This window comes from Heterodontus francisci, chromosome 15 (genome assembly GCF_036365525.1).
Source record: "Heterodontus francisci isolate sHetFra1 chromosome 15, sHetFra1.hap1, whole genome shotgun sequence".
In the NCBI taxonomy this organism is placed as follows: domain Eukaryota; kingdom Metazoa; phylum Chordata; class Chondrichthyes; order Heterodontiformes; family Heterodontidae; genus Heterodontus; species Heterodontus francisci.
In genome coordinates, this window is record NC_090385.1 from 89,042,024 (window position 1) to 89,114,112 (window position 72,089).

Consider the following 72,089-nt stretch of genomic DNA (forward strand, 5'->3'; position numbering starts at 1 on the left):
GCCAGTTAGCCATGTGACTAAACTGGTCTGACCAGGTCTTCCGTGTATTGGCGAAGCAGGGACTGGGTCTTTTGTTCCGACACTGACTGCTAGTATACAAAAAAGGTCTTTCCAACGAGGGGCCCAGCAATTTCTTGTGATAGGCCCTCTTTTCTTCCCAGCAGCAATTTTAAGTTTCAATGTTCATGTGGCGAAATAATGTGTGCCTCATTCTTGACAGGTGGGGGCAGTTCAATATAGACTTTTAATACATGGGTGTCTTGTATATCACAATAATGTGTTTCTGCATTACAACAGTGACTACACATCAAGAGTATTTAATTGGCTTTAAACTACTTTGGGACATCCCGAGTTCATGAAAGGCACTATATAAATGCAAGAATATTCTGTTTTCTGTTCCCTTTGTCCAAAGAGTGGACCCATTATTCGGTGGACTTGACTATTCGAACACTTTCCTGGCTGGCCTTCCACCTTCCACAATCTTGAGCTCAACCAAAATTCTGCTGTCTGCATCCTAACACCCCACATCAAGACCTGTTCACCCATCACTCCTGTGTTCATTGCCCAACACTGGCTTCCAGTCTGGCACAGCCTCAATTTTAAAATTCTGTTCCTTCTTATCAAATCCCTCCAAGGCATCATCCTTCACTGTCTCTATAATTTCCTCCAGCCCTACAACACTCTGAAATCTCTTCACTCCTCCAATTCTGGCATCTTGCCCATCCCTAATTTTAATCGCTCCACCATTGAGGGCTGTGCCTTCAGCTGCCTAGCTCCTAAGCTCTGAAAGTCTGGTCCATTAATTCTCCTTAACATCTGTACCTTTAAAAGACGTGCTTCCAGCACACAACTTGGTAATCATGGATACCTGTTTATTACGGGCAAAAATGACAAAGAGGGCATTTTCTGGGCCCAAAAATAGTTGTGTTGATATCCAAATGATGGCACAGGCATACTACTTATTACAATGTAAGTCATGTAAATTTTGGAGGGGATCTTCCTGTGCCCAACATCTGCCCAACTGGAAGTGGACGTTACTGTTGTAGATCATATGAATATCCACTCTTACCTCCAGTCAGTTGTAACCTGTTTAACTCCATTTATAAAGTACAACTGACAGAACTGTATGAAATTCATGTCAATTCTGAGAATGCCAATCCCTCCATGTTGCAGCATTGAATGAGAGTTTGGTTTCCTCTGGCTATAAAGTCAGACGACTTTGCCATTATCTAAACATGGCCACCTCTCAGATTTGATTGAGTTTCTTTTAGATATTCAGTCAGAGGGATGAAGTATTTGGAAGTTATTTTAGCTTGAAATAATATTTGAACTTGTGAATATAAAAATTTAATCCCCATCCTAACAAAATTAGTGGAGTGGGGTAGGGGTAGTTATGGTCAGGTGAAGCTATTTCTTAATGCTTGCTGAGGTACTTAATTTGTCTCCCTAATCCCATTCCTACCACCATTCCCCCTCTCCCCCCACCCCACCCTGCCCCTGCCCAAGTGGAATTGCTTGCTCCTTATATTGCTGGTCCTTAATCATTCAAAATGCTTCGCAATGATGAGTTAGCAGTTTTGTGTTGTTAGCCTGGCTGTTAATGTGTTTGCAGTTCTTGTGAGAGCAGGTAAGTGAGAGTTACAGTAGATCCAAGAGTGGCTCTTGTTCACATTGTCAGCATTGCTTCCTGCTTGAGCTGAAAAAGCTAGTAGGGTAAAGTTGAGAAGGTATCAGGTATCCATGCACAAACATCATCAATATTTGGCAACCTCCCAGTCTATTTAATCTTTCCTCATAGGACAATTGCTCCATCCCAGGAATTAATTTGGTGAACCTTTGTTGCACTCCCTCTGTGGCAAGTACACCTTTCTTTAGGTAAGGAGAGCAAAACTGCACACAATACTCTTGGTGCAGTCTCACCAAGGCTCTATATAATTGCAGTAAGTCATCTTTGCTCCTAAACTGAAATCCTCTTGTAATGAAGGCCACTGTACCATTTGCTTTCTTAATTGATAGCTGTTCCTGCATTTTAACTTTCAGACTCATAAACAAGGACACCCAAGTCCCTTTGAAATTTAACACTTCCCAGCCTCTCCCCATTTAAGAAATACTGTGTATTTCAGTTTTTCCTACCAAAGTGGATAACCTCACATTTCTCCACATTGTATTCCATCTGCCAAATTTTTGCCCACTCGCTTAGCCTCTCCAAATCCCCTTGAAGCATCTTTGCATCCTCCCCACAACTCTCACTTCCACCAAATTTTGTGTCGTCTGAAAACTTGGAAATATTACATTTAACCCCCACATCCAAATCATTGATATAGATTGTGAATAGCTGGGGCCCAATCACTGATCCTTACGGTACCCCACTAGTCACAGCCTGCCAATCCGAAAATGACCCATTTATTCCTACTCTCTGTTTGCTGTCCGTTAGCAGGTTCTCAATTCATGCCAGTATATTCCACACCCCCACCCTCTGTTAGAGATTTTTGAGGATGTTACTAGCAGAATTGATAAAGGGGAGTTGGTAGACATGGTATACTAGGATTTTCAGAAGGCTTTTGATAAAGTCCTCCACAGGAGATTGGTTAGCAAAATTAAAGCACATGGGATAGGAGGTAATAGACTGGCATGGATTAAGGATTGGTTAACAGGCAGAAAGCAGAGAGTCGGAATAAACGGTTCATTCTCGTGTTGGCAGGCTGTGACTAGTGGGGTACTGCAGGGATCAGTGCTTGGGCCCCAGTTGTTCACAATATATATCAATGATTTGGCTATGGGGACCAAATGTAATATTTCCAAATTTGCGGATGACACAAAACTGGGTGGGAATGTGTGTTGTGAGGAAGATGCAAAGCGGCTTCAAGGGATTTGGACAGACTTAGTGAGTGGGCAAGAAAGTGGCAGATGGAATATAATGTAGTAGGAGGAATAGATGTGCAGAGTATTTCTTAAATGGTAAGCGATTAGATAGTGTAGATGTACAAAGGGAGCTGGGTGTCCTTGTCAATAAGTCACTAAAAGCTAACATGCAGTTGCAGCAAGCAATTAGGAAGGCTAATGGTATGTTAGCTTTTATCGCAAGCAGATTTGAGCACTGGAGTAGTGAAGTCTTGCTTCAATTTTATAGAACCTTGGTCAGACCGCACCTGGAGTACTGTGTGCAGATTTGGTCCCCTTATTATTGCAATAGAGGGAGTGCAATGAAAGTTCACCAGACTTGTTCCCAGGATGACGGGACTGTCCTATGAAGAGAGATTGGGGAAACTGGACCTGTATTCTCTAGAGTTTCGAAGAATGAGAGGTGATCCCATTGAAACCTACAAAATACTTAAAGGGATAGAGAGGGTAGATGCAGCTAAGATGTTTCCCCTGGTTGGGAGTCTAGAACAGGGGACACAATTTCAAAATAAGGCAGAAGCCAATTAGGGCAGAGATGAGGAGAAATTTCTTTACTCAGAGGGTTGTGAATCTTTGGAATTCTCGACCCCAGAGGGCTGTGGAAGCTCAGTCACTGAGTATGTTTAAAGCAGAGATTGACAAATTTCTAAATACAAATGACATAAGGGGATATGAGGATAGTGTGGGAAAAAGGCACTGAAGTAGAAGATCAGCCATGATTGTATTGAATGACAGGGCAGGCTCGAAGGGCTGAATGGTCTACTCCTGCTCCTATGTTCTTATGCTCTTATGCCATTGCTTGTTTACCATCAGACCTTTTCACATAGTTTCCAAATCCACCATAACCAGTTTGCCCCTCATACCTTCATAATTTCCTTTGCTTAGATTTAAGACTCTAGTTTCTGATTGAACTACACCACTTTCAAACTTAATGTAAAATGTTATCATATCATGGTCACTCTTTCCTAAAGGCTCCTTTACAACAAGATTATTAATTAGGCCTTTTTCATTGCACAATACATGATCTAAAGTAACTTGTTCCCTAATTGATTCCTCAACGACTGCTCCAGAAAACCATCCTGCATACATTCCAATAATTTGTCCTCCATTACATTAGTACTAATAACATTTACCCAGTCTATATGTAGATTAAATCCCTCATGATTGCTGCATTAGCCTTGTTACATGCACCTCTAATTTCTTGATTTATAGTATGATATACATTACCAATACCGTTTGGTGGCCTATAAAGAACCAATGTTTTCTGCCCCTTGCTGTTTTTTAGTTCCACCCAAACTGATTCTACATCTTGACCTTTAGAACTAAGGTTATCTCTCCCTACAGTACTAATGCCCTCTTTAATTAAGAGAGCTACCCCACAACCTTTTCCCAGCTTGCTGTCCTTCCTGAATGTAATGTACCCCTGGATATATAGGTCTCAACTTTGGTTTCCTTGTAGTCACATCTCTGTAATGGTTATCAGGTCATACATATGAATTTCTATTTGAGCTGACAATTCATCTGTTTTATTCCAAATGCTGCTGGCATTTAGGTACAGAGTAATTTTTTTTTTACTGTTTTTATAAACTTTGGCCCTATCTGCTGGCAGTCTCTTAAGATTGCAGTCACTGTCCCTTCCTGCCATACTCTGATTGTTATTACCTTTGTTGCTACCTTGATCTACTGCCTTGTCATTTACCTTTAATTTACTCAATCTTCCCCTACATGATCCTTTCCCCCTCTATTTAGTTTAAAGCCCTCTCTTCTTCCCTAGTTATATGACTGTCCAGAACACTGCTCCCAGCACATTTCAGGTGATGTCCGTCCCAACCGTTCAGCTTTCCCCAGCACTGGTGCCAGTGCCCCATTAACCGGAACCTACTTCTCCCAGAGATTATCACCTTTGAGGTTCTGCTTTTTAATTTAGTGCCTTGCTCCTCATGCTCCCTATGCAGAACCTCTTTCCTAATCCTACCTATGTTGTTGGTACCTGTGTGGGCCATGACCACTTGATCCTCCCCCTCCCACTGCAAGTTCCTCTGCAGCCTTGAGCAGATGTCCCGAATGCTGGCATCAGGCAGGCAACACAGCCTTCTGGATTTTCACTCTCAGCTGCAGAGAACAGTGTCTATCCCCCTGACTATACTGTACCCTACTACCACTACATTCCTTTCAACTCCCCCCACTTGAATGGCTTCCTGTATTATGGTGCCATGGTCAGTCTGCTCATCCACACTACAGCCCTCGCTCTTGTCCATATAAGTTGAAATTATTGTTCGACTGCAAGGATTGAGGCTGCTCCACTCCCACCTTCTCGATCCCCTTACCTGCCTGACTCGCAGTCACGCCCTCCACTGACCAAACCAGATGACTCTATCTGAAGGGGTGTGACTGCCTTCTGGAACGTGTCCCAGTAACTTTTTCCCTTCCTGATGCATTGCAATGTCTGGAGCTTAGCCTGGAGCTCATCTACTGTGAGTCGAAGCTCCTCAAATTGCAGACACTTACTACAGACATGGTTGCCATGGATTGCCATGGCAACCAGGAGCTCCCACATGCTGCAGCCATGACACATCACCTGTCCTGCCATCTTTATTGTGTTAATTAAATTAAATTTATTTTCCTTAATTAATTAATCTTCACCAAACTCCTTCACTCACCAAACTCCCTCTATCACACTCTGTACACACAAGCAGCACTCACTGCAGCCTTACGGCATATAGTCCTTCAGCTGTGGATCCTGTCTCTGAGAAAATGGCCTGGGGGTGGAACGGTGCCAGCAAACCAGCACGCTGTTTGGTGGTGTGAATTTTCATGCCTGCTTGCCTCCGACCCCAAATCTTACCCTTTAATTCAAAGAAGAAAAAGCCCAGCAAAACAAACCCTACAGTAACTGACTTGAATTTTTTTTAAGTTGATTGCATTAATTGTAAACAGGCCATTCGGCTTAACAGGTCCATGCCAGTGCTTATGCTGTACTTAAGCCGCACCCTATCAACATATCTTAAAGAGTCACTATAAGTAATGTTGCCTTACCAGCTCTCATCTCCATGGAGGTTTACAGCTCAATTGATGAATATTTGGCCCATTATGTCAGTACTAGCTAGCTCTGTGCTTGAGAAATCTAACTAATCCCACTTCCCTGGTCTCTCTCCACAGCCCTATATGAATGTGTTTTTTTTGTCTTGTGTTGTCAAATAATTTTGCAGGATTATTGTAGTTGCCCAGAGTAGCATACATGAATGTACGCAATCTGTCATTGTATATTTACTAACTTTGACCTTTGCATAATTCACTTAAGTTGAATTGTAACTGTGGTTTAGATATATTATCACACAGCAAGCACCACTGCATTGTTTTACGGTGATGGAAGAAGTCAAAGCGTGTTTTATTACAAGGGATTTGCTTGCTTTATTGGGATAGCATTCCACCAAGCCTGCTACTGCAAGGGATTCTGGGATATTTCCTGGTTCTGTGAATTCTATGGGCTGAATTTTGTGCAGGAAGCGGGGGTCCTGACGCTGGGTCGGAGAGGCAGGGAAACCCCGCCTCTGCATTTTCGCGGTCCCTGGAGTGATCCTCCAGTGTTTTTAAATGTAAGTTTTAGGAGGTGGGATATCCATCCCTTTATAGGGACGGGGATCCCGCCTCCATGAGCTGCTGGCCAGTCAGTGGGCAGGCAGCTCAGCAGTATTGGCAGCACCACCTTGAGCGATGGCCACTGCCGGTACTGCAGAGGCCTCAGATTTAGGCCCAGCAGTGGAACCCCAGACGCGAGGTATGTAAGATCCCAGTGGTGGCGGGAAGAGGCCCCTAATTTGCTGTTAATAGGCCATTTAAGGGCCTCAATTGGCCTCTGGGCAGGAAGGCCATTGTCAGCCTATCCCGTCCCCAGGAAGATTGCTGGGCGAGGGGGAGGTGATGGGTCCTCTGTCCCGCTGCCCCCTAGCCACCCGTTGCCAGTCTCCATGCTCTCAGGGTATGCTTCGCTCCTGTTCAGTTTTTCCTGAAATTGTGAATCAGTGGCCTTTGACATTTACAGGCTACTAATGAACAATTCAGTCTAGTAATGTGAGATAATTCACGCTGATGAATACACAAATACAAATGGTGTCATTTGGAGTTCAAAAAGATATAACACTAGCTGCTTTCTACAAGGATCCAGTCTTGAAAGAAGGAGACGGAACACTTTATGAGCAAACATAAATAAATAGAAAGCATTTCAAATACATTTTCTGATTCATACAGAGATAATTTTAACCTAACTAGCCTGTCAGGATACCAACATGATCCGATCGGGCACCCGTCACTGGAAAGTAGAAGCTGCAGGGGTGTAAAATGTGAGGCCCATCCAATTGTGTCAATTTCCTGTCGGGGGGGAGCAGGTTAAGATCACTCACATAATCATGGCGATATGATCTATATCAGTCCACTGACTGAACAGTTCAAACATGTACTGCACTACTCCCACACTAACTGTCCCATTACTTGTTAACACACTGCCCAGTACTTGGGAAATTAGCTTGGAAGAGAGCAAGGGTGTGCAAGGGACCTTCATATAATTTTTGAATAAAAAGGGAAATTGTGGGAACAACAAGCAGACAACCAAAGAAGTTACTAGGGTGAGACTTCAGCTCAGTAAGGATCCCCACTGAAAATGCAGAGGCGGGGTTTCCCCCGCCTTTCAGCCCATAGCCCCGCCCCATACACAAAATCCAGTCCATAGAATTCATAGAATCAGGAAATATCTCACACCAAGAACTTGGGCTCAGAGGTCAGTGCCCATATTAATAGGTGGAAAATTATGCTGACCTCTGCATCTGAATTCCCAGCATACACTCGCATCCCATGAAGCTCTGCCTTAGGAGTATTCATTTGAAAAATCAACCTCATTATATATTAGGGCTGAATTTAACGACCCACTCATAATCAATTTGTAAGAAAGGAGGAAATGCATATAGAACGTGCCTGGGGGGACTTGTCTTTGTGCTTCTGGTCCCTCCCAATGACCTGAATTTGCTTGCACAAATAGCAAATATAAACTCGCAGGTCACTCCAAAAGGAAGGATGTTGCTCCCTCACTGAATTACTGTAACTCCCAGAATTGGAAGGATATTGCTCCCTCACTGAGTTACTGTCACTCCCAGGACTAGGAGAATGCATCTAATTTATTGACTTTGTTGCACCCCCAAAGGATTAGAGAGTGTATTGTGATATTGGAGCAATGTCCTCACTGAATTGCAAGCAAGGTAAACGTTGAAGGAGATTACAGTTATTGTTCAACCAAACAGGCAGGCACTTAGTCAGCTCCATTAGAGATACCAGGAGCATTACTTTATTTTATCACAATGGTGTGGATCCTTTTACATTTACAGTTTGGGATATTGTACTTTTATCCCCCAAAAATTATCAGTGTGTTATGTGAACATTTTTTGAGATGATATTACTGTAACTTAAAATGTGAATATTTGAGCCATAAACATTAGCGAAGATCACAGAATTCGAAACCCTTAAATAGTGCTGAAAATTATAGGGGGTAATTTTAACCCCCCAAAACAGGTGGGTTTGGTTTAGCTGGGAGGTTCAAAAGCTATAAATTTGAAATAGGAACCGAACCCACCTCGAGCCTGCCCACTTCTGCTTTTAATGCAGGTAGAACAAGGACTAGTGACCAATTTGCTCGTGAGGTGAGTTGACTACTGAATTATTTTAATGAGGCTATGTGCCTCCATTTTAACAGTGATTCCATTTTTAACCACAGTTTGAAGGGTTTCTCTAGCCTCGGCAAGTGCCTCCTTGTCGGCCAGGAGGAGCAGAAGCATTTCCTTCAGGGTCAACAAGCTTATCAGTAAACCACCCTGTAATCTGCCTGACCTCAATGTCCCTCTGACACCCCTCCCCCCACTCACTGCAATTGGACTCCTCTCCCCCGACCACCAATTACTCCCCCATGATCAGAACCCTCCATGACCTCTCTCAACCCCTGCATTAGTTCCACATGCTCTCAGTTTGGCTGGGGCCTTGTGCCACAGGCTTTCTGGCCTGACAGGCAGTCAGCTTGGACATCAGGCTGGGTATGAGCAAGAAACCTACAGAAAAATATTTAAATACATCCTGCAGTTAAAATCACCATGACATTCAGGAAACCCGTATTTGTGGGATTTTGTTCCTAACTTCACCCCCACAATGCCTCCCAAACCTGCACAGAACATGCCTTGGAGGTAATGCCAAGGTCATTGTCATTTTTAAATTTACCTGATTCCCCTTAAGCATTTTTATAGATGTGATGTCTTTTGAGTAAAAACTGAAAGGGGTAATGTTATGAATGTATGCTCCCAGCAGTGAGCCTCACTCATTGGGAATGCACTTTGGGAATTTAGCCATGTGCTCTATATGATTTGCCATAGGAGCATATGATTGAATTCCTGATAAATGCCCCAGAAAAACTCCAGAGGAGTTATGTATTTTAAAAAATTATCCCTATGTTTTGAAAGTTTTGCTAGGATAAACATTTCCAGTTATTTTAAAAGCAACACTTTGACTCTGAAGTTAATGTTTCTAAATTGAACTGAAAATGTCCCCTATAGACTTGCCATCTCAGGGATAGCATGTGTAGAATCATGATTATTGTTGTATCTTTTCCCTCTGTGTTGTTTCAAGTATGGACCCCAGTCTGGTGTTGGCTTGGAGGCTGCAACAATTTTCTGTGAAAAGAAAAATTACATTATTTATAATTTCTATTTTTAGCCACCATTAACACCAAAGTAGAGGGAAAAAAACTTGATCCTAATCAGACTGGTAACAGATCTAACAAGGTTAAATTATGAGGACAGGTTGCATAGACTAGGCTTACATTCCCCCGAGTATAGAAGATTAAGGGGTGATCTAGTTGAAGTGTTTAAGATGATTAAAGGATTTGGTATGGTAGATGGAGAACAACTATTTCCTCCGGTTTGGGAGTCCAGAACAACTTGACATAACCTAAAAATTAGAGCTAGGCCAGTCAGGAGTGATATCAAGAAGCACTTCTTCACACATAAGGTAGTGGGAATCAGTAACTCTTTCCCCCAAAAATCTGTTGAGGCTGTGCCAATTGAAAATTTCAAAACTGAGATTCATAGATTTTAATTAGGTAAAGATATTAAGGTATATGGAACCAAAGTAAGTAAACTGAGCTGAAATACAGAGCAATTATGATCTAATTGAATGTCAGAACTGGCTTGAGGGGCTGAATGTGCTATGCCCGTTTCTATGTTCCACTGTTCTTAGATTAGACTGCAATTTATTTCAGCGCATTAATAAAAGACCTTACTGTGGACATGCTGTTGCTTCTCTCCGTACAGCCCCCTCTGTCTTGCCCATTCATCACAACAACTTCCGTTTACAATGTACCTTTAATTTGGAAAAAAGCTTCAAAATGTTCCACAGACTGCACATAGAAGATGGGCGCTGAGCCAGGAAGGGAGAGATTTGGAGAGCTGGTCGAAAGCTTGGTCTGAAGAGTTATTTTAAAAAAAGAGATGTTTAGAGAGGGAATGCCAGACAACAGTATCCAAGTGGCCAAATGTTGTGCTGACAATGGTGTGGCAAATAAGAGAGGGGAGTCAGGAATGGAAAGTTGGTGACTGTTGTAGGGTTGCAGATTACAGTGATATGGAGGGGAGAGACCAAGGACAGATTTAAACCTAAACATGAGAATTTTAATATTGAGACACTCGGGGATCGGAAGGCAAGGGGTGATGAATGAGCCGGAATTGTTGTAGGATAGAATATGGGTAGCAGAGTTTTTGATGAATGGAGTTTCTGGATGGCAGAAGAAAGGAACCCAAAAAGGGCAGCACTGGAATAATCGATTCTGGCACATGTACAAGGTTTTGAGCAGTGGAGGGGCTGTGATAGACATTCTGGAAGTAATGTGGGTGTGGAACCATAGAACCACAGAAAAGGTATGGCACAGAAAGAGGCCATTCAGCACATCATGTCTGCACTGGCTGAAAAAACTAGCCGCCCAGTCTAATCCCACCTTCCAGCACCTGGTCTGTAGTCTTGCAGGTTACAGCCCTTCAGGTGCAGGTCCAGGTACCTTTTTAAATGAGTTGAGGGACAGTCTGCGTTTTTCAGTGTGATGATGGGGAAGAGGGAATGGGGAAGCCGCTCGCCTCCAATGAAGGGTCCATTATGCTCCTTTAGGAGCTTGTTAAGGGCAGGGGCATTCGGAAAGGCAATTTTCAGTACTGATTTCGGCAATCCCGACCAGTCTGGTGCACCTTAGTGCACAGCTGTTAGGGTCACCGCACGGCCAAATAAACTTTATTGGAAAGTGTAATGGAAATAAATCTGTGGGGCCAACTAGTGCCGGGTCGAGCACTGTACCGTCACTTGGCCTCCAATGGCAACTTTCTCGCCTTGTCTCTGTCCTGACACTTTCATGAGCTGCCTGCACACCACGGCAAGGCAGTGGAAGCTGCCAACATGGCTGTCACCTGCCTTTGCCGCTGGCTCCAGGCAGCCAGCTCCCGCCTTCTAGAAGTGCTCAGTATCGAGCTCGCTTCCTGCCCAATTAGAGTATTAGTTTTCTGAGATTGCGTCGCGAGAGCAATGCTGCTGAATTGTCGGGTCGGGTTTCTGACTTTAGAATGAAAATCCAGCCCCATATACATGCTGATGATACCTTTCGGTACCTACCTTCAACTCATTTAATCTCTCCACTGTCTCAGAATTGCCAGACTGCTCGTCTGACATCCAGTACTAAATGAGAAAACATTTCCCTGCAGCTAAATATTGGGAAGCCATTGTCTTCAGTCCCTGTCACAAACTCCATTCTCTTGCCACTAACTCCACCCCTTTCCCTGGCAACTGTCTGAGGCTGAGCCAGACTACTCGGACCTCTGGTATTATATCTGACTCCTAACTTGCACCAAATCCTGCTCACTCATCCGCTGTACTCGCTGATATACATTGGCTCCCAGTTAAGCTATGCCCTGATTTTGAAAGTCTCATCCTTGTTTTCAAATCCCTCTATGGCCTCATCCCTCCCTGACCCTGTGATTTCCCCCAGCCTCACAGTGCCCCGAGATCTCTGCACTCCACCAATTCTCGTGAGCATTCCTAATTTTAATCGCTCCACCATTGTGGATATGCCTTCAGCTGCCAAGGCCCTAAGCTCTGGAATCCCCTCCCTAAATCTCTTCACCTCTCTTTCCTCGTTTAAGATGCCCTGTAAACCTATCTTTTTGACCAAACTTTCAGTCAACTGGCCTAATATCTCTTTATCTGGCACAGTATCAAATTTTGTTTGGTAACCCTTGTAAAGCGCCTTGGGACATTTTATTACATTAAAGGCACAATATAAATACAGTTCGTTGTTGTTAAATAGCAAAACTAACAAGCAACTTGGGAAGAAAATAAGGTTGGAGTGTAGGGGTTTCTCTGCAACACAGATCAAAGAGCCAGAAGATGCAAAAACGTGACACTAAAGCACCACCACTGTTGGGAAGAAGCAGTTACAGTGGAACATGGTTAAATAGGATGTTTCCATTATAACTGTAGAAATAGGAATTTATGAAAGAGAAAAGTTAACATAAGCATTTAACAAAAATGTGACAACAGACATAATGTTCTGTCGGCAGGAAATGCAGGCGGATGTGAAGTGGGGGGTGGGGGGGGGTAAATTTAATCTTGGGCAGTAATGCAAAGCAGACAATAGTGAATCGGCAGCCTATTTTACACTCCACCTGATATTCCGTTGCATTGACTTTATTCACTCCTCAGTTTTCTAATATAAGTATTCATGGACAGAAAAACCTTTCATGCTACAAAGGTAAGAAAGATACGGTCGAATTTACCTATTTCCTAGGATAGTAGCCATATTTCAGAATCTGAGGAAATTGTATATCCAGTTTTGCAGCTATACCATACAAAACCAGCTTTGTACAACAAGATATGTTTATATGAGTTCAGCGTATCTGGGAGAGCCATTTTCTAAATATTAAGTGTCAGCCATGACTCAGTGGTAGCCCTGAGCCAGAAAGCCATGAGTTCAAGCCCCAGTCTAACCTAGGCTGACATCTCAGTGCAATACTGAGGTATTTCTGCATTTTCAGAAATCCTGTCTGTCTTTTGGATGAGGCATTGAACTGAGGGCCTGCGTCCCCTCTCAGATTGATGTAAAAGATCTCATGGCAGTTTTCCTTCCAACGTTCTGGCCAGTGTCACTAAAAATGGATTATTGGGTCATTTATCTCATTGCTGTTTGTGGGACCTTGCTGTGTGTAAACTGGCTGCCAGATTTCCCTACATTACAATAATGATTACACTTTAATGGTACTTCATTGGCTGGAAAGTGCTTTGGGACATCATGAGGTTATGAAAGGCATTATATAAATGAAAGAGTGTCAGAGTTAGTTTGCACACTGTTCTGAGACTAATAAGATGCATATAACATTACGTCTGATGGTTGCAAGGATGAAATCCGGTAGATTTTCAACCCGATTACTATTGCATGTGGACCTACAACAATAAAATTGACCCTAATTGGTGCTAAATTGTAAATTTCACAAACAAATCACAAGGATGGATGGTAATGTGTGTATGATTGAATGAGTGGGAAAATGTTGGAAGAGGCTCGAATGAGATTGTAACTAAAGCACAATGTTGGGGCTGAGTAGATAGGGAAATGGATCTAATTTTCCATTATGCGGCACTGATACCTGCACCTCAATGAGTGTAAAGTTCACACAGCCTTTAAAAGATATCAAAGTGTTTTCTTACCTGACATAGATTGGAACCCTCAGATTGAACAATTTTCACAATGGCAACAATGGGGATCCATATAATACAGAAGATTATCATACACCAGCCAAGTGCTGTTGCCCAGACAGGGTACTCAACAGATCCATATGTTGGTGGAGCAAATGTTACCAAGGACCAGATTAAGATTGCCTGGGAAAAATGATTGTACAAAACAAGGTCAATAACACAATAAGAGACTATCTGCAGCTTCATTATTTTCAGTTTAAATCAGTAAAAGATGTAACATCTCCTTACTGTCAGCAGAAGTGGAGAGATAAAAAACCAACACGCTCTCCACCACAGCCAGAAGAGCCAATTCTTTTCCCCAATCATCATCTCAATGTCCTTGATGAATCTGTTTCCCTCTGTGAACAACAAGAAAGCAGACAGACACAATCATTTGGTTTGCCCTATCTGTAGGGCAGCTTGTTTGCTGTGGAATTTCATCTCGTCAATAATGAACAGGTTAAATCACAGAAGGGATCATCTGTGATTTCAAACTGGATGAGTAAATTTTGTCCTGTCCCCAACTTGACTCCTTGAGAAGGTAAAATGTTTGTATAAAATTCTGAAGAACTCACTCTAGGGAAGGCTCATGTTTCAGATTTGTGCTGGGATGGACAGGTCCCCTTAGAATGGGGGAGGAGGCACTATCAAAGTGAGTCCTCTGTCCTGAGCTGAAAAATGGAACAAGGATTCCAGAAACATCATATACACACTCAAACAGAACCTGGCCTCTTCCATTTGTCTTGATAGTTGGGAGAACCTGGTAACTGACTGAGTCAAGTGGTAAACAGCTGTTCAGCTCAGAGTGAAGATGTTTGGACAACATCTCCACCAGCAATTAACAGGAAAATGGCTGCAGCAAAATTTATCCCAACAACACCCAGCTGTAACTTAACAAGAACAAGGGGGCCTCACGGTGAAGGATGCAGAAGGCTCTATTCTCTTATTGGCCTTTGGATCCAAATGGGGAAAGATTTGACAAAGGGGAGTAACTGAATTTCCAGTCATCATTGAAGATGAAGAACTATCTACATCATGGTATCCTATTCATTTGATTCTCCTGAAGAGACATGAGTACCCATAAAAGTATATTTTAAAATGTATTTATTTCATTTTGTTTCAGTGCTTTCCCTGTTGCACTTACTATAGATCCAGCTTAGGCCAACAAGTTCCACGATCGCAGCGACAAGAATTCCCCATCCAGCACAGAAATGATCAATTAAATTAATCCAGTAAATCCCAGCCTGAAAAGAAATGAAATCTTTGAAAATGTGCTGCTTGAGAAAATAACATTCTGATATTCAAACTAAGAGCTTTTTTTGGGACATGCAAAATCATCACTTTTCTCAATTACAAACCAGCCAGTCCAAAATTGATTGCACTGCTATATCTTCTGAGATTTTGGGCAGTATTTTCGTCTGCCTGAGGAGGCAGGACTGGAGGTGAGCGGGCCTGCAATTTCCCGCTAACGGCTGGTATGCCAGTCTCCTGCCATGGTCCTGCCTCTGGGCCATTTTTGTTCAGGTAGGATCGGGGTGCAGCGGGAGGGCGGGGTAATGGCGAACCACCCGCAAGCAGTGGGTAACCTATTAAGCATCGCTGTCAGGGGTCATGACACGGAAATGCACCCGACGTCAGGGACCCCACCCCAGGACGAAAATTCAGCCCATTCTGTCAGACCCACTACCTTCCCCCTGTTTCTTACAGTTCTAAACAGTGTTTGCTGCTGATCTCTTCAAATATGCAATGCAAAAATAACCACTTGATGTGTCTGCTTTAACTATCTACACCATGACCATCACCTAGTGAGATTATTTGCAACAGCTTCCAGCCAAGCTCCTGTTCCTTGACTCCACCAGTACAACTGTTGGCATAAAAATCTCAGACGTTCTCAGAAATATCAATGCACCTGTTAACATCTGTGATAGCCAAAAATGTAATGGTTCTGATCCATCTGAATAAATCTATTCAGTGCTTTGAAATTGGACACTAATCTCAGCTCACCATCACCTTCTCAAGGGCAATTAGGGATGGGCAATAAATGCTGGCCTAGCCAGCGATGCCCACATCCCCCGAACGAATAAAAAAAAATTACTTTGTTCAGTTATCATGGTTATGAGACAAAATATAGCAGCCACTTTACATACAGCAAAATTTCACAATCAGCAATAAAATGATCTGTTAATCTATTCCTTTTCGTGTTGATGATGCAGGAAAATTAACTGAAAGCTTTAATGGAATCGTCAACGTGCCCTGAGCAGGTAAATGAGACCTTGGTTTACAGTATCACAGAATTGTTGCAGTGCAGAAGGAAGTCATTCGGCCCATCGTGTCCGCACTGGCTCTCCGAAAGAGCAATTCACTCAGCTCCATTCCCCTGTCTTCCCCGTAACCCTGCACATTCTTCCTTTTCATCTAACAGTCTAATTCCCTTTTGAATGCTTCAATTGAATCTACCTCCACCATGTTCTCAGGCAGTGCATTCCAGACCTTAACCAATTGCTGCATGAAAATGTTTTTCCTCATCACTTTTGCTTCTCTTACCAAATACTTTAAATCTGTGACCTTTCCTTCTCGATCCTTTCACAAGTGGGAACAGTTTCTCTCTATCTACTCTGTCCAGACCTCTTATGATTTTGAATAACTCTATCAAATCACCTCGCTGCCTTCTCTTCTCCAAGGACAACAGCCCTAACTTCCCCAATTTATCTTCATAACTGAAGTTCCTCATCCCTTGAACCATTCTCGTGAATCTTTTCTGCACTCTCTCCAATGGCCTCACGTCTTTCCTAAAGTGCGGCACCCAGAACTGGACACAATACTCCAGCTGAGGCTGAACTTATACAAGTTCAACATAACTTCCTTGCTCTTGTACTCTATGCCCCTATTAATAAAGCCCAGGATACTGTATACTTTATTAACCACTCTCTTAACCTGCCCTGCCACATTCAATGACTTATGCACATATACACCCAGGACCCTCTGCTACTGCACCCTATTTAGAATTTTACTCTTTATTTTATATTGTGTCTCCATGTTCTTCCTACCAAAATGAATCATTTCACATTTCTCTGCATTGAATTTCGTCTGCCATTTGTCTGCCCATTCCACCAACTTGTCCATGTCCTTTTGGAGTTCTACACTATCCTCCTCACAATGCTTCCTAATTTGATATTTCCTGCAAAGGACAGCACCTCTAACAACATAGCACACCCTCAGCTGTTGCCTATTTTTTATTTAATGCAGGTGAAGGTGTGAATTAAGGTCTTACTTGAGTATTCTTAAGGAGACGCTAACTGAAGATTTGAGTGAGAAGCTGTATGCTTGTAATCTTTTTACTTTGTAAAATAAATACAAGACAGAGTAAAGACTGGCTCCAGCATAATCCTTCAACAAGAAGCTTTCTGGAGTTTAACATGGTAGTAAAGGCTGGTTGCCTAAAGGTAAAGTTTGGAAACTAAGAAAAATTTGTTTAGAAACATAGAAAATAGGAGCAGGAGTAGGCCATTTGGCCCTTTGAGCCTGCTCCGCCATTCATTATGGTCATGGCTGATCATCCAACTCAGTAGCCTGTTCCTGCTTAAATCATTAATGTATATTGTGAATAGCTGGGGTCCTAGCACCGATCCCTACGGTACCCCACTAGTCACTGCTTGCCATTTGAAAAAGACCCACTTATCCCTACCCTTTGTTTCCTGTCTGCCAAGCAATTTTCTATCCATCGCAATACACTACCCACAATCCCATTCGCTTTAATTTTACACACTCTTATGTGGGACTTTGTTGAAAGCCTTCTGATAGTCCAAATAAACCACATCCACTGGCTCCCCCTCATCAACTCTACTAGTTATATCTTTGAAGAATTCTAGTAGATTTGTCAAGCATGATTTCCTTTTCGTTAATCCATGCTGACTCTGTCCGATTCTGCCACTGTTCTCCAAGTGCTCTGCTATAAAATCTTTGATAATGGACTCTAGAATTTTCCCCACTACTGACGTCAGGCTGACTGGTCTATAATTCCCTGCTTTCTCTCTACCTCCCTTTTTAAATAGTGGGGTTACATTAACTACCCTCCATTCTGTAGGAACTGTTCCAGAGTCTATAGAATCTTGGAAGATGACCACCAATGCACCCACTATTTCTAGGGTCACTTCCTTAAGCACTCTGGGATGCATACCATCAGGCCCTGGGGATTTATCGGCCTTCAATCCCATCAATTTCCCCATCACCATTTTTCTACTAATATTGATTTCCTTCAGTTCCTCTCTCTCACTAAGCCATGTGTTCCCCAACATTTCTGGTATGATATTTGTGTCCTCCTTTGTGAAGACAGAATCAAAGTATGCATTTAGTTGGTCAGCCATTTCTTTGTTCCCCATAATAAATTCCCCTGTTTCTGACTGTAAGTGACCTACATTTGTCTTCACCAATCTTTACCTCTTCATATGCCTATAGAAACTTTTACAGTCAGTTTTTATGTTCCCCGCAAGCTTGCTCTTGTACTCTATTTTCCCCTTCTTAGTCAATCCCTTGGTCCTCCTTTGCTGAATTCTAATCCCAATCCACAAGTCTGTTGTTTTTTCTGGCAAATTTATATGCCTCTTCCTTGGATCTAATGCTATCTCTAATTTCCCTTGTAAGCCATGGTTTGGCTACCTTTCCCGTTTTACTTTTGCACCGGACAGGGATAAACAATTGTTGCAGTTCATCCATGTGCTCTTTAAATGTTTGCCATTGCCTATCCACCGTCATCCCTTTAAGTAATGTTTCCCAATCCGTCATAGCCAACTCTTGCCTCATACCTTCGTAGTTTCCTTTACTAAGATTCAGGACCCAAGTCTCAGATTCAACTACATCACTCTCCATCTTGATGAAGAATTCTATCATATTATGGTCACTCATCCCCAAGGGGTCTCGCACCACTAGATTGTCAATTATTCCTCTCTCATTACACAATACCCAGTCTAGGATAGCCTGTTCTCTAGTTGGTTCCTCAATGTATTGGTCCAGAAAACCATCCCGTATACACTCCAAGAATTCCTCCTCCACGGTATTGTGACTAATTTGATTTGCCTTATCTATATGCAGATTAAAATCACCCATAATTACAGATGTTCCTTTATCACATGCGGCTCTAATTTCCTGTTTAATGCCATTCCCAACATTACCACTACAGTTTGGGAGTCTATATACAACCCCCACTAACATTTTTTGCCCCTTAGTGTTTCTCAGCTCTACCCATACAGGTTCCACATCGTCAGAGCTAATATCTTTCCTCACTATTGCGTTAATTGCCTCTTTAACCAGCAATGCAACTCCACCGCCTTTTGCTTTTTGTCTGTCCTTCCTAAATACTGAATATCCCTGGATGTTCATTTCCCATCCCTGGTCACCTTGCAGTGATGTCTCTGTAATCCCGACTATATCATACCCGTTTACATCTATTTGTGTGATTAATTCATCCATTTTATTGCGAATGCTCTGCATATTAAGGCACAAAGCCTTAAGGCTTTTTTTTTTGACATTACTTGTCCCCTTCCCACTATTTTTGACTGTGGCACTGTTTGATTCTGCCCCTTGATTTCTCTGCCTATCACTTTTCTTATTCCCCTTACTGTCTTTTGTTCTTGTCCTTGATCTCTCCTCCTCTGACTCCTTGTAAAGGTTCCCATCCCCCTGCCATTTTAGTTTAAACCCTCCCCAACCACTCTAGCAAATACTCCCCCTAGGACATCAGTCCCGGTCCTGCCCAGGTGTAACCCGTCCAGTTTGTACTGGTCCCACCTCCCCCGGAACCAGTCCCAATGTCCCAGGAATCTATAACCCTCCCCCTCACCATCTCTTCAGCCATGTATTCATCCGATATATCCTGCTATTTCACACAGAAAACTAAAATCCCACTGGCTATTGTGGAAAATGGCAGAAAGCAAGTGTAAATTGTCAGGATATGATTACCCTCCAACGTTCTCTGAGTCTGAACCATATGACCAGTGAAAGAATGAAGTGGATATGCGGACACAGGCTACATCCCTGCCAAAGGGGAAACAAGGTTTGGCCTTAGCATTGTCACTTCCTACCAAAAGTAAAATCAGAAGTAAAGTATTTTGTGAACTGGATGCTTGTCAGTTGGATGCTGATAAAGGTTTGGATCTTCTGTTAGAATACTTGGATGAGATTTACAAGAAAGATCATCTATTAAATGCTTATGAGGCAGGGTCAGACTTTGATAAATTTTGGAAAACTTATGGTTATTCAATGAAAGGATATATCATGGATTTTGACAGTCTGTATAGAAAATTGAGGCAATTCAATTTGGAGATCCCTGCTTCAGTGCGAGCATTTAAATTGCTAGGTTATGTTAGGGTGTCATATATGGACAGGCTCCTGGTTTTAACTTGCAGTTGGTTCTCGGAAAAGACTCCCTGTTGGATCAGATATCTGTTGACATAAGAAAAGTCTGGGGAAACAGTCATTTCCTCGAGCTTTGGTAGAACAAATGGGACATTCTGCCATGACACAAAGAATGGAGGACTTATGATTGACGGATTTCGAAATGGTCCAGATATTGGACACAGGCACCAGTACTATGGAAAGGTTAAAGACAGGAGGAATGCGAATGAAAGCACCTTTAGCAGATTTGGCTATTACAGCAGAAGACTGAATTGGAACAGCAATAATAGGTGAACGTATCCCAGGAATGCCCAAGGAACTTTTATTAGGTGCTTCAGGTGTGACTTGAAATATCATTATGCAATGAACTGCCCAAAGCAGAGAGGCAGGGTCCTCAAAATGATGCATGACACAGAAATCTAAGACAGAAGAAGATGATAATGATGAATCTGAATGAATTGTACTAGTCATAAGGAATTTTAGTCCTGTGATGAATGTGTTATTTGCGGATTTATTTAACTGTGCTGTAATAGATAGTGCTTGCATGTCGACAGTATGTGCCGCAGATTGGTTAAAATATTATCTGGATTCACTGACTAGTGAGGATTGCACAAAGTTTAAAGAGTATAAAAGTATTAATTGCTTTAGGTTTGGTGATGACAACACATTGAAGTCACTAAAGAGAGTTGTAATTCCATGTAAAATAGCTAGAGGAAGCCACAGTACTGATATAGTTTCTAGTGAGATATCTTTAGAGTAAACCTTCTTTGAAAAATTCACAAATGAAACTTGATATGGAGCATAATAAGGTAATTGTTTTTGGAGAGTCAGTGGATTTGCATTTTCCCCAGTCAGGGCACTATTGTATTTCCCTAACAAAACTTGATGTTTTTAGTCAGAGTATTCAAGAAGAATTAATGGCATCAAGTGATATGATTCAGAAATAAAGCAAATTGTCTTAAAGTTACACAGGCAATTTGCTCACCCTTGTCAAAGATTAAAAACCCTGCTAAAGGATGCAGGTGTGATTGATGGAGACGATACAAGGCTAACAGAAGAGATTACTGAAAAGTGTGAAATCTGTAAAAACGATCGGAGGACGCCATTACCTCCTATTGTAAACCTTCCATTGGCATGTAACTTTAACGAGGAAGTTGCCATGGATCTACAGGTATGGGACAAAGAGATAAATGTTTTATTCTACATTTTATAGATGTGGAAACCAGATTTAGTCTTTCTACAATAATAGAGCAAGGACAAAAGGGTGAATATAGATAAAATCATGGAAAAATAGATCGGGACCGGACTTGGGGCATCTGCTAAGTTTCTGACTGATAATGGAGGGGAATTTGCCAATGACGAGTTCAGAGACATGTGTGAAAACATGAACATTATTGTCATGAATACCGCAACTGAAAGTCCTTTCAATTCATTCTATTTTTTCTGCACACTTGAATGCTTTACATACAGCGAAACGGCTTTCATCAAGGCTGAGGTCTCGGAGACAAATCAGAGAGCTCTGAGGCATTGTAGAAGGCCATTATAAAAGAGATGGTCATATGGAATGGAAAGGCCATAGTAAGATAATAGGTTATGATGGTAGGACAGTAGTTATGAAACATGGAAATCAAACTGTTAAGGGGGGCACAATGGCACAGTGGTTAGCACCGCAGCCTCACAGCTCCAGCAACGCAGGTTCAATTCTGGGTACTGCCTGTGTGGAGTTTGCAAGTTCTCCCTTTGACTGCATGGGGATGCTCCAGTTTCCTCCCACATGTCAAAGACTTGCAGGTTGATAGGTAAATTGGCCATTGTAAAAATTGCTCCTAGTGTAGGTAGGTGGTAGGAGAATTGAGGGAAGGTGGGGATGTGAGAGGGAAAAATGGGATTAATGTAGGATTGGTATAAATGGGTGGTTGATAGTCAGTGTGGACTTGCTGGGTCAAAGGGCTTGTTTCAGTGCTGTATCTCTCTATGACTCTATTCCTCACATTAATCGGGATTGATTACAAAATCTCAGAATCTGAGCAGCTGATAGAAGGAAATGGGGCACCTTGTACCTCAAATGCTCATGTGTTTTGTGATGAAGGTCCTGAAGAACAGACTATGGTACATTAAGGCTGGATAGTGGTAATTTGAGTGATCATGATGCGCAGGACAGAGCTATCACATCCAGAGGCCAATTGCCTTGTGTAGGTACCCGGGTGACGCATTCTCCAGAGGGGTTTAGTGAGTGGAGGGATGCAGCAATTGTGGGACATGCTGGAGAGTAAGAAAGCGCAGTGCAAGTTCTAATAGTGGGTCTGGAAGTGACTCTTGTGTCAGGAAACAATCACATACTGGAAAAAGAGCCTTTGATAGTGCGAGAGGGAGATCTTACAGTAGTAGTCCCAAAAGAGATCAAAGTGCTAGTCGAAGCCGCAGTTTGAACAGAATACACAATGAATTGGAGGCTGAAGAGCAGTCTCGCCAGAAAACTAGAAGCAGAGGTCCTCATGACTGTGAAGGTTTGTTGGCTGCCAATAAACTTGAAGATAATCTAATGAGAGGCAAAACAAAAGAGTTAGAGAGTTGGAGAGAGTTTGGTGTTTATTCTGAGTAATCAGATAAGGGGCAGCCAGCCTTGTCAGATAGATGGATTTGTACTGAACAAGTCCTTGCAGATGGGACTTATTAGACTAAAGTGAAGCTACTTGCGAGGGGTTTTGAAGAGTGACTGGGTGATACAAATGTTAGAGTGGAGTCTCTCACTGCTGGAAAAGTAATTTTGAAAATCCTTTTAGCTGTTGTGGCCACATATTCATGGGAGTGTAGGTCTATTGACATAAAAGCCACATTTCTGCAGGGTGATACTTTTCAGAGAGAAATATTTCTGAAACTGCCTAAAGAGACAGCAAATTCAGGAGGAAAACGATGCAAACTAAACAAATGTGTCCATGGCCTTAAAGATGCTTCTAGGGTGTGGTATTTCTCAGTGAGATTTGTTTGGCTGAAAATTGCCTGTGTTCAACTAAAAGCAGATCCTGCAATAATTTATTGGTATCATAAAGGAAAACTTTCAGGCATTATCATGATGCATGTTGATGATTTTTTATGGGGTATACCGTGGAATTTGAGAACAATATAAGATTAGAGTAGAATTTAAAATTGGGAGTCAGGCCTGTGGGGCTTTTAAACATATTGGTCTAGATATTAAGCAAAGTAGGTCTGGAATAACTTTAATCAACAATCCTATTTAGAGAGTGTTACTCCCATTCCGGTTAATCGTGTGAGGTCATCACAGAAAGATGATGATATATCTAAAGAAGAGACAAAGCAATGTGAAGCTTGACTGGTCAATTAAACTGGTTGTGCACTCAGACTAGACCTGATGCTAGTTTTGATGTGTTGAAGTTAAATACAATGACGAAACACCCAAAAGTTGAGAATGTTTTAAGAGCAAATAAAACATTCAAAAATCTGGAGTAATGTGTACTGAAGTTCCCATCCTTAGGTAACCCAAAGAATATGAAACTAGTCATTTTTAGTGATGCTTCACATGCTAATCTTCCTGATGGGTATTCGAGTGCAGCTGGTTTCATAATATTTTTGATGGGTGAAAATGGAAAATGTTGTCCAACAGCTTGGGAAAATAAAAAGGGTTGTTAAAAGTACTTTAGCTGTAGAAACCCTTGTGGAGGCAGTGGATAAGGAGTTCTATTTGGCAAATACTTTAGGTGAGATTCTGCATAAGGAGTGTACTAAAGAAAATCATTTCCTGTGGATTAATATACACTCCACAAAAAATGTGAGCGATAAAAGGTTACGGATTGACCTCGCTGGATTGAAACAAATGCTGGAGAGAAAGGAAATCTCAAATTAAATGGGCACATGCAAGCCATCAATTATCTGATTGTTTTACAAAAGGAATTGCTTGTACAGAGAAATTGTTAGGCGTTATAGAGCAGGGTGTCTTGCTGTGTAGTGCTTTGTATAGAATATGGAATTTATTTTGATTTGTTTTGAAATGTTTGTTCATGAAAAAGAAGGGAATCTGTTAATTGTGTTTAATAATATGCAGGTGGAGGGTGTTAATTAGAGTCTTACTTGTGTGTATATATAGATACATTTATATATGTAAGGAGACACTTACTGAAACTGGGTGAAAGTTTGACTGAGGAGCTACATATTTATAATCTTTTTACTTTGTAAAATAAATGCAAGAGTAAAGATTGGCTCCAGCATAATCCTTCAACAATGAGATTTCTGAAATATGACATCAGCTACTCCACTGAAGTATCAGCCTAGAATATGTGCTTCAATTCTCGATTGCAATTTGAACCACCACCTTCTGACTCAGTGGTGAGAGTGTTTCCAAATGAGCCAAATGAAACTTCAGACAGACTCTTATGAAGGTGGGTAAACCTAAACTGAAAAAAAAAATGTTTCAAACAATATCCTGCTGATTTAAAATGAACACAATAAAACAATGATTCACAGGGTGACAATGAAGGTGAGTTTCATCTCTTTAACCAGGCTCTGTATGTAGTAACAGCAGATGGGGAAGGGTCAGTCAGTCCCACACCATCACTGCACAATATTAAATAAATGGAAAGCAACAAGACCAACAAACAAAGTCCTTCTTTTATCATTGAATTCTGTGAAATTTCAGATTTCATAGAGTTGCAACCAGCACTACATGTGGAAACATTGCATACTATTAAAAGACAACATACCTGTGTTATACATACAAGGCCAAGGAAAAAAAATAACAAGCAAACACCAGTTGTCACATAAAGGCGCTTTGATCGTAGAAATTTAGGGAACTGGTCCAGCAGCGTTGTTATAATTGTTTCTGATGAAACAAATGTTAAATGAGATCAGTAATTAATTAATAATTTACACAGTCCCAATGAAACCCACTATTGGAGCTGAGGAACAGATGAGGACAGCATTCTCTAAGCATGAGTCTGTTCTCTGAAACATTGGAGAGACTGGGTCAGGCTGTCAGCCCTTTACAAATTGTAAGCAGAATATCACCACAGGGCTCGCTTGCGTTTAAAGTTGTGTTTGTACCAGGAATATGAATATGATGATCTGACTCTGTTGGGTAGGTTGGTAACTTCAGTGCTTCCTTTCTTATGCCATGCCATTTGCAGTGAGCTCCTTTAAGAGGTCGATGCTGCTGTACCATCGTAGAAAGAAGGCAAAAGATTCAAGAGTGTCCTCAGTGCATGGCATTGTAGCCTTCCCTCCAGGACATGAGTGTCAGTGAGACTAGTGGACATTTTCATTAACCTGGCAGTCTTTTCTGAGGGCTGTAATAAGGAGGACGAGGAGGGGAATAGGAGGGACAATCTTACCTCCATGTCTAGTCTTGGAATGGGGTACTGGGACGGAATGGAAAATATCTATCCAGAGAAATGAAGGGGGTGGGGGACGCTGCTAGGGCAGAGGAAATGGTGCTGTGCTCTCAACTTTGTTATAGTTGTGAATGGGGTCCATTTCATGGGACACAGGGTACCAGTACAGGCACGGGAAGGACTGTATCAGTGGAACAGGCTCCACCTGAACTGCAGTGGGAATAGGGCCCTAGTGGAAAGATGAACAGAATGGTCACAAGGGCTTTAAACTAGTAAATGGTGGGGGGAGGGCTCAGGTGGAGAAGGTAGCATAAATAATAATTCTACAATAAAAGGGAAGAGAGTAGAGCAACAGTCAGAAATTGGGCTTTAGGCACTAAAGGTAATGGAAAAACTGAAAGATGTAAAGTATTTAAATTAGAAGAGAGAAATAAGAAATGTTTGAGAAAAACAACAGTAGAGCAGAAGGACAGATTAGGGCGTGTGGCCCAGTTAAGCATTCTTTATACAAATGCACGGAATATAAGGAACAAATGGAACGAATTGCAAGCGAAGTTTCAAGTTAGAGGGTATGGCATGGAAGCCATAACTGAGACATGGCTGCAAGATGGTAAGAACTGGTAACTGAATATAGAAGATCTACAGGAAGGATATGGAAACTGGTATGGGGGAGGAGTAGCCTTTGCGATTAAGGATGAAATATCTTCACTAGTAAGAGAGGAGATAAGCAGGCAGTGGAGACTTTCTGGGTAGAATTAAGAAGTAGAAAAGGATTTAAGACTGTAGTGGAAATTGTATATAGGTTTCCTGATAGAAGCTGTGAAGTAGCAGAATATATAGATTAGACAAGCATGGAGCGAAGTTAGAGTGGTTTTAATGGGGGATTTTATATAGATTGGGATAAGCAGACTAGCTCACGTGAGAACGATAGCAAATCTCTTGAGTGTGTCCGGAATAGTTTTCTGCAATAATTGTCCTGGAACCAACAAGGGGTCATGCCATATTAGATTTAGTGATGAGTAATGAGCCAGCTTTAGTTAACAACCTAATTGCACATGGACATTTATCTTATAGTGATCATAATATGATTTAGTTCATTCAATGTTGTGTTTGACAAGGAGAACTGTGAAACAGCTGAAAAGATTTTAGATTTAGTTAAAACTGACTTCAATGGGATGAGACAGAGACTGTCTGCAGTAAACTAGGCAAATCTGTTAATGGGTAAATGGACAGAAGAACAGTGTGAGGTGTTCAAAAAATAATTTAATGTGATACAGAACCAGTTTATACTCCTAAGGGGCAAGATCTCTACTTGCCAAAATAACAGTCAGATGATTAAAGAGATATGGGCGGCACAGTGGCGCAGTGGTTAGCACCGCAGCCTCACAGCTCCAGCGACCAGGGTTCAATTCTGGGCACTGCCTGTGTGGAGTTTGTAAGTTCTCCCTGTGTCTGTGTGGGTTTTCGCTGGGTACTCCGGTTTCCTCCCACCACCAAAAGACTTGCAGGTTGATAGGTAAATTGGCCATTATAAATTGCCCCTAGTATAGGTAGGTGGTAGGGGAATATAGTTACAGGTAGGAATGTGGGATTAGTGTAGGGATAGTATAAATGGGTGGTTGATGGTTGGCACAGACTCAGTGGGCCGAAGGGCCTGTTTCAGTGCTGTATCTCTAAATAAAATAAAAATAAGAGACAACACAAAACTGAAAGAAAAAGCATGAAAAAATAAGCACAAATCCTGGAGAATGGGCAAGATGCAAAGGACAACAAAGGTGACAAAACAGATAGTAAGAGCTACAAAGGGAATATAAAAAAAGCTTGGAAGGGATATCAAAATCAACACAATTTTTTTCTACAATTTTATTAGGAAATGAGGGTGTGGACTTCTTGAAAACTGATAAGAGTGATATTATGATTGAATATAAATGACCGACATGTTGAATATTAGCTGGCATCAGTATTTATAGTAGATAAAGATGATGGCATGCCAGGCATTCCAAGGAAACTAGTATTGAATCAGAGACGGAGACTTACCACAATTAACGTAAACAAAATAACAATAATGAAGAAAATAATGGTACTAAAGAGTGATAGATTCCCAGCACCAGATGGTTTCTATCCCAGGGCAATGAAGGAAGTATGTGAAAATATTTCAGAGACCCGAACCGTAATCTTTCAAAGTTTTCCTGTTTCTAGAACCATTCCTTTAGATTGGAAACTTGTATGTGTCACTCTGCTATTAAGAAAGGTGAGAGGGGGAAACCGGCCTAACATCTGTTGTTGGGAAATTACTAGAGTCTATAATTAAGGATGGAGTGACTGAATACCTTGAATATTTTCAGCTGATCAGAGAAAGCCAGCATGGTTTTCTAAAGGGTAGGTCATGCCTGATGAACCTGATTGCACTTTTTGAAGATGTGACTAAAGTAGTGAACAGGGGAATGTCTATGGCTGTTATTTACCTGGACTTCCAAAAAAGCATTTGATAAAGTTCCTCATAAGAAGCTGTTAGCTAAAGTTCAATCTCATAGAATCAAAATCAAATTATTGACCTGCTTTGGAAATTGGCTGGGTGGCAGGAGACAGAGTAGGTATTATGGGCAGGCTCTCTAATTGGCAGGATGTGACTAGTGGTATCCCACAGGGATCTATGTTGGGGTCTCAAATATCTACCATATTTATTAATGACCTGGATGATGGGATAGAAAGCCACATATCCAAGTGCCCATGAGAAGGTTGTAGCAAATGGATTCCAGTGTAGGCAAGTGTGAGGTAATCCACATTGGACTTAAAAGGGGTGGAACAGAGTATTTCCTAATGGTGAAAAGCTAGAAACAATAGGAGGTCCAAAGTGACTCAGGGATCCATGTATACAGGTCATTAAATGTCAGGGACAGGTACAGAAAAAGATATGTTAAATGAAGTAATGCTATTCTTACCTATACTTGCAAATTGACTGTCGAGTCCCAGAGTGACCAGCATGAAGAAAAATAAAATGGACCATAAAGGTGCCACTGGCAACTGTGCAAGAGCCTCTGGGTAGGCGATGAAAGCCAAACCAAAACCTAAACAGTGGATACAATTGAAATGGTGCAATTAATGGCACTTAAGAGAAAGATACTGTAAACTGATGCCATTTATTTAAAACCTATTAAATCTTTGGCCTCCATGTCTCGAGAGACAATGGGTAAGCGCCTGGAGGTGGTCAGTGGTGTGTGGAGCAGCGCCTGGAGTGGCTATAAAGGCCAATTCTAGAGTGACAAGCTCTTCCACAGGTGCTGCAGAGAAATTTGTTTGTCGGGGCTGTTACACAGTTGGCTCTCCCCTTGCGCCTCTGTCTTTTTTCCTGCCAACTGCTAAGTTTCTTCGACTCGCCACACTTTAGCCCCGCCTTTATGGTTGCCCGCCAGCTCTGGCGAACGCTGGCAACTGACTCCCATGACTTGTGAACAATGTCACAGGACTTCATGTCGCGTTTGCAGACGTCTTTAAAGCGGAGACATGGACGGCCGGTGGGTCTGATACCAGTGGCGAGCTCGCTGTACAATGTGTCTTTGGGGATCCTGCCATCTTCCATGCGGCTCACATGGTCAAGCCATCTCAAGCGCCGCTGACTCAGTCGTGTGTATAAGCTGGGGATGTTGGTCGCCTCGAGGACTTCTGTGTTGGAGATACGGTCCTGCCACCTGATGCCAAGTATTCTCCGGAGGCAGCGAAGATGGAATGAATTGAGACGTCGCTCTTGGCTGACACACGTTGTCCAGGCCTCACTGCCATAGAGCAAGGTACTGAGGACACAGGCTTGATACACTCGGACTTTTGTGTTCCGTGTCAGTGCGCCATTTTCCCACACTCTCTTGGCCAGTCTGGACATAGCAGTGGAAGCCTTTCCCATGCGCTTGTTGATTTCTGCATCTAGAGACAGGTTACTGGTGATAGTTGAGCCTAGGTAGGTGAACTCTTGAACCACTTCCAGAGCGTGGTCGCCAATATTGATGGATGGAGCATTTCTGACCTCCTGCCCCATGATGTTCGTTTTCTTGAGGCTGATGGTTAGGCCAAATTCATTGCAGGCAGTCGCAAACCTGTCGATGAGACTCTGCAGGCACTCTTCAGTGTGAGATGTTAAGGCAGCATCGTCAGCAAAGAGGAGTTCCCTGATGAGGACTTTCCGTACTTTGGACTTCGCTCTTTGACGGGCAAGGTTGAACAACCTGCCCCCTGATCTTGTGTGGAGGAAAATTCCTTCTTCAGAGGACTTGAACGCATGTGAAAGCAGCAGGGAGAAGAAAATCCCAAAAAGTGTGGGTGCGAGAACACAGCCCTGTTTCACGCCACTCAGGATAGGAAAGGGGTCTGATGAGGAGCCACCATGTTGAATTGTGCCTTTCATATTGTCATGGAATGAGGTGATGATACTTAGTAGCTTTGGTGGACATCCAATCTTTTCTCGTAGTCTGAAGAGACCACGTCTGCTGACGGGGTCAATGAAAGCAATGTAGAGGGACATCTGTTGTTCGCGGCATTTCTCCTGTATCTGACGATTAATTCCTTTAGAATCTAGATTGTCAAAAAGTATCACATTTTGCTCATTATTTGTGTTTTGAGATGGTATGGTTTCTTTCCCTCAGGGTGAATGATGTCAGTGCTGCAGAGTTGGACATTTAAGGTCCCAGTTTTTATCACAGGTACGTGCAGAGTAAAGATCCATCTGCTCTACCCAATGATATGCCTCAGAAGAGGCTGCACTAGCGTGACATTTTCTCATTGCTCATATCAACCGTCCTGGGGCCTCTTGAGTGATGGTGCCAGTTCAGTGCCAGTTTTGTGCTATGAAGCCATGCTCATTAGGACCAGGATGGAGACTGCCCAAACTCTTTCCATGTAGGACCCTTACACTCAGCAGTCAGTGGAGACATTAGTCCCAACAATCTGGGCTGGGCTCAGTGCCAGAGCTGAGAAGCAAGAACAGTGCTCAACCCATTGCACCACCCAATCTCCAAAGAGAAACTGAGATTTCAAAAGATGGTTAAATCTGTGTGACCCTGGTTGATATTTTTGCCAGTTCTGGTGATTCCTGTTGATGAATTACAAGCAGCTTCTTAGTTGGTGCTATGGTTGCTTTTTTTTAAGCACGATATATTAAACAATTTCCAGCTCAAAACTAATGGATCCAAATTGGGCCAACAGGGTGAGATTGTTGAGCTAGGACACTTTTATTTTACACTTTGGAAACATGTTAACAGAAGATAATAAGTTTGACTGCAGGTACCTGACTGTGCAACCTCTGAAACAGGCTTGTCTTGTATATGAGCCATGTGTCCAAGGATGGCGAAGATGGCAAATCCAGCAAACACACTCGTAGCACAATTAATAATACAGACAATGATGGCATCTGTGTAACAGTTGTTGTGAAATCTGTTGTAGGATGACAGTGCTGTTAAACCTCCCCAAGCAACTGACAACGAGAAGAAAATCTGTGTTGCAGCATCTTTCCAGACCTAGCAAATAGAAGTTAGAATTAAGCAGCTGTGAACCTCTTTGAAGTGTGGCAGATAACCCTGCATTAACCATGAGAAACATGGGTGAATTAGTACTACAGTTCAGTGGTGAGCTGACTGAATGAAAATCCCTTTGGTCAACAGAGTCTTTCTCAAATAGTTGGGACAGCACTCTACCTGCTTGTCTAATTCCCTCCAGGAACTCAGATGCTTTGTAAGGCTATGTTTTCAAGTGTGTGACTTGTGGTTTAATTTAATTACTGTCACCTTTGTTGAAAGCAGCATCAAAAGTCCATCAGAATTCTACTAAAATTAACAATTGGATCTTAATGTCAATAAATGCCATGTCATAATATTGACTGTAGACTTTACCGCTGCTGTGTGACTTATGCACATAGAGTAATGTACATGTACCTGGCAATTTTATTCGTGAATTATTTACAAGATGGAAATATGACAGCCATTGCATTGCATCCTATTTGGCCCTGGCCAATTCAATTCGATTGCATCCCATTCTATCCAATCATTATTTCATCCAATCTTAGCCCATTTCTGCTATCTTATTCCATCCCATCTGCAAACATCTAGATGTTAAAAAGCATAAATTAAAGTAATTAACTTTGATCACTAGTTTTCAGTTGCAACTTCCTTCTCATTCCATTAACCAAATTGCAATGACTGAAATTAGTTTTCCCACAGATGAACAATCCGAAAACAACACAGCATTTACCTGAAACTTGTCATAAACCAGGAAAATAAATAAAAGTAAATTGTGAAACAGTTTGAAGAATACAGTTGAAGTTCTATGGCTTATCCTAATATTTTTACCTCAGCATCCCTCAATTTAGTGATGTTTGACTGCCTTCCAATGTAGAATTCAATTCCTTTATAGGCTCCATCCAGAGTAGCACCACGGACTAGAAGTATGATGAGAACCAGGTAAGGGAATGTTGCAGTGAAATAAACCACCTGACCATGGAGAGTAGCTTGTTAGACTTTCCTATAATGCTGGTACAACATTAACTGTATTGCATTCAATTGAATGACAAACTAATAGGATTGTAATCAAAGCACAGAATGAACCAGAAGATAATTGGAGGTGTAGTAACTACACTAAAGGCATATTTAACACAGAACTACATACATGAAACTGAATTTAAATAGCATGATAGTGGGCTGGATCATGTGTTAAAATAACAGTATGTTAATGACACACATTGTTATTAATGTACAAATCAGCCAGCAATTTGAGGGATAAAGGAAGACGCTGTGAGTTACGAATCTCTGGAACTTGGTCAATTTATGCAGCTCAGCTGTTTGTTTTGCACAAATGCCATTTTGACCTTAGCCTCCCTCTATTTTTAAGAGCTTACTGGATTTACACATTAATTGCACATTAGAATCGGGACAGGAATTTAGTCTTATAAATAAGTACCTTTTTAACAATGTGATACTTGTTAATGCAATGCCAATCAACTTCTCTTGCCCGGAAATTGAACCATTTAAACTGTGGAGTCTCATTCCTTCAGATGGTAAATTGTTCTTCGAAATTTAAAAATGTCAAATGTTTACTTTTTAGTTGTTTTCTTACTTTTACTTTTAGTCTCTTTTTCTTTCTCTCTTAAACTAATCTTTCCCTTTATTTCTTTATCTATATCTGACTTTAAATTACTATTCTAATTCATTCTCCATTTTATTAGTCCCTCTGTTTCTTTCTCAATCCTTAAATCTTGTTGGTTAAAGAGATACACTGTTGTACCCATTGTTCACTAAGGTCCCAGAAGCCCCATTATCCTCATTATGCTGTTATCAGCTCACACTTCTAGAAGTTACGCGACAAAATAAGTTTTGAGCTATAGGGTGCATAAAAAGGTCTAATCAGCTACTGTTCTTTCTCTCTAAAGATTTTCACATCTCGCTCAGCTCTCCAGTGCTCATGAATTATGGATCTCACATTCCGAAAGGGTCATTGTTGCCATCATCCGTGAGATAAACCAACCAACTTCACAAATTATTTATAAATTCTAGTTTTATTGTTACAGAAATCTGTAACATTGTCACTGGTTTTAACTCTATTCATCACCAATCGTTTTACCTTTCCTGAAGACTTGATTCCTTTAGATAGCGCGATCCCAACTATTATCCAGGCCAGAAGCAGGCAGAGGGCTAAATACCAGACGATCTCCCCAGTCTCATCTATTGAACTGGTACGGCGCAAAGCCACTTTACTAAATAAAATAAAAAAAGAAAACATCTCATGTCAGGATACTGTTCATGCCACACAGTTAGGGTTTCAGTCAATTATATATGATTTGAAAGATATGGAGAATCAGTACTGCTTTTAGAAGTGACTTATTGCCAGGAATTGAGATTAAATTTAATATCATTTTGTTTTTTCTTTCTGTTAATGATGTTCAGCTCTTATTTACTGCTTCCAGCAGGGGACAAAAAGGAGCCCATAAGGACATAGGAATGGCTGAACAAGAAAGGCTAATGCAAAAGCAAAATATTGCTGATGCTGGAAATTTGAAATGAAAACAGAAAATGCTGGAAATACACAGCAGGTCTGGCAGCATCTGTTGAGAGAGAAACAGAGGATATTTCATCAGAAGATCATTGACCTGAAATGTTAACTCTCTCTCTCCACAGATGCTGCCTGATATGCTGAGTATTTGCAGCATTTTCTGTTTTTATTTGAGAAAATGACAATGCCCATCCAGTTTGCCTTCCACCATCCTGGTAGTCGCATGCTATAATGATAATGGAGTTGTTTGAGTAATCATTGCAATCAATCTCTATCAATTAGTTGACAACAGTCGCAAACATGAGGAAAACTCCAATATTGGAATGCTTTGGGAACCACAGGTCCAAAGTCACCTAAATTACTCATATACTTTATCACTGGGTCGTAATAATTAAATTGAATAATTAAGTCATATATTCAAAAATATAGCTTTGTTTAAACAGTGAGTGCTGATGAGATTCCTTGGAGAGCTGACTTGAAGGATGTCTTTGCAGTGCTTCAGTGGCTCCCTTATAAAGCACTGTGAAAACTATGTGGGTTAGTAACTGTATCTCCCTATCTAAATAGTACAGCTACCTAAATTCAACAGCTTTTCATAGAAAACCATAGAAACCTACACGACAGAAGGAGGCCATTAGGCACATTATACCTGTGTTGGCTCTTTGAAAGAGCAGTCATGCTTGGCCCCACATCCCTGCTTTTCCGTCTGTAATCCTGTAAATTCATCATCCTCTACTTTTTCAACTCATCTTTAAAATTATTTATGCGATCAGCTTTCATCACTTTTTCGGGTAGCGCTTTCCAGATCCCGTCAATTCTCTGAGTGAAAAAGAATTCTCCTCATCTCCCCGCTAGATCTTTTCCCAATGATTTTGAATCCTCTAGTTATTTGTCCACTCGCTAAAGGAAATAAATTTTCCCTGTTTACTCTATCAAAACCTATCACAATCTTGAAAATGTCTTTTAAGCCACCTCTTAACCTTTCCTGTTCCAATGAGAACAGACCTAACTTTTCTAACCTCTCATCATAACTGAAGTTCCTCATTCCTGGTAACATCCTGGTAAACTTCCTCTGTACCTTTTTCTAATGTCTTTACATCTTTCCTGAAGTGTGGTGCTCAGTATTGTCCACAATACTCTAGTTGAGGCCTAACCAGCACTTGATAAAGTTCTCACTGTAAAATTACTTGTTACTCTAATATATAAACTACTGTAACATTCACAGGACTCTAAGTAATATCCACAAAGAACATGGGTTTTTATTATAACTTATCTAGAACATTATATAGCTACCACAGGAACCAGTACAACACACATCACACTCTGTCGGGTTACACCCAAAACTCCCGTGATGCGTGACATGATATCACTTCCTCCAGTGACCTTCACATACAACTTTTTAAGGTGGTCCTCTTAAGGTCGTCCACAACACTTGCACGATCTCTTTGCTTTTGTATTCTATACCTCTATTTGTAAACGCAAGAAACCCCTATGCTTTTTTAACCACCTTACCAACTTGCCTTGCCATCTTTAAGGATTTGTGTACATGGACACCAAGGTCTCTGTTCATCTACACTTTTCAAAATCATGCCATTTATTGTACACCGTCTTTCCATATTAGTCCTTCTAAAGTGCATCTTTTCACTCTTCTCTGCAGTGAAATCCATCTTCCATGCTTCTGCCCATTTCACCATGCTATCTATGTCACCCTGAAACTTATGGTGATCCTCATCATGATCTGCTACTTTGCTAAGTTTCATATCACCTGCAAATTTTATAATGCTGCTCCTGTACCTGAGTCTTGGTTGTTTATTACAAGCAGTAATGAATCCAAAACTGATCCTTGGGGAACACTACTGTAAACTACCTCCCAGTCTAAAAATCATCGCTCCACCACCACCACCATTTGCTTCCTGTCACTGAACGAATTCCATATCCAGATCACCACTTTCTCCTTAATTACATGGGGTTTTATCTTACACTTTGTCGCAGTTTGATACAACTGAGTGGCTTGCTAGGCCATTTCAGAGTCAACCATATTGCTGTGTGTCAGGAGCCACATGTAGGTCAGACCAGGTAAGGATGGCAGATTTCCTTCCCTAAAGGACATTAATGAACCAGATCTGTTTTTACAACAATCGACAATGTTTCATGGTCACCATTAGACAAGGTTTTAATTCCAGATTTATCAATTGAACTCAAATTTTACCATCTACCATGCTGGGAGTCAAACCCATGTCCCCCAGAGCTCTCCTCACTATCCAAGGCCCCAAAAACTCCTTTCAGGTGAAGCAGCGATTTACTTGCACTTCTTTCAATGTAGTATACTGTATTCACTGCTCACAATGTGGTCTCCTCTACATTGGGGAGACCAAACGCAGATTGGGTGACCGCTTTGTGGAACACCTCCACTCAGTCTGAAAGCATGACCCCGAGCTTCCTGTCACTTGCCATTTCAACACTCCCCCCGATCTCATGCCCACATATCTGTCCTGGGCTTGCTGCAGTGTTCCAGTGAACATCAACGCAAGCTTGAGGAACAGCACCTCATTTCTAATTAGGCATACTACAGCCTGCTGGACTGAACATAGAGTTCAATAATTTCAGAGCATGACGAGCCCCCCTTTTTATTTTCAGTTTTTTTCTTATTTCTTTTTTCTTTTTATTTTAGTTTGTTTCATCATTCATTTTTTTTTACTATGTGCCTACCCATTTTTTTCATGTTTGTTCTTTGGGCCAAGGCTGTTCATTTTTCTGTCCATTACACCCTCTCTGCACTAATGCTTTGTCTTTCAACACACCATTAACATACCGTTTGCCTTTGCTGCATGACTTTCTGGTCAGTTATTCTCTGTGACTCTGTCCTATCAACACCTTCCCTTTTGTTATTTCTTGCCCTACCCCTGCTTTATTTGCCTCAAAGCTATTACATTTCTAACCTTTGCCAGTTCTAATGAAGGGTCACTGACCTGAAATGTTAACTCTGGTTCTCTGTCCACAGATGCCGCCAGACTTGCTGAGTATTTCCAGCATTTCTTGTTTTTATCCCCAGAACACTAGCCTAGGCCTCTGGATTCCTAGTCTAGTGACATTACCACTACCCCACTCACCTCGTCCATGAAGCTCGACACCATCCAGGACAAAGCAGGCCATTTGATTGACGCCCCATCCATTACCTTCAACATTCGCTCCCTTCACCATCGATGCACAGTGGCAGCAGTGTGTACATCTACAAGATGCACTGCAGCAACTCAGCAAGGCTCCCTTGACAGCATTTTCCAAACTTGCGGCCTCTACCACCCAGAAGGACAAGGGCAGCAAATGCATAGGAACACAGCCACCTGAAAGTTCTCCTCCAAACCACATACCAGCCTAACTTGGAACTATATCGCCGTTCCTTCACTGTTGTTGGGTCAAAATCCTGGAACTCCCTCCCGAACAGCACCGAGGGTGTACCCGCACCAACGGTTCAAGAAGGCAGCTCATCACCACCTTCTCAAGGGCAATTAGGGATGGGCAATAAATGCTGGCTTAGCCAGCGACACCCACATCCCATAAACGAATAAAAAAAAACTTAATAAACCTCCTGTGTGGCACTTTGTAGAATGCTTTCTGGAAGACATATATACACTTATTGCACTACCTTGATCAACCTTCTCTGTTTCCTCATCAAATAATTCAATCAAGTTTTCCAGACATGATTTACCTTTAATAAATCCATACTGACCCTCCTTGATTATGCCTTTCCAAATGAAAGCTTATTTTATCCCTGATAATGGTTTTCCATAACTTCCCCACCACCGATGTTTGGTTGACTTGCCTGTATTTTCCTGGTTTATTCCTTGCCCCTTTCTTGAGTAGTGCCATGTCATTAGCAACCCTTTAGTCATTCAGCACTAAATAAGAAATAGGAGCAGGAGTAGGCCATTCAGCCCCTCAAGCCTGCCCCGCCATTCAATAAGATCATGGCTGATCTGTCCCAGTCCTCAACTTCTCTTTCAGGCCTGCTCTGCCTAACCCTTGATCCCCTGAGATTTCAAAAATCTATCTACCTCCTCCTTAAATACATTTAGTGACCTAGCCTCCACAACTCTCTGAGGCAGTGAATTCCAGAGATTCACCACCCTCTGAGAGAAGAAATTCCTTTGCATCTCAGTTTTAAATTTGTGACCCCTTATTCTGTAATTATGTCCCCTAGTTCGAGATTCCCCCACTAGTGGAAACATCCTCAACATCTACCCTATCGAGTACCCTTAAAATCTTATATGTTTCAATAAGATCACCTCTCATTCTTCTAAACTCCAATGAATAAAGGCCTAACCTGTTTAGCCGTTCTTGATAAGACAACTCCTTCATCCCAGGAATGAGCTTAGTGAACCTTTTCTGAACTGCCTCCAATGCTAGTATATCCTTCCTTAAATACGGGGACCAAAACTGTACGCAGTACTCCATGTGTGGCCTCACCAACACCCTGTACAGTTGTAACAGGACTTCCCCATTTTTAAACTCTAACCCCCTAGCAATAAAGGCCAAAATTCCATTTGCCTTCCTAATTACTTGCTGCTAATCTTTTGTGTTTCATGCACAAGAACACCCAGATCCCTCTGTACTGCAGTATTTTGTAGTCTTTCTCCATCTAAATAATAATCTGCCTTTTTATTCTTCCTAACAAAGTGGATGACCTCACACTTTCCCACATTGAACACCATCTGCCAAGTTTTTGCCCACTCACTTAACCTATCTATATCCCTGAGCAGATTCTTTGTGTCGTCATCACAACATGCTTTCCCACCTATTTTTGTATCATCAGCAAATTTGGATACACTACACTCTGTCCCTCCCTCTAAGTCATTCATGTAGATAGTAAATAGCTGAGGCCCTAGGACCAATCCTTGTGGCAACCCACTAGTTACGGCTTTCCAACCTGAAAAAGACCCATTGATCCCGACTCTCTGCCTTCTGTGTGTTAGCCAATCCTCAATCCATGCCAACACATTACCCCCAATACCCTGAGCTCCTATTTTGTGCAATAACCTTTTATGTGGCACCTTATCAAACGCCTTCTGAAAATCCAAATACACATCTATTGGTTCCCCTTTATCCACTCTGTTTGTTATATCCTCAAAGAACTCTAACAAATTTGTCAAACATGATTTCCCTTTCATAAAACCATGTTGACTCTGTTTGATTGCATTATGTTTTTTTAAATGTCCTGCTATTTCTTCCTTAATAATGGACTCAAGCATTTTCCCAATGACTGATGCTAAGCTAACTGGTCTATAGATTCCTGCTTTCTGTCTCCCTCCTTTCTTGAATAGTGATGTCACATTAGCGGTTTTCCAATCCGTTGGTACCCGATCGGAATCCAGTGAGTTTTGGTATATTATGACCAATGCCTCCACTATCTCTGCAGCCACTTCTTTTAAAACCCTTGGGTACAGGCCATCAGGTCCTGGCAACTTGCCTTTAGTCCCATCAGTTTGTCCAGCACCTTTTCCCTCATGATAGAGATTGTTACAAGTTCCTCCCTCCCATTTACACCTTGCTCATCTATTATTGTTGGGATGTTTATTGTGTCCTCCACTGTGAAGACCGATGCAAAATATTGGTTTAAATTATCTGCCTTTTCCCTGTTATTAATTCCGCAGTCTCATTCTCTAAGGGTCCCACACTTACTTTAGCTACTCTCTTCCTTTTTATATAGCAGTAGAAACTCTTACTGTTTGTTTTTATATTTCTTGCCAATTTACTCTCATAATCAGTTTTCTCCCTCTTTATTAGTTTTTTAGTCATCCAGTGCTGGTTTCTAAAAAATTCCCAATCCTCTGGCCTACCACTTGTTTTTGCCGCATTGTCTGCCTTTGCTTTTGATTTGATACTTCCTTTGTTATCCATGGGTGGTTCATCGTTCTCTTCGAGTTCTTCCTTCTGACTGGAATAAATGTTTGCTGAGTGTTATGAAATATCTGCTTAAAAGTTTGCCATCATCCCACTCATCAGGGTGGTGTAAAATTCTGGTCAATAATTTTATAAAAAACACTGTCTACAGTCAGTTGAGAGGTGAAAAGTGGAAGATATCCAAGTCATCTCACCCCCACACCTGTGCAGCTCCATTTTTTTCTTAGCAGCTGATATTCTGCCTGAAGGACCTAAACACTTTTTTCTACCTGTGTCATTGGCTCCAATATGGGCCATGACCTCTGGCTGTTTCCCTCCTCCTCACAGAATATCTACTTGGTGATACGCTTTACCCTGGCACCAGAGATGCAATATATCATTCGGGAATCATGTTTGCCATTACTGAAATGCCTGTTTATGCCTTGAATTATCGAATCCCCTATGATATTAAACAGGACATTCATCCAACTAACCTTCCCAAGAGGAAGCTACTGGTACAGCTGTACAGGTTATAGGTGCAGCTGTCTGTAGTAATGTAGGGGCGGCGCAGTGGTTAGCACCGCAGCCTCACAGCTCAAGGGACCCGGGTTCAATTCTGGGTACTGCCTGTGAGGAGTTTGCAAGTTCTCCCTGTGACCGCGTGGGTTTTCGCTGGGTGCTCCTGTTTCCTCCCACAGCCAAAGACTTGCGGGTTGACAGGTAAATTGGCCATTGTAAATTGCCCCTAGTGTAGGTAGGTGGTAGGGAATATGGGATTAGTGCAGGGTTTGTATAAATGGGTGGTTGTTGGTCGGCACAGACTCGGTGGGTCGAAGGGCCTGTTTCAGTGCTGTATCTCTAAATAAATAAATAAAAATAATTTACTTACTCCCAGTATTGTTCACTTGGACTCTGTTGAAGAATGTTGATTTCTGATCCATTTAGGCAAGTTTCATTGTTTGCATGCAGCCATGTTGTATTAACTATTTCAAAATATCCATCATCCAGAGTGAGATTGCAGAGTGGATCTAGAAAATGTGGAATTTGAAACAAAGGAAGTCTTTATAGTGGCATTTACAATCTGGTGATATCCCAAAGTGCTCTACAGCCAATGAAGTACTTTTGAATTGTCGTCCCTGTTGCAATGTAGGAATTACAACAGCCTATTTGCACACAGAAATGTTCCACAAACAGCAATATCATAAATGACCAGATAATCAGTTTTATTAGTGATGTTTCAGGGAAAATATTGGTTAAAGTACCAGGGAAACCACCCCCCCACTCCTCACTTTTCTTTGAAATAGTATTAAAGGATCTTTAATGACATCCTGAGGTGGCCTCGTTTTCATGTTTCATCAAAAGGTAGCACCTCCAAAAATGCAGCACTCCCCTTAAATGTCAGTCTAGATAATATGCTTATGACTCTAGGTGAGACTTGAACCCACAACCTTCTGCCTCAAATGTGAGAGTGGTACTGAGCCACAGCTAACAACGAAGTGTTTTGAAGTAGATTTTATTGATAATGGTGCTGTGACATCATACAATCAGCTCCAGTATTTTAGCTTGACTTAATGGCCGTAATTTTACAGTGGATGGACGGGAGCCGGTCTCCGACGTGAAAGTTGGAGGCGAACCTGCTTCCACCTAGCCTGGGGATCCATCCCGTATTTTACAGGTCCTCGGGCTTTAATTGTCCCGAGGCGGGACTTCCACCCACTTGAGGGAGGAGGTCCCGGCTCAGTGAACTGCCGGCCAATCAGCGGGCTGGCAGATCTTAGGCTCTGCAGCGCCACCGGGAACGGTGGCCACTGCTGGGACTGCAGCCAAGCAAACGCCATGGATCGAGGAGGGACAGTAAGGAGGGGCATGCCTCACCAGGGGGATCGGTCCTTCCCTGGTGAGGCTGGAGTGGTCCTTTGGGGGGAGGGGGGGGTGGTGTCTTGGGTCCCAGGGGTGGGTTGGAAGTCTGGGGCGGTCCTCAATTGGGCACCCTGTGCCCGACTGCCATGCCCCCATCCCCGGAGCGCGGAAAGGCCGGCAGCTATTGCTGGGCAGCCTTTCACGTCCCCAGCACACCTGCTTGCCACGGGTAAAATACCCATGGAGGCGGGCGAGGGCCCTTAAGTGGCCGTTAAGTGGCCACTTAAGGGTCTTGATATGCGTCGGGCAGGCAGGCCGTTTCCAACCCCCCCACTCCTCCGCTTGACCTTCGTAAACTTGTCCGGAGGTGGAATTGGGTCGGGTAGGCCTCCCGGAGCCTGCTGCTCAATTTTACGCCGCCCCCACGCCACCATCCGACCTGCTGTGGCGGTGTAAAATTCCGGCCAATAAGTCCCATCTGTTTTATTACATGGGATTTTTGCTGGTGTTCTCAGATTCTGTGATTCTGTTTGTATTTTAGCTATTGGTTTACAGTGATTAAGTAAGTCAAATATCATATTGCCATGATGGATTCAATTATTTTTTAACTAGGATTTTGGTTCCAGTGGAATTTTGTGAAACCATAAATCAGCAGCTTTGTTAGAATAAACAAAGGACTGGATTTTGTGTTGGAGGCAGGGCATCCGGTGCTGGGCCAAAAAGGTGGTGGAAAGCCCGCCTCTGCCTTTTTGTGCCACACCCCCCACCCACCCCCGGAGCGATCCTCCAGTCTTTTTAAATCATATTTTCAGGAGCCAGTATCACCGTCCTTTAAAGAAGTGGATCCTGCATCCAAGAGCTGCCGGCCAATCCCAGTACTGGGAACGGTGGCCCCTGCCAGTACTGCAGAGGCCTGGGATCCAAGCTGAGTACTGGAACCCTGGACCTCAGGTAATTGAGATGGGATCATTGGTGCCATTCCAGAAGGCCCTGGCGAGGGGGATGGGAGGGATGAATTTGAAGTCAAGGGGGATGGAGGTCCCAGGGGTTAAAGTGGTTCCTGGGAGGGTTCCTCCATGTGCCACAGATTGCCCATGGAGGAGGGACCCTCCCCACCAAGCCTGCAGCGAGTGAGCATCATTTTACAAGGCACACTTTCGCATGGCAGAGGCCCCCCCCCCACCCTCCCACCACCACTGGTAAGATTTCAGTGGCGGCAGGAAAAGGCCCGTAATTGGCCTCTGGACAGGAAGGCCATTGTCAGCCTATCCTGCCCCCGGGAAGATTGCTTGGCGATGAGCTCTCCACCCCACCATTACCCATCATTATACTCCATGCCCCCCCAACCCCACCTCCAACCCTGCCTTAGGGGGCACATAAAATCCTGGCCAAAATGTGGGCAGAAATCCTCAGAAGCATTTTGCAAAATTAATTTTTCCAGGTAAACTATTGTTGCTTTGAATTATTGCAAATGGTATTACAAAGCACCCCATGTATTGCAGTGTATCCCATGTATTACAGTACACCACATGTTCTCCTTAGAGCAAAGGAGATTGAGGGGAGATTTAATAGAAGTGTATAAGATTATGACCGGCTTAGGTAAATTAGACAAGGAAAAGCCATTCCCATTAATAAATGGTACAAGGACTCGGGATATAGATTGAAAGTTTTGGGCACAAGAAGCAGGAGGAATATGAGGAAGCACGTTTTCATGCAGTGGGTGGTAATGACTTGGAACTCGCCACCCACAAGGGTGCTGGAAGTGGAGATGATTAATGACTTCAAGAGGAGGTTGGATGGCCACCGGAGAGAAATAGACTTGCAGGGATATGGGGATTGAGCTGGGGAGTGGGACTGACAGCAGAATGCCATGGAGAGCTGGCATGGACTTGATGGGCTGAATAGCCTCCTTCTGTGCTGTAAATAATTCCATGGCCCTATTATAGTGCACCCATATTAGAATGTGCACGTTGCATATTACAGTATCCCTGTTTTATTATGTTGTGTCATATCTATTACATTGCAGCATATGTAATATGGTGTTTAGTATGGTGGATACTGCTTTAAATGGGAAATTTTATTTGATAGATTATGTAAAGCTACTAATCACAATGCTAGATTAAGGCATTAAAGCACAAGCTGTTCCTTCAGTGAGTCATCATTATCGTACAAAGCCATTGTATTGTATAACTCATTGGTTAGGCCACAACTTAAGTACTGTGTGCAGTTCTGGTCACCTCATTGCAGAAAGGATGTAATTGCACTAGAGAAGGTACAGAGGAGATTTATGAGGATGCTCCCAGGACTGGAAAAATGCAGCTATGAGGAGAGATTGAATAGGCTGGGGTTGTTCTCCTTGGAATAGAAAAGGCGGAGGGAAGGTCTGATTGAAATGTGCAACATTTTGAGGGGCCTGGATAGAGTGGAGGTGAAGGGCCTATTTACCTTAGCAGAGAGGTCAGTGATGAGGGGACATAGATTTAAAGTGATTGGTAGAAAAATTAGAGGGGAGTTGAGGAAAATTGTTTTCACCCAGAGAGTGGTGATGGTCTGGAACTCACTGCTTGGAAGGATAGTTGAGGCAGAGACCCTCAACTCATTCAAAAGGAGTCTGGATGTGCAGAGCTACAGACCAAAGGTGGGATTAGAATGGGTGGATCATTTTTTTGGCCGGCACAGACACAATGAGCCAAGTGCCCTCATTCTGTGCCTTAAACTTTATATGATTTCTAGGAATATTTAAGAACTTTAGGGCTTTAATATGTTTTTACTGAAAGCTCAGGTTTCATGCACTTTCATTCACTCCAACTGAAGCCTGTGCTGAGGTGATCCCATGGTAACACATGACCCATGGTGACTTCATGGGAATACATGACCCCAAGATGTCCCCTTGGGAACATATGACCCCATAGCAAACCTTACCATATAACAGATGTTTTTATTGCATTCTCACATTCATGTGGATTATGGGTAATCATTTTCATGATTATAGTCCATACCAAGGTCAAGAGCAAGCTTACAACTGATGAGATGATGGGGTAGAATTGATCTTCGCCTAGAGCATAAAATGAGTGACTTCAATTGAAAGGAAAATTGTGCATAGTGTAAAACAGGATGCTGATTCACTATCGCTTGTTTCACACTTTGGGTGAAGACCAACTTTACCTCCATTTGTCACTTTTTTTTTTGGTTGTTGGTTAAATGCCTTTTCTCCTCCCTCACTGGTTAACTCTGTTTTTCTCTTTCTATTTAGTTACTTCAGTTATTTCCCACTTTCATTATTTGCCAATCATATTAGACAAAATGTTTCCCCAAATATAAATTTTCTCTCCAATCCCATTCTACCAGAAAAAAATTCTTCCCAAACACATCCGAGCAAAAAAATTCCAATATACCCTCACCAATGCAGATGCTCATCCATCCTATGACATCGCCATAAAAAATAACTCCCATTGCATATCACAAAGCGTCACAAAGAAACCACCAATTTATCCATAAACTTGACTACAACAACTTCCCTCTCCATAAACAGCAAAATGCACCTCACCGGGCCTCCATAAATCCTGGGTTCTGCGTACAGAAACCTTCCCTTTCCTGCATACCGGGTACCACTTTGATAGTAGCTTTAAGGAAGAGTGTCCCATAGGCCAAGTTTAGAGCTAACCAAAAGTCAACACTGTGGACCAAAAACAAATTAGAGAACATCCTTTATCTGTAGAAGAATTGTCTTCATAGCCTACGTAAATAAAATGAGCTATCAGATGGAATTAATCCACCTGAGTTGGCCATTTTAGTGGTGAAGAGCTGAGTAGGAAGATTGAGGGATTCAGGAAAACGGGTAAGGCTGTACCAGCCATGATGCGGCCAAGGGAGGAGTAAACACAGAAGGGCAGAGCTGGAGAACCGAAAGATATCAGAGGGAATATAGTGTTGGAAGAGGTTGCAGAGGTAGACACTGATGCACTCAAAGCCATCTTACAGGATCCGTTAACACATCAGCTTGGATTTTTCTCGAACATGGATCTTTGGCAGAGCTGCTACTCTGCACGTCTGGCTCCAGCTGTCTTTCTGTGTTCTGAGCTAATTTGTATTTTTTAGGGAGAGGTTCCACTGTCTTCAGCAGGGAATTAAATTGAATTAAATTTAAGCGGCTTGGGACATTTTATTATGTTTAAGGTGCTATACAAATACCAGTTGTTATTATTGTTATTTGAATTTGACCTGGAGAAGTTGGAGATTGGCTGCAGCAGCCCTTCAGATATGGCAGATAACCTCTGCTATTTATTAAACTCTTGGGGTGGGGTGGGTATGGGGAATGAATATTTTAATAAAGGGCATGGAAGTAAATGAAATAGCTTATCCAGCAATCAATGGCAACTTTTTGGTTCTTTAAAAATGTAAATGGCTGTTCTGCCACCCATTGTAATGCTGTTTACCAAGGACAAATGGGCATCCCTGACACCCCAGTGATGATGACAGAGAATACATCTAATGATGCACTTTCATAATTAATAAACCATTTCAGTATGGCAGCACTTATCTGAACAGACATCACCCACTCTCCCAGTCTGTATAATAAGGTCAGACATCACCCATAGTCCCAGTCTGTATAATAAGGTCAGACATCACCCACAGTCCCAGTCTGTATAATAAGGTCAGATATCACCCACTCTCCCAGTCTGTATAATAAGGTCAGACATCACCCACAGTCTCAGTCTGTATAATAAGGTCAGACATCACCCACAGTCTCAGTCTGTATAATAAGGTCAGACATCACCCACAGTCTCAGTCTGTATAATAAGGTCAGACATCACCCACAGTCCCAGTCTGTATAATAAGGTCAGACATCACCCACAGTCCCAGTCTGTATAATAAGGTCAGATATCACCCACTCTCCCAGTCTGTATAATAAGGTCAGACATCACCCACAGTCCCAGTCTGTATAATAAGGTCAGATATCACCCACTCTCCCAGTCTGTATAATAAGGTCAGACATCACTCACAGTCCCAGTCTGTATAATAAGGTCAGACATCACCCACAGTCACAGTCTGTATAATAAGGTCAGACATCACCCACAGTCTCAGTCTGTATAATAAGGTCAGACATCACCCACAGTCTCAGTCTGTATAATAAGGTCAGACATCACCCACAGTCTCAGTCTGTATAATAAGGTCAGACATCACCCACAGTCCCAGTCTGTATAATAAGGTCAGACATCACCCACAGTCTCAGTCTGTATAATAAGGTCAGACATCACCCACAGTCTCAGTCTGTATAATAAGGTCAGACGTCACCCACAGTCCCAGTCTGTATAATAAGGTCAGACATCACCCACAGTCCCAGTCTGTATAATAAGGTCAGACGTCACCCACAGTCCCAGTCTGTATAATAAGGTCAGACATCACCCACAGTCCCAGTCTGTATAATAAGGTCAGACATCACCCACAGTCACAGTCTGTATAATAAGGTCAGACATCATCCACTCTCCCAGTCTGTTTGAAGGGATATTCAAGGCTCAGTTAGACAGATTTTTGATCTGCAAAACAGTCAAGGGTTATGGGGGCAGGCAGGAAGGTGGAGTTGATACCACAATTAGATCAGCCATGATATTAATGAATGGTGGAGCAGGGGCCCTCTCCTACTCCTATTTCTTATGTTCTTATCGAGTTATTGCTGTACTCCAAGTTAAAAATTCCATGGTATTTTTCAGACAGTAATTATCGATGATGAAGGCCATGGTGTGACTCATAGGGAGTGGTATGGAGAATGTAAATGTAACCCCATTCATATATGTATCAGGTTGAAAGAGTTTCTAATTATTTCAACATCTCTGTGGGATGTGAAAGAAGAAAGACAGTTAATGATTGGAGAGGAGATAGAGATGCTCTGGGTGAGAAAGATGTTGGAGATGATTGTCTAGGTGAAATGAGAGCTGGAGACATTAAAACCCAATTGTCAGGTGTGAAGAGAGAAGGTGATGTGAGAAGAAAACCTCGTTGAAGGGTTGTCTACTGGGTACTTAGGTAATTTATAGTACTGCAATAGTTTATCGACTTGGTATTTATATAAAAAGATCTTCCCTCACAGTTGTCCATAGTGTCCACAGATCTGATTGGTATGTGCTAACCATATGTTTGTTAATATATTATTGTTCACACAGTAAGCAGTGACCAATCATTGAACTCTCAGATCAATGACCACTCTGGGATCAATTCCCTGCCTCGCTGCTCCCTCCACTCATGAGTCCAGACTGCAGGTGACCTGTTTCTTTCTAAGCTAGGCACCTACACGGTTATAATTTTGGGGCTGTTCTAACCTTCTGACTTTTGATTATATTGGCTGTCATATCTTATTGATGTCATAGAGTGATAAAACACCAAAACAGGCCCTTCGGCCCACCAAGTCTGTGCTGACCATCAACCACCCATTTATACTAATCCTATATTAACCCCATTTTTCCCTCACATCCCCACCACCTACCTACACTAGGGCAATTTTTAACAATGGCCAATTTACCTATCAACCTGCAAGTCTTTGGCATTTGGGAGGAAACTGGAGGCACCTGGAGGAAACCCACACAGTCACAGGGAGAACTTGCAAACTTCGCACAGGCAGTGCCCAGAACCAAACCTGGGTCGCTGGAGCTGTGAGGCTGCAGTGCTAGCCACTGTGCCACCCAATTCTCCATATTTTGGCATGTGTCTTTCCTTAACTTGAAATCTAGGTAAACTTTCAGTAATGCATGTGTGAAATGAGCAGCAAACCCTATCTGGTAAAGGCTTTTTACTACTGCACAAATCTTATGCTTCCATAAGGTCTCATCCAGCCTTAGGAGTATTGACAGGCAGAGAGATCTGGGCGTACAGGTCCACAGGTCACTGAAAGTGGCAACGCAGGTGGATAAGGTAGTCAAGAAGGCATACGGCATGCTTGCCTTCATCGGTCGGGGCATAGAGTATAAAAATTGGCAAGTCATGTTGCAGCTGTACATAACCTTAGTTAGGCCACACTTAGAATATTGCGTGCAACTCTGGTCGCCACACTACCAGAAGGACGTGGAGGCTTTGGAGAGGGTACAGAGGAGGCTTACCAGGATGTTGCCTGATCTGGAGGATATTAGCTATGAGGAGAGGTTGGATAAACTCGGATTGTTTTCACTGGAACGACGGAGGTGGAGGGGCGACATGATAGAGGTTTACAAAGTTATGAGCGGCATGGACAGAGTGGATAGTCAGAAGCTTTTTCCCAGGGTGGAAGAATCAGTTACTAGGAGACATAGGTTTAAGGTGCGAGAGGCAAAGTTCAGAGGGGATGTGCGAGGCAAGTTTTTTACACAGAGGGTGGTGAGTGCCTGGAACTTGCTGCCAGGGGAGGTGGTGGAAGCAGCTACGATAGCGACGTTTAAGAGACATCTTGACAAATACATGAATAGGAAGGGAACAGAGGAATATGGGCCCCAGAAGTGCAGAAGGTGTTAGTTTAGGCAGGCATCAAGATCGGCGCAGGCTTGGAGGGCCGAATGGCCTGTTCCTGTGCTGTACTGTTCTTTGTTCTGAAAATGGTAAAGCATCATATCGGACCTCATATTAAATTAAGATATTTTTATTTTATTTTATGAAATAACAGGTAAATAAGTAATCGTCCTATGTGTATGTGTATATAGTTATATATATATTTATATATATATTCCATGCACTAAGTAGCTTAACTAGTATAAGCTGTTTCTTAGAAATTCAAAATGACCAGTGACGTGAGATTTTCAAATTGATTAGCCCACTTTGAGAATTTGGAAAATATTTATTGAGACTTCCAGGTTTTAACTAGGCCAGCACCCAAATTCAAAAGGTTACTGCCAGTCACAATCATATGGCATTATTTACGTATTTATTATTTCTCTTTCCAACCTGTAACTTATTGAATTGCAGAATTTTATTCCAATAAACTTGGTACTGGCATTTTAATGGCAGTTTTTTTTTTGTTAAACTGCTGTGTACTGTGGCTGAATTTAAAAGAATAGCTGATAAATCGAAAACAAAGATACCTTTTTCATACGTGTCCTAGCCCACTAATTCCAGAGGCAAGGCTATTGCTACAGCTAACAGTTTCTAGACCTGAAATCAAACAGCAGGTCCCTATGGCAGGTGAGAAGAAAAGGAAAGAGCCCTCGATATTCAAAAAGTAGAGGAACACATACAGACGAAAAGGGAGTATGTTTGTGTGGGGCATACAGGGTGAGTTGTAGATATATAGGAAAGAAGTGATAGACAAGGAGAAACTAACATGAAATGAGAGTGAGCAAAAGGTTTCCAGACATATTAACAAGCTAGAGAAAGAATGGAACACAAACAGAATGGAAGAGAGAATAAGAGAGGGGAAATCTTAGAATAGATGACAAACAGATCGGTGCAATTTCATCCTTACTTGCCTGGTGGCAAACTTACTGGATCTGCTTGGCTGCCCATTGTATTCAATACAAAGTAAAGTTGGACGGGATGTAAAATGGACGGCCCATCTGATCTCATCAGTTCCCAACTGATCGGATCAGGTTAGAATTATCTCACAGTTACAGGAACAAAGATGCACATTTTACTTTTTATTTTGCCCATGGGAGAATAAATAGCTTCTTCTTAAGCATTTTGTCTGTTAAAAAAATGTACTGACTGTCCTGAAAACACAGTAACATGGCTGCTACCCTCGAATGCTATTCAAACATTTACAATGCTAGGCCTCTCCTATCCCACATGGTGTAACCTATACACACCTATCCCAAACCCCATTTCTCATTTTCAAATCCAAACAATCTCTTGGGAGAAAGAAAGAGGAAAAAACATGGGCCAATCCAGAGAAAAAAAACTCTGGGAAATTCCAAAAAGAACCCATTACGGCAGCAATTAAGTAAGCAACAGGAATCTGTGATAACTGATACCACTATCTCTATCGAACTATCCATCTTCCATAATTTGAGATGCCTTTCACACTGTCAAAATGAAGATAACTAATTAAACTATTGTCAACTTTTTTTACTCATTCAGACAGAATGCAAAATGAAGAGTCGATGTCTATACATTAGCCAATAGAAGTCAACACATTACCTTTAGAAGTCCTGCTGCAGATTTCGTCTGCACCCCACCAACTGAAGCAGTCTGCCCACGGCAAAGTGGATTGAAAGGAAGCAAACAAGTAGTACAGGCTGTAGCCAATGATGCAGTTGTAGTAAATGGTCACAAATGATGATATCAGGACCATGGTGATACCCACACCTTTAAGTGGATTGAGAAAGAAATTTAAATTAGAAGCTATTCATTTCAAATACTTGTTTTTCACATATTCAGCTGGACAGACAAACCAATTATGTTTCCTTGCAGTTGTTCAGCACAGCCATTTCTTCTGTCATTTGTGTGTACATACTTCTCCAGAACTGAGGGAGAAGAAAAAAGAGTGACAAATTGAATCGAGGATGGGAAAGGGTGGCAGGATGAACTGAGAGCTTTGGAGGAGAGTGTCTCTGTGAAAGATTGGGAAGTTGGATGGTTTATCGAGTCTCTGTGAATTTGGGAGTGGGGCTTGGATGGTGTACAGAACTTGGGCTGTTTTTTGTGTTTACATAATTCACTAGAATTATCTCATAGCTATATTTAATTCCAAAGCAGGTTGATGCAAATACTTTTAATTTTAAGCATGGCTCAGTTGGAAGCACTCTTTCCTCTGAGTCAGAAGGTTGAGGATTCAAGCCCCACTCTATTAAGACTTGAGCAAAGAAATATAGGCTGGCAGTACTGAAGGAGTGCTTCACTATTGGAGGTACCTTGTTTCGGATGAAGCGTTAAACCAAGACCTCGTCTGCTCTCTCAGGTGGGCATAAAAGATCCCATGGTACTATTTCAAAGAAGAGCAGAGGAGTTAGTCCTGATATCCTGGCCAATATTTATCCCTCAGTCAAAATTACAAAAAAAAATCTAGCCATTATCACATCGCTGTTTATGGGAGCTTGCTGTGTGCAGATTGGCTGCCACATTTCCTACATTACAACAGTGACTCTACTTCAAAAGCCCTTCGATAGCAGTAAATTGCTTTGGGACATCCTGAGATTGTGAAAGGCACTATATAAATGCAAGTCTTTCTTTTTCTATAAATAACCATTGAGTCATTCACAATTTAGATGTTGCACTTCTACAAATTCAAGCAATTGAAACAAATATTATGTCTAAAAATAAGTGGAAGAAAGACAATCATTCCTGCTGTCTTTCTGAACTTGAACAGGAGCCAAAGATTTACAAGCAGTTGCCAATATTAAAAGAAGCAATTATCATGCAGTTGATCTGAGGACGTCATTCAGAGGAATGAGTCACTAATGGGCTCCAGCATGTACCTGTTTATTGCATTTAGGCATTGTGATGGTAGCAACCGAATAATACATTGTATGTTGCATAGTGTAATGTCTCTGCCTTATAAAACATAAACAACTTGGAGGTATATAGTGCCTTAACGTCATAAAATACCCCAAGACGTTTCACAGGAACAATTAACAAAATTTGGGACTGAGCCATATAAAGAGATATTAGGACAAAAGCTAGATCAAAGTGGTAGTTTTTAAGGAGCATCTTAAAGGAGAAGAGAAAGGTAGAGAGACAAAGAGGTGTAGGGAAGGAATTCCAAAGCTTAGGACCCTAGGCAGCTGAAGGCAAGTCCATCAATTGTGGAGGGATTAAAATTGGGGATGCATAAGAGACCAGAATTGGAAGTGCACAAAGATCTCAGGCGGTTATAGGGCTGGAGGAGGTTACAGAAATCATGAGGGGTGAGGCGATGGAGAGATTTAAAAACAAGGATGAGAACATTAAAATTGAGGGACTGAGAGGCAATGTAGGCCAGTGAACATGCATTTGGTGCTTGTTAGGGCATGAGCAGCAGAGTTTTGGATGAGCTCAAGTTTAAGGAGGGTTCAAGGTGCGAGGCCTGCCAGGAGAGCCTTGCAATATTTGAGTCTAGAGGTAACAAAGACATGGGTGAGGGTTTTAGCAGTAGATAAACTGAGGCAGGCATGGAGGGACATGATGTTAAGGCAGTGGAAATAGGTGATGGGGAGGATATAGGGTCAGAAGCTCAGCTCAGGGTCAAATAGGATGACAAGGTTCCGAACAGTCTGATTAAGCCTCAGAAAGGGCCAGGGAGAGGGTTAGAGTTGATGCCTAGGGAACTGAGTTTGTGGCACGCACTGAAGAAAATAGTTTTGCTCTTCCCAATATTTAATTGGAGTCAATTTCTGCTTGCCCAATACTGGATGTTGCACATGCAGCATGACAAATCAGGCAGTGTAGTTATCGAGGGAGATAGTGATGAGGTAAAGCTGGGTATTATTAATACAGATGGAACCTGATGTTGTGCTTTCAGATGATGTTGCCGAAGGGCAGCATGTAGATGTGAAATAGTTTTTTTAGGAGGTGTTTGATGACAGCAGATTTGAATGGGGAGAGGGACCATGGAGGCTAGGAATGGAAGTTGGGTGGTCAGTAGTTTTGTGGGAATAGGGTTGAGGGAGCAGGAGGTTTGTATCATGGACAAGACGAGCTTGAAGAGGGCTTGAGGGGAGGTAGGAGAGAAACTAGCGAAAGATGTGAGATTAGGACTAGGGCAGAAGGGAACCTTAGGGGAAGTTTTACTTGCTGGGTCCCGAGAAGAGAGGGAAGTGGCAGAGGCAGCTAATCAGATGATCTCAATTTTAGTGACAAAGAAGTTTATGAGCTCCTTGCATTTTTTGTTGGAACTAAGTGTGGAGGAGACAGGGAAGGAGTTTAATAAAACAGTTTGTTGTGCAGAGAGTGGCTGGAATTATCTTTGCATTCCAGGATGATCCTGGAATAGTGAGCAGTTTTGGCAGAGGAGAGCAGGAACCGATAGTACTTCTGTGGTCCAGAGCGTCCTGGCAGTGGATGGTTAAATCAGTTGTCCACCATAAACGTTCAAGTCTTTATCCCATGGACTTAAGGGAGAAGAAATGGGGATTGTACTGGGGGAAAGACAAGGGTGAGAGAGATTAATGGTTTTAATAGGGTCAAGAGCATCAAAGGTGGAGCTGAGGGTGTGAATGAGCAGATCAGTAGCTACAGAAATGTCTGGTGAATTGAGGACCAATAGCTGTACAGTTGGCTATTTGAAAGTGCAGTATAAGTAAATTGGGAAACAGTTTTTCTTATGGGGCAGACACAGAAGGAAGTAGCGTTGGGAAGGTAGATGTGAATGGTTAGCGACACGAGGAAATGCTAAGAGATGGCCTTATCTGTGATTTGCACAGTGGCAGTAGAGTGACCGACCACATGAGATAACCAGGTCGAGGGACTGACTGTGAATATGGGTCGGTGAGTTTAGATGGACGGAGAGATTAAGGGAGATTTGGAGGGCAGTGAACTCCAAAGACAGTGAGAATGATTTGAGATGGAGATTGAAATCACGAAGAATGAAAAGTTGCCTGGTGCAGAGGCAGAGGAAAGTAGTAAAAATAAGTCGGTGAGAAACTTGGCATGACACTTGGTGACCGGTCAAGAATCAGGATTTTAAAGGAGAGGCAAAAGTGTTGGAACAAGGTGAGATGCTCAAAGGAGAAGATGCCAGAAGAGTAGTGAGGCAAACCAAGGTATGATTTGGTAATATGTGCCACTCCACTAATGCAGGGGTCTGAGCAGGGCAATGGTGGGATGTTTAGCCAAACAAAGAGGCTTAAGGGAGAAGGTTTCAGCACTCAGCAGCCAAGTCTCCAGCAAGGCCACGATATCTGACACAGCAAGCAATGACACAGGAAATCTGCTAGTAATTACAAGGGAAAATAATTAAATATTTAAAGTGTGAAACTGCTTTCCATATCATTTCTAATTCTGAAATTATATTTAAAAAAAAACAAATTAGGTAAATTACACAAATTGAGTGTATAGCCCTCTCCGATCACTGGAATGTCGAAGTCATTCTGGGCTTTGCTTGCTCTTTGGTCTCTTGTCCTATTGGGCATTTTTCTCCTGAAGACCTAAACAGTGAAGGGAGGAACATCCCAGCTGAGCCCAGTCTTGTCTGTATCCAATGTTCATAACCCACACTTGTATTTTTTAGCAGGAGTTGGCAATCAGTGACAGCCCCCAGTTGTTGCATCTAAATGGAAGGAGTGAAACTAACACAATCTCAATTAATCATAGAATCATAGAATCATAGAATGGTTACAGCACAGAAAGAGGTCATTTGACCTGAGAGTCTGTGCTCGCTCTCTGCAAGAGCAACTCAGCTACTCCTATTATCCTGTCTTAACCCCATAGCCCTGCAAATTTTTTTTATTATTAGCCAGTTCTCTTCTGAAGGCTTTGATTGAATCTGCCTCCACCACAGTCTCAGGCAATGCATTCCAGATCCTAACCACTTGCTGCGTGAAAATGTTTTCCTCATGTCATTGTTGCTTCTTTTGCTAATCACCTTAAATCAGTGTCCACTGCATCTGGATCCGTCGGCCAATGGGAACAGTTTCTCCCTATTTACTCTGTCCAGACCCCTCATGATTTTGAACACTTCTATCAAATCTCTTCTTAATCTTCTCTTCTCCAAGGAGAACAGACCTGGCTTCTCCAACATATCAACATAACTGAAGTTACGCACCTCTGGAACCATTCTTGTGAATCTTTTCTGCACCCTCTCTAATGCCTTAACATCCTTCTGAAAGTGTGGTGCCAGATCTGACACAATACTCCAGTTGAGGCCAAACCAGAGTTTTATACAGATTTATCATAACTTACTTGTTTTTGTACTCTATGTCCTCAACAAATGTTTTAGCAAAATGAAACATGGAGCCATGTTAATAATTGAATGACAGAGTTCTCCAGGTGTTGGGTCTAATATCTGACTAAATTTGGAACAAGGAAGGAAAACATTTCACTCGCTGTGTCTGTCTCTTCACTGTTTGCATCTGTCTTTGTAAAGTATATGAAAGATCAGACTGTAAACAGTACTTCAACAAGGCTGGCTTAAATCTTCATCTCATTAGGAATATATAACCAGTGTATTAATGTGAATTAAATGCTATTACTTAAGTTGGTGTTGCTAAATAAACACTAACCTTGCAAGATTGGCACGGCTTTCCACACTGCAACAGGTCCGAGGCTGGCAAACTGCCCAAAAGAGCATTCCAAGAAAAACAGGGGCATCCCAGCGAGTACCAGCATGACTATGTAGGGAATAAGAAATGCACCTGGAAAATATATTAAAGTAAAGTTGAAAAAGATGGATGATCAGGTTTATTTACAAGAGTATGACAGATTTGGATAAGGTAGACAAAGAAAAGCTGTTATTCCCATTAGCTGATCATACAAAGATTAGGTGATACAGATTTAAGCTTTTAGGTAAGCGATGCAGGAAGGAAAAGAACTTTTTTATGCAACAAGTGGTAATGACCTGGAACTGTCTGCCTGAGGGTGGTGGAAGTAGAGGTGATCAATGATTTCAAAAAGAACTTGGATGTGCACTTGAGGGAAATTAACTTGCAGGGCCACAGTGATAGGGCGGGGGAATGGCAATGATTGGGTTGCTCGACAGGGAGCCGGCATGGACTCAATGGGCCGAATGGTTTCCTTTAGCACCACATTGACTCTAAGACTGGGATTTTCAATTGTAGGTGGGGTTGGGAATGGGTACGGGCATGATTTGAAAATCGTGTTCCTGGACGTCGGCACTGGATCCCTCCGTCTCCAGAATGTGAAGCAATTTTCAAAGGTAGGGCGGGGGTTGGGGAGCCGGGAACCTGCTCTCCTCCAATTAAAGACCCATTAAGCTCCTTGAGGAGCTTGTTAATGGGCCGGGGAGGGTGAGAGGCAATTGGTGGAAGGTAGAAATTGTCAACCCTGAACAGTCTGGTGCATGTTAGTGCACAGCTGTCGAGTTCAAAGTGTGCGAATTTTCTTTGAAGCTGGAAAACTTCAGGAGCTGGAGGATCTTACGCTGGATCGTACCTTCCAATTTTTCCGTTTGGCCACTTTTGTGCTCAGTGTTGCTGGTGGTCCTCCGAGGTGCTACCTGCTCTCTTCTGTAAGGCAGCAGCAGACCTCATCATGGCTGCTGTCTGCCTTTGCCGCTGGCATTCTGCAGGCAAAGGTTGGGACCTGGAAATTATCTGGGTGTTGGGCTCTCTAGCTCGATTTGAAAATCCAGCCCTATAACTCTATGTAGTTTCAGACTGAATATTAAACAACAAACCAGCCTATTTCATTTTAACACAGGAATTAATTATTGTCATTGACAGAACACAGTAATTTCAGACTGCAAAACAAAAACAGCCACAATGAACATTCAGGCTTTTATCCTATTGCATTACTCCCAACACCCCAGTTCCTTTCACTTGAGAGTCTCAAATATCACCTGGCACAAAGTCAAAGCTCCATTTCAGCACAGTCAAGTAGTTTACAGGGAATTCATAGCGGGGTCAGTGCTGGATTGAAAATACAATCGGTGCTCCCAGCACAAACATGTTGCCTTGATTTTTCACCAAGAAATGGAGAATCTGTAATTACTACTGAAACTACAGAATTTGCAATTAGGTAAAGAGAATATTATTATAACATCAAAGTACACCATTACTTTGGGTAAACCATTGAGCAATTCAAATCTCCAGGCTGTGTGAATAGCAAGATTGTAAAATGAAAGCATATTACTACACCTTGGCAATGCTTAGTGGAAAATTAAAACCTTTACTCGATGAGGTGCTTTTTATCCGATGGATGTTATTAAGAAAGACTGAAATGCTACAGGCACAAACCTCCTTGGATTTGTAACTGACATTTAAGATGCATTTACCTTGCTGTGGCCTCCATTATTATTATTAGGTACACTTCAGTTGATATGTGTGTCAGTGAGCATAAGTAATAAGCTTTCACCTTCTTTCAAAGTGAGTTAACAAGGCAGGTAATCAAACTTTCTATGAAATCAATTTATACATTTTGTTGTTCCTCTACAATTTTAATAGAATTTTTGCAGGGCAATTCTACCATTGTAAAACAGGGATTCTTTTTACTCTAACACTTTGAGTGGCAAAGTAGACATGAGTATAACGTACATTGGATACCGATCTGCTTCTCTCACTAAAATCAGCAAACAGAAGAGTATATACCCCTGCATGCTTTCGGGTAGTACAACTCGATCTGAAGTAGAACATTAGTCAGACACTTAAAAAATGTAGTGATTTATGTTGCTAGGAGACTTCCTTGTAACCTGAAGTATGTGTATTGTGTGGGAAGGGCAGCTTATGAGAATAGTTTTCAAATTAACTTAAAGGACCCTTCCTTTCCATTGCACATATCTTTAACTAAATTAACACAAGCAATTACTTGGATTGGAAATCTGATCTGAAGGAATGTAGGTAAGGCAGTCTGTTGAGTGAATATTTCTTTAATAATTATGCATTTACAGACATCCTGTGATCTGTTTCCAAAGGGTGAGGCTTGGACCTGGTTCTGATGTTGGAGGAACTGCTCAGTAACCATTTCTTGCACATAACGAGGTAATGTGAACATTTGAAACCAATTACAGAGATCCAGTGAATAAAAAATAGCTGAAAGTTCTGTGCACCATCTCCAAACTGATTAAACTGTCTCTGAGAAAGGATAGTGCACTAGCTGACCAACTTCGACCAAACCAACTGAAATTAGTACTTCCCCTGATTTCTAAGTGCTGAATGCTTAATATTGGAGATATTCTCGGCAGAAGTACTGGAATTTCGGGAAGATCAGGTCACTTTGGATTATTTTGGAGTCCCATAAAAAGTTGGTACTCCAAATCTCTGTAAAAGCAGGGCAAAGGTATTGTTCTTTGAAACTATCTATTTATCTATTTATTTCTCTATCCATTTATTCATCTATCTAGAAACATTTTTCTATCTCACTGCACAGAATAATCAGTTTGACTTCCCTCTTATTTCATTGTCCATATTGTGATTCCTGTATGATTTTATGATGTGAATGTACATTAATATATGGGCAACTCTGAAAGTTCAGTAAATGAATGAAGTTACCAGGGTAATTCCCACCTTGTAAACTTCACTAGCCACCTGAATGCAATACTTTCTGTCTCTTTAATTAAAGATATTGAGCAATGGTATTCTGATATTTTTGCAGTTTGGTTATCGGTTTCCATCAATCCAGTTTTGTGGTGTTTGTTAGAGTACCTGATACGAACAAGTACAACCCCAACTTACAAAACTGACCACAGAGCCTGACTGGGGAGGCTGATAGCTGAGCATTTCAGATATTGTGCACTAAACATGCATTTTAAATAATATTTTAACAGAAATTTGAATGTAATAAAACATCAGTTCTAAAAACCTGCCAGGGCTCATTGATTTTAGTTTGGATTTGTTGGTTTTACTTTGGAAGGGACTGGTGGAATAATCTCTTTGTTAGTTTCCTGTTTGCTTCTTAATCATGAGGATGCTTTTTAACCCCCCCACTAGAATTTCTAAATAGCCCACAGTTTAAAGCTGTAATTCAATTCATTATTTCTTATACCAGCATTGTCCAACCCTATGTTATTTACCCAGTACAATAAAGGGTTCCCTGGTTCACCAAATGTAATATATTTTATAAATAAATGAGTCCCCTTTAATTTCTTCCTTTCTCTGCCCTGTATTTTGGATTCACTACAGTACCTCCTCCATTTCTGTAAGCCAGGTAAGGGAATCGCCAGACATTGCCCAGACCCACAGCATAACCGATCATTGAGAGCAAGTAGTCAGTCTTCGAGGACCAGTTGCCTCGCTCCACATTCTCGTCACTTTCATCCACATGTTCATTGGTAGCCTGGGGAAATTGAAGAGAGGAAATGGCAGACTCAGAAGTTACACTTTGTTAGACTAGAACACAAGTACACAGTACAGCTTTCACCCACTATGGAATCACTCTGTTGTTCTCTATTTAGCTGCAATCAGTTTGCAGTTTGAAAACACCCTGAACCCCACTGAGAGCCTCTGCAATTCACAACAACCAAAATCCACAAATCATCAGCACCTCTTAGGGTTTTACCTGGGTTTACTGTCACGTTTTGATAAAATACTCACTGTATCCTCTGGAAGGTGCATTTGGTGATCATTCTTTGCAAACCCAGGTAAAGCTAATTCTTTCTTTTCCATTTTTGGACAATGATGAATGATTCTTCTGTTTATTGAGGGGCGGGATTGAAAACTTGGAGGACACTTTTGTCTCCAGATCTTCGAACTTTGTATTGCCCTAGGACTCTTGTTAAGGATTAACCAGCTCCACAACAGGCAATGACTCTTCTGCAGTCAGAAACCAGTTCCTTATAAGCTATTTAAAAGGGGTGTAGCTCTGTTTACTCAAGTCATGATGACATCCAAGTTCCCAGAGTATTACTACTGTTAATTAATTGATTTGCCAGACCAAAATTTTCAATTGCAGACTATTTGTATTAGTTTCAGAACAGTCAATACCAGTTTGCAGTTATACTGCATCGACAAGTTTCACAGCAGTTGCAATTTAAAGAAGACAGCACTATATGCACCCACAACAGTCAAGAGTTCAGGCAAAACAGCACTTTCCTAATGCAGAAACGAAGGCAATCCATTAGTGCCTGATTTTCTTTACACTTTTAAACTGCAGTTTGACCATCTGATTGTGCTCCAGTTATTCTGAAACTATCTGCTTCACCTCCACATCCAATAGAGAGAGCTGCACCTGTGGGGTTTATGCTGTTTCACGGGATGTGCAGTGTAGATGCACTGTTAGGGCTAAAAGGGTCTTGGAGCCAACTGTCCTTAAAATTGTCAGCTAAAAATTATTTTAGTAATATTAATGGACAGATGATTTTTTCAGTTATGAAGTTCCTCAATCTGCCCAGTTAGTGAAGGGATTATAGCAAGACAAATAGAGGACAGCAGACTGACAGTTGAATGTTTTAGATGTTTGGTTACTAATATCATCAACTGTAATTGCTACCCGATTGTGTGAAGTATTGTGTATTTAATGAAAAGATTTAATTGGATACAGCGCAGCTCCGAAAACTGGCCTTTGGAGCTGGTTTTTAACTGCTCAAATAATAACATTTTCAAAGTGATTCCCACCTCCAAAATATTTATCAGGTATAAAATGATTGAAGAAACAAGCTACAATGTTTTAATCATAAAAAATATTTCTTATATATTAGATTAATATCATATTCATAGATAATCCTGTGCTAGGAGTAGCTTTATAATGTACCAGTTTTTGTTAATCAGATGTTACAATGTAGAGTTGTAAACTTGCAAAACCAGTATGTCCAGGGAAGCAGGAATGTCCCTGAATCTGTTCCATAATATATTTTCTCATCATGTGCCAGCTTTTTAATGAGATAATAAATAAAGGATTCTATTACCGCTCTCTTCAGAAGAGGCCACAAAGATTGATAAGAGTGCTTGTGAAGTATTTCGTAAAAGGAGATCATTGTAATGCTGACTGGTATGAAGGAGAACACAAATTCCATGAATTGGCCCTTAATATGTATAAAACGCTGATAAATTATAAAACATACAGATCAAAATAAACAGAATTTCAAAAGTGACAAATGGAACAGTGAGTGTTGGTTTTAACCTTCAAAGGGGAAAGACATTCTGAATCTAATAATGATCGTGAAATATTTGTCAGTGTCATGCAGATTCCAACCGCCCCCCCCCCCCCAAATCTGCCAAGAATGAAGCATATTAATTTTGTCATCTGTACATTGATTTTAAACTTTTGCTGGAGCGAGGAAATTACTTGTTAAACAGATCAGCCATGGCGGGAACAAACATTTGCATACTAACAGACAGTGCTTGGAGGGACAAAGGGGCTATTCCCTGCTCCAATTTAATCCACAATAGACTTTGAGCACCAAGTATTGTGTGTAAGAAGAGACATTCCAGGGTTGGCTAAAACAAGAGAATCCACAAACAGACCAGTCCGTCACATGACTAACCTGCTTAGAAAACTAGGTTTTTCTGAATTGTACAAAGAGTTTTGAACTGAGAGAGACTGCAGAATGCTCCTGGAGTGAGAAGACCTCTCCTGTCAGCTCCCATCTCTTTCTCATGGATCTCCAAATCCATTGCAAACACATGAACTTCATGAGAGAAAAGTCTTCTACCTCAAACAAAGTTTAAGAATACTGGGCCCCAATGAAAAGCAAGACCTACCTACAATCAATGATTCTGCAGCAAGCTTGATGAACAGTAACAAACTACCATCTTCAGATATTGCCTCAAACTTTCCACTTTATTTCTTCTGCTCTTTTCTGTCTCTATCTGCAAGTGTGTATCGGGTGTGCATGCCAGCATAGGCGCATCGCCTTTCTGTAGGCATTAACCGAATTAGGGTTTAAGTTTAATAAAGTTCAACCTTTTTTCTTTAAACCTAAAAATACCTGTTTGGCTAGTTTCTTTGCCTTATAATTGGAAGTTAGTGAACAAGGATTCACCAAGGGGGAGCTAAAAAAACAGTGTGCTTAAAATTAAACCCTGTTACAGTAAGACCAGGTGAAGGCTGAGAGGGAACCCTAAACCCCTTTCTTACCTGGTCGTAACAGTCAGTATTACTCAGTACGCATTACTTGCTAGAGATTATGGGCTGAATTTTGTTGGTCCCATGAGGCGGGAATGGAGGTGAGGGGGCACAGAGTGTCACGACAGGTGGCGGAAGGGTGGAGGGCCCATCACCTCCCTGTTGCCAAACAATCTTCCCGAAGGCTCTTCTCCAGGGTTCCAGCACTGGGCTTGGGTCCGAAGCCAATGCAGTACAGGTAGTGGCCACTGCTCCCAGTGGAGCTGCCAATACTGCTGAGCTGCTGGCCCTCTGGTTGGCTGGCAGCTCATGGAGGCGGGATCCCTGTCTTTAAAGGACAGGGATCCTGCCTCCTGAAACTCTGATTGGACTGGAGGATTGCTCTGGGGTGGGGGGAGTTCATATGACAGATCAGTTGTTTATTGATCAATGCTATTGCATCCATTCACGCATTCGCTCACATGCACACAAATGCACACACGCACACACACAAGAAGAAACGGACACAGAAGGGGAAAAGGAAGGTGGTTTTTAGTGGGGGGGAAAGATTACGATAAACCTGTTGAATTCTCTTGGAAATCAAGTTCTAGATGGATGCAGGCCTAATATGAGTGTAGGTTTCGCTCTTGATTGAAGGTTCAATTGAGGATGGTGGGTTACTTCGAGCCCTCACTGCTGTACAGCGGAGATGTCATCGTCTTTCATCAGGGCACTGCGCTTCCTGGCTTGGCTAGAAAACAAGGGGCTGGATTTTATGTTGCCACCGCCGGGTATGGTGGCGGCCATAAAAGACGGCGGCCCGCACGCGTGGGTTTACTCCGCGGATCCGCCACGATATTATACGTGGCAGCTCATTAACATGGCCGGGGAGGACCATCCCCCCTCCGATGACATGGAGGGGGCAGGAAAGCCGTCCCCGGCAATGGCATCCGGTGCCACTGCGCAGGCACAGGTGCCATTTTTAAAGGGCTTCTAGCCCTTACATCTAATTTAATTTTTTAAAGTTAAAAGCATGACAAAATTAAAGTAAAAAATTAATAAAGATTCATGCCCCTCTCCCACCCCCCCAAACATTAACAATACACTAATTCTTTGCATTCTCCTCCACTCGCCAAAAATATTTACCTTGTGCACCTGACCTCCTCCCGCCGTCAAAAGTTCACAAAGTGTTACCTTTACCCCTTCCCACCATCTCCTCCACCAATCAGAAGAGTTTGACCCCAGTGCCCACACCACCCCCCCCCCCCACCCCGCGCCTTACTGAGAAACTTACCCCCTCCCCCCTGCCCACAGGTGTTATGTCTCGTTTCCTTGGACGCAGATCTGAAGGCGCGTCAGTGCCAGCCACCAGGATGAAGATCGCGGTGGTGCAGGAGGCGATGGGAAAGCCATTAATGCAGATAAGTTAATTTATTTATGTATTTACCGTTGCCGAGCAGTGGGGGGCAGCTACGAGGTCTTGCCGCTGCTGGCAAGATTACGACGGGCTCTGCTGGCATCAAGGCCCACCAAGGACCTCATCGAGGGCAATCTTCATGCCCCCCACCACGAATCCTGATGTCGAGTCCCCTATAAAATCCAGCCCAAGCTGTTACAAGTAGTTCACCTTCAGGGTCTCTCTCTCTCTCTCTCTCTCTCTCTCCCTCCCTGGCTGTCTTTTTTTAAGGAAAAGCTACATCTCACTTCCTGTCCAGAGATATTCTCCTCTCTTCCCTTTTGGTGATTGCACAATGGCCCAGGATGTGGCTACATCACACCTCCTTTGTTTCAGAAGAAGACATTTAATTCTGGAATGTTTTTAGGGTAGTTGTAAGATTAAAAAAAATATTTATTCATTCCTGGGGTGTGGGCGTCGCTGGCCAGGCCAGCAGAAATTGCCCATCCCTAATTGCCCATGAGAAGGTTGTGGTGAGCTGCCTTCTTGAACCGCTGCAGTCCATGTGGGGTAGGTACACCTACAGTGCTGTTAGGAAGGGAGTTTCAGGATTTTGACCCAGCGACAGTGAAGGAACGGTGTTATAATTCCAAGTCAGGATGGTGTGTGGCTTGGAGGGGAACCTGCAGGTGGTGGTGTTCGATCCCATGCATCTGCTGCCCTTGTCCTTCTAGGTGGTAGAGGATGCGGGTTTGGAAGTTGCTGTCTAAGGAGCCTGGGTGCATTGCTGCAGTGCGTCTTGTAGATGGTACACACTGCTGCTGCTGTGCGTCGGTGGTGGAGGGAGTGAATGTTTGTCGATGGGGTGCCAATCAAGTGCGCTGCTTTGCCCTGGATGGTGTCGAGCTTCTTGAGTGTTGCTGGAGCTGCACCCATCCAGACAAGTGGAGAGCATTCCATCACACTTCTGACTTGTGCCTTGTAGATTGTGGACAGGCTTTGGGGAGTCAGGAGGTGCTGTTGCTCACCGCAGGATTCCTAGCCTCTGATATGCTCTTGCAGCCACGGTATTTATATGGCTACTCCAGTTCAGTTTCTTATCAATGGTAACCCCAGGATGTTGATAGTGGGGGATTCAGTCATGGTAATGCCATTGAATCTCAAGGGGAGATGGTTAGATTCTGTCTTGTTGGAGATGGTCATTGCCTGGCACTTGTGTGGCGCGAATGTTACTTGCCACTTATCAGCCCAAGCCTGGATATTTTCCAGGTGTTTCTGCATTTCTACACAGACTGCTTCAGTATCTGAGGAGTCACGAATGGTGCTGAACATTGTGCAATCATCAGCGAACATCCCCACTTCTGACCTTATGATTGAAGGAAGGTCATTGATGAAGCAGCTGAAGATGGTTGGGCCTAGGACACTACCCTGAGGAACTCCTGCAGTGATGTCCTGGAGCTGAGATGATTGACCTCCAACAACCACTAGTCCTTTGCACTAGGTATGACTCCAACCAGTGGAAAAATTCCTCCTGATTCTCATTGACACCAGTTTTGCTCCGGCTGTTTGATGCCATGCTTGGTCAAATGCTGCCTTGATGCCAAGGGCAATCACTCTCATCTCACCTCTTGAGTTCAGCTCTTTTGTCCATGTTTGAACCAAGACTGGAATGAGGTCAGGAGTTGAGTGGCCCTGGAGGAACCCAAACTGAGCATCACTGAGCAGGTTATTGCTCGGCAAGTGCCGCTTGATAGCACTGTCGACGACACCTTCCGTCACTTTACTGATGATCGAGAGTCGACTGATGGGGTGGTAATTGGCCGGGTTGGATTTGTCCCACTTTTTGTGTACAGGACATACCTGGGCAATTTTCCACATTGTCGGGTAGATGCCGGTGTTATAGCTGTACTGGAACAGCTTGGCGAGGGGCGCGGCAAGTTCTGGAGCACAGGTCTTCAGTACTATTGCCGGAATGTTGTCAGGGCCCATAGCCTTTGCAGTATTCAGTGCCTTCAGCCACTTCTTGATATCACGCGGAGTGAATCGAATTGGCTGAAGACTGGCATCTGTGATGCTGGGGACTTCAGGAGGAGGCCGAGTTGAATCATCAACTTGGCACTTCCGGCTGAAGATTGTTGCAAATGCTTCTGCCTTATCTTTTGCACTGATTTGCTGGGCTCCCCCATCATTGAGGATGAGGATATTTGTGGAGCCACCTCCTCCAGTTAGTTGTTTAATTGTCTACCACCATTCACAACTGGATGTGGCAGGACTGCAGAGTTTAGATCTGATCCGTTGGTTATGGGATCGCTTAGCTCTGTCTATTGCATGCTGCTTATGCAGTTTGGTACGCAAGTAGTCCGGGGTTGTAGCTTCACCAGGTTGACACCTCATTTTTTAGGTATGCCTGGTGCTGCCCCTGGCATGCGCTCCTGCACTCTTCATTGAACTAGGGTTGGTCCCCCGGCTTGATGGTAATGGTACAGTGGGGGATATGCCAGGCCATGAGGTTACAAATTGTGGTTGAGTACAATTCTGCTGCTGGTGATGGCCCACAGCACCTCATGGATACCCAATTTTGCATTGTAGATCTGTTTGAAATCTGTCCCATTTAGTACGGTGGTGGTGCCACACAACACAATGGAAGGTATCCTCAATGTGAAGACGGGACTTTGTTTCCACAAGGACTGTGTGATAGTCACTCCTACCAATACTGTCATGGACAGATGCATCTGTGGCAGGCAGATTGGGGAGGATGTGGTCAACTATAGTTTTCCCTCTTGTTGGTTCCCTCACCACCTGCCGCAGACCCAGTCTAGCAGCTATATCCTTTAGGACTCGACCAGCTCGGTCAGTAGTTGTGCTACCGAGCCACTCTTGGTGATGGACATTGAAGTCCCCCACCCAGAGTTCATTCTGCACCCTTTCCACCCTCAGTGCTTCAAGTGCTGTTCAGCATGGAGGAGTACTGATTCATGTGTTCAGGGGGCACAGTGGGTGGTAATCAGCAGGAGGTTTCTTGCCCATGTTTGATTTGATGCCATGAGACTTCATGGGGTCCAGAGTCGATGTTGTAGACTCCCAGGGTGACTCCCTCCTGACTGTATACCACTGTGCCACCACCTCTGCTAGGTCTGTCCTGCCAGTGGGCAGGACATACCCAGGGATGGTGATGGCAGTGTTTGGGCATTGTCTGTAAGGTATGATTCGGTCAGTTTGACTATGCCAGGCTGTTGCTTAACTAGTCTGTGGGACAGCTCTCAACTTTGGCAGATATTAGTAAGGAGGGCTTTGCAGGGTTGACAGGGTTGGGTTTGCTGTTGTCGTTTCCAGTCCTTAGATCGATGCCGGTGGTCCGTTGGGTTTTATTCCTTTTCTTAGACTTTGTAGCGTTTTTACACATCCTTTTGACCTCCATCAGTCTTGACTGTCATTTCTTGGTAAACAACTTCTCCAGGTATTTAAAGTTCCCTGTTGTTTATTGAGCTGGAAGTCAGGTGGTTTCCCAAAAAGGCTTGGTTTCCTCACAAGACCTCTCAGTGCCCCCTTATAAAAAACATTTTCAGGGACTGTTTTTCAAAGTCAAGTGGCCTTTACATGACCCCCTTTGAAAATCCCAAAGTTTAACATTTCTTCAATCTTTCAAAAATGAATTCTCAAAAAATATATTGAACAAAACACAGAGGCACTTTCATAACAACAGGTCACGACATCTATTTAAATGTTTACCTGGTTACTGACACAGCCAACCATATCCTCTATTTTTTATCCTAGAATAAAATACACCCACCAGATTTCTTTAATAAGCAACAAAATGATCAGTTTATTATAAAACAAGATATAACCAATAATGAAGCAAAGCATTAACACACTGATTGAAATATGCAAGTTCCCTTTTTAAAAACTCCCCAATTATGCTCACACGCACACTGGAAGAAATACAGAAATTCACTCTGCAGAGGTCTATTATGATAAAAAAAGACAAAAACACTGCTTTGGCTAAATACTTGCTATTTCTTGTTGAAAAAAGAAAGAAGATGTGGAAGAAAGTCAGTTATCCCCTTTTTGGTCAGGCATCTGGTTCTGCAGAGATGAGTCAGTAAGATTGTTTCAGAAGCAATCCATTGAGAATGATTCAAGTAGGCTTTCTAGGAGAAATGTGACATCAAAGTTTTTCCACCAGCACATACTTGAATCACAGGATTTTTTTCCAGTTCTTCAGGAGCTATATGGCACCAGGGACTTTTTTTTGTTCTTCCATACTGAAATTTGGCAGGATTTCTTCAAAAATATAGAGAAGGAGGTGAGTTGTGTCATTTCTTTTTGCCTTGGCAGGAAAATACCAACTGTCTTCAAACAGTTCAGACGACAGTGAACTGAAAACAATGTCCAAACCCCAAACAGAGAGTTGACCTCCTGACCGCCATAAATCTTGACATGTGGCTTCTCTGTAACCATTTTCCCCAAGTTGCCAAGGGTTCTGCTATTTTCTGAGCCCAAATCACAGGTGGCCTTCAGCACAGGTGGCTTTCAAACAACATCATGTCCTGTCGGTGAACTTGGTAAAAAAAAAACACATCCATGGAATCTTTTCAGTTTTAACACAAGGAATTGTGTACATACACCCCCAGGTCTCCAAGTTCCAGCACTCTCTTTAAAATTGTACTATTTAGTTCATTTTGCTTCTCCCTATTCCTCTTACCAAAATGTATCACTTCGCACTTCTCTCCTTTAAATTGCATCTATCATGTGCTTGCCCATTTTACCCCTCTGTATATGTCCTCCTGAAGCTGTTACTATACTCCTCATTGTTGAATACAGATCTAGATTTTGTATCGCAAAATGTCAATTAATTTTGTCCCAGATTACTGTCTCCACTGGTTTTCCCCACCACTGATGTTAGGCTGACTGGCCTATGGTTGCTGGGTCATCCCTTTGCCCAACTTTAAACAGGATTGTAATGTTTGCAATCTTGCAGTCTTGTGGCACCAGCCCCACATCAAAGGAGGATTGAATGATTGTGGTCACAGCCATCACAATTTCCACCTTGTGATTGGATGTCATTGATGTAATGCAGATTGCTGATTGGCTAGCACCTGGTGTAGTACTGACTGCTGATTGGCTATCATGCGATTTACATTAGGGCGGCCCAGTGGCGCAGTGGTTAGCACCGCAGCCTCACAGCTCCAGGGACCCGGGTTCAATTCTGGGTGTTGCCTGTGCGGAGTTTGCAAGTTCTCCCTGTGACCGTGTGGGTTTTCGCCGGGTGCTCCGGTTTCCTCCCACTGCCAAATACTTGCAGGTGGTAGGTAAATTGGCCATTGTAAATTGCCCCTAGTGTAGGTAGGTGGTAGAGTATATGGGATTACTGTAGGGTTAGTATAAATGGGTGGTTCTTGGTCAGCATAGACTCGGTGGGCCGAAGGGCCTGTTTCAGTGCTGTATCTCTAAATAAAATAAAATAAAATAAATCTCAGAAATTCAAAATAACCACCCAGTATCCTGGGCTACAATTTTATGTCAGGGCACAGGCCCCGATCACTGGCTTAAAAATTGGGGGCAAGCTTGCCTCTGCTGGGCCTGGAAGCCACGCAGAGATTCTACATGGTCTGGGCCCTTAATTGGCCTCAGGCGGGACACACCCCTCTGAGGCAGGAAGTCCCGCCTCCAGGAGCTGCCGTGCAACTAGCAGGCAGGCAGATCCTCAGTCCCAGCAGGGCCACTGGGAGTGCTGGACCTTGCTAGGGACTGCACCCAGCTTCAGGAGAATAATGGATGCTGGTGCCAAAAATGGTAAGTGGGGCTTCGGGCCTCACTGGGGACAATCGGCTGTGCTCTGGTGACTGGGTGTGTGTCAATCAGGAGGGCAGGGTGAGGTTCACCAGCAGGGTCAGCATGAGCTGCTGGGGGTTCCTCTGTAGGGTACAAGGTGCCTGATCAGAGGGCACCCCATCGGGCCTGCAAGGAGGCTGTCAGGTATTACTAAGTGGCCTCAACAACTGTTGAAGTGCTCGGCTGCTGCTGGTAAAACACCAGAGGTGGCAGGAGGAGGCCCTTAAGTGGCAATTAATTGGCCTGGAGCGGGTGACCTTCCCCACCACTCGTAAAATTGTAGCCTGGGTGGCAAGGTGACAGGAACAGCATCCCCGCCTCCCACACTATTTTACCCTCCATCCCACCCCTCCACTTCCAGCCTGCTCCTGTGGGGGCCTAAAATTCCAGCCCTGGAATGGGAAGGACACTGTGCTAGCTCAACGCGTTGCATCCTGCCCCCAAAGTAACCATCTGTACCATTAATTGCTTTGCCGATGATGCATGCCCAGTGTGTTTACACAGTGCAATAATGGCTCAAATTTCTGTTACAGGAAACACATCAGTCAAAAAATAAATGTACTCAAAATGGAAAATGCTGGAAATACTCAATTGTCAGGCAGTATTTGTGGAGATAAAAACAGAGTTCACAGGCAGAATTTTAACATTTTAACATTTAAGCATCCTCCCTGCAGGGGAGGCTGGCAGCAGGTTGGCAACCCAAAAGATAGCAGGCTTTGCTGTGGCTTTTTAACAGACATGGAATTAGCATCCTGCTTCTGGTTTTCTGTCAATCAGAGTGGGCGGGCACAATCACAACCTGCACCTGACTGCTCAAGCCTCACGATTTTTAAGAGGACTCTGGTGGGGGTTAGAATGGACCTATTATAGAACTGTCAGAACAGAGACAGCAAGTGGAAAGGTGGCCCCTCAATGTGGGAAGGTTGTCCCCCGCTTCTCACAGGCATCCCTTTTCCCAGTGAATGGGATGAAGAGGCCAGCCTCTGAAACCAAGCAAGAGTGGCTGGAAGTGGCTCAGGAGCTTAGCAGCAGGAGTGTGATATCTCACACATACATAGATATTGTGCTGAAAGCAGTTCAATGAGATGATCAGGGTGGGAAAGGTGACGGGCATCCCATTTTTAAGTGTCAACTGCAACTCTATGACTTCCCCAGCATTCTTCTGGACAATACTCCTCAGCTCAATACAAGTATCCGATGTACTCATTCCTCTCTCTCGAGACACCCCTCACACTCCATCCCTTACTCATCTTTTACAATTGTTGTCCTTCCATCCTCCCAAAATATTCCATTTCTCATACTCATAATTCTCTGCTTTCTCTCCTTGAAGGAGGAGAAAGCTCAGTACTCCAGGGAGAGGCAGAGAACGCGGGTGGTCTTTCAATAACTCCTACCCTGACCGCTTTGGAGGACGCGACGATAGCGATCAGTAAATTGGCAGAGTGTATGCCATTGGAAATGGAGAGATGAGGGTCTCCCGGACAGCCGGTGACAGAATTAGAAATCACACTGCCACATGGCACAGAACAGTCACTCATGTTGAATGGATGTCACCAGGAACTGAAATATGATTATTTCTACAATGATGAGTTTGAACCCTTTCCTCTTGTCAGTTCTAATTCACGTCTTTCATCTCCCACAGATACGTCAAGTGTAATGCAGGAGCTGGTGTGGGAGGAGGCCGAGGAGTCACAGGACTCATCTGCACCTTCCATCAGCTCAGGCATACACACCCTGATAGAGCAGGTAGCTAGATGGTCACATGGTGCATCACACATCACAACTGAGCAGGAACAAGTGTTGGAGACAGGAAGAGCAGAGGAGAGACCCCATTGGACGGAGCAGCATACACCAAGCTCTTCTCAGCTGGATGCAGACACTGAGCCTCAGGGGTGGTCAACACAGAGGACTATTCTGGAGCAGAAGCAGAAAATGGGTGAGGTCCTGTCTGCATTTCCAGAGGCACTACGCACCATTGGAGAGAGAGTGGAGGAGTCAGTCTCTAGCATGAGTGCCATGATGTTTAATTAAGGCCTTTGCACTGATTTCCACTTCCATGGACCATTACCGGCACACTCAGTCTGCCAGTTTAAATAAGTTGGAGGAAAGCCTTGCCTTACCCATTTACCACCTCACTGAAGTACAGCAAAGTGCTCTCCATCTCTTGGCTGACAGTGTGAGCCATGAGAGGGAAGATGGAGAAAGGGCACTTGGAAGTGGGGACTCTGCTCAAGGCGCTCCCACTCCTCCCCCTTTGCCTTTCACCTGCTCAATCAGAACCCCACATGCTGCTTACTGTCCCAAAGGCTGAATCTGCCCCTGCACGTGCAGGTGGGGCAGTGTTTGGCAACGCCCTCATGGGCTCCAAAAACCAAATGAAATCAGCCACGAGCATCTCAGTTGTCAGAGCGGAGAAATGAACAGTGTGTCTTTAGCTCTGTTGAAGCCATCAGGTAGCACTAGGTAGAAGTTGTAGGAAAAGGAAGAGAAAGACTTTGTAGTTTCACAAGGGGAATCACCTGGGTGTTTAAAACTCTGTCATTGTGTCAATTTTATTGTCAATGATTATGCACTACAAACTTTACTTCAACTCTCCATTGTCTAGCCATCTCCATTGTTGCCTCTCACATGCCATTGGCCATCTGGGATATGCACTTGTGGGCAGCACATTAAGAAATTTTGCTGAGGTCACCAGCAGATCCCTGGAAGGAGCAGGAGGTGAAGAAATTCAAGCTGTGGTGACCTTGATGACCACTGCGTGCCCACCTGGTTCACTGGGAAGGAGGTCTCGTTCCAGGAACAAAGAACAAAGAACAAAGAACAGTACAGCACAGGAACAGGCCATTCGGCCCTCCAAGCCTGCGCCGATCTTGATGTCTGCCTAAACGAACACCTTCTGCACTTCCGGGGCCCATATCCCTCTATTCCCTTCCTATTCATATATTTGTCAAGATATCTCTTAAACGTCGCTATCGTATCTGTTTCCACCACCTCCCCTGGCAGCAAGTTCCAGGCACTCACCACCCTCTGTGTAAAAAACTTGCCTCGCACATCCCCTCTAAACTTTGCCCCTCTCACCTTAAACCTATGTCCCCTAGTAACTGACTCTTCCACCCTGGGAAAAAGCTTCTGTCATGTCACCC

The 72,089-nt window shown here is 42.8% G+C and overlaps 1 protein-coding gene across 1 annotated transcript; it reads right to left on the minus strand.

The window, feature by feature from the left end:
• Window positions 1–6,650: 6,650 nt before the first annotated feature.
• On the minus strand, window positions 6,651–59,474 carry LOC137377773 (sodium- and chloride-dependent neutral and basic amino acid transporter B(0+)-like). The gene is made up of 14 exons (XM_068047805.1): window positions 59,270–59,474; window positions 58,862–59,012; window positions 55,286–55,417; window positions 50,289–50,456; window positions 40,225–40,363; window positions 33,030–33,162; window positions 31,763–31,903; window positions 30,706–30,934; window positions 28,373–28,498; window positions 24,804–24,922; window positions 14,843–14,942; window positions 13,948–14,057; window positions 13,672–13,842; window positions 6,651–9,605 (listed from the first exon to the last, which is right to left on the minus strand). The coding sequence occupies exons 1-14, from the start codon at window positions 59,339–59,341 to the stop codon at window positions 9,483–9,485; spliced, it is 1,914 nt and encodes a 637-aa protein (XP_067903906.1). The 5' UTR covers window positions 59,342–59,474; the 3' UTR covers window positions 6,651–9,482.
• Between the last annotated feature and the right edge of the window lie 12,615 nt (window positions 59,475–72,089).

Coding starts and splice junctions, on each gene's coding strand:
- LOC137377773 (XM_068047805.1), bottom strand. CDS start 59,341: ATGGAAAAGAAAGAATTAGCTTTACCTGGGTTTGCAAAGAATGATCAC. Junction 55,418..58,861: donor GGCTTACAGAAATGGAGGAG/GTACTGTAGTGA, acceptor TATATTTTCCAG/GTGCATTTCTTATTCCCTAC. Junction 33,163..40,224: donor CCAAGTGAACAATACTGGGA/GTAAGTAAATTA, acceptor TATTTTATTTAG/TAAAGTGGCTTTGCGCCGTA.